Source organism: Lycium ferocissimum, chromosome 5 (assembly GCF_029784015.1).
Source record: "Lycium ferocissimum isolate CSIRO_LF1 chromosome 5, AGI_CSIRO_Lferr_CH_V1, whole genome shotgun sequence".
In the NCBI taxonomy this organism is placed as follows: Eukaryota; Viridiplantae; Streptophyta; class Magnoliopsida; order Solanales; family Solanaceae; genus Lycium; species Lycium ferocissimum.
Genome location: NC_081346.1, coordinates 17628316 through 17700120, shown reverse-complemented (window position 1 = coordinate 17700120; position 71805 = coordinate 17628316). Strand labels below are relative to the sequence as shown.

General features: G+C 35.9%; 6 protein-coding genes across 12 annotated transcripts in view; 3 read left to right on the top strand and 3 right to left on the bottom strand.

Annotated features, from left to right (window-relative positions):
• Positions 1 to 2637: 2637 nt before the first annotated feature.
• On the top strand, positions 2638 to 3972 carry LOC132058264 (uncharacterized). The gene is made up of 2 exons (XM_059450819.1): positions 2638 to 2853; positions 3556 to 3972. Exons 1-2 carry the CDS (start codon positions 2743 to 2745, stop codon positions 3796 to 3798), a joined length of 354 nt encoding a protein of 117 aa, XP_059306802.1. The 5' UTR covers positions 2638 to 2742; the 3' UTR covers positions 3799 to 3972.
• Positions 3973 to 5583: 1611 nt separating this feature from the next.
• Positions 5584 to 7579, bottom strand: LOC132056306 (UNC93-like protein 1). The gene is made up of 2 exons (XM_059448442.1): positions 6037 to 7579; positions 5584 to 5930 (listed from the first exon to the last, which is right to left on the bottom strand). The coding sequence occupies exons 1-2, from the start codon at positions 7209 to 7211 to the stop codon at positions 5687 to 5689; spliced, it is 1419 nt and encodes a 472-aa protein (XP_059304425.1). The 5' UTR covers positions 7212 to 7579; the 3' UTR covers positions 5584 to 5686.
• Positions 7580 to 21277: 13698 nt separating this feature from the next.
• LOC132056304 (uncharacterized) lies at positions 21278 to 40191 on the top strand. 6 transcript variants are annotated; one of them, XM_059448437.1, is made up of 20 exons: positions 21278 to 21590; positions 22234 to 22359; positions 22534 to 22701; positions 22785 to 22868; positions 23063 to 23113; positions 23931 to 23987; positions 24203 to 24285; positions 26108 to 26231; positions 26309 to 26368; positions 27065 to 27307; positions 28380 to 28466; positions 28557 to 28704; positions 30440 to 30567; positions 34750 to 34797; positions 34936 to 35233; positions 36111 to 36214; positions 36607 to 36677; positions 38621 to 38919; positions 39066 to 39236; positions 39976 to 40191. In XM_059448437.1, the coding sequence occupies exons 1-19, from the start codon at positions 21333 to 21335 to the stop codon at positions 39218 to 39220; spliced, it is 2592 nt and encodes an 863-aa protein (XP_059304420.1). In that variant the 5' UTR covers positions 21278 to 21332; the 3' UTR covers positions 39221 to 39236; positions 39976 to 40191. The 6 variants fall into 6 exon arrangements, with proteins under 6 accessions (XP_059304420.1, XP_059304419.1, XP_059304422.1 ...); XM_059448436.1 differs by lacking the exon at positions 39976 to 40191 and adding an exon at positions 39512 to 39817; XM_059448439.1 differs by lacking the exon at positions 39976 to 40191 and having other exon boundaries at positions 34936 to 35066; positions 35151 to 35233; positions 39066 to 39484.
• A 230-nt stretch (positions 40192 to 40421) lies between these two features.
• On the bottom strand, positions 40422 to 41720 carry LOC132056305 (uncharacterized). The gene is made up of 2 exons (XM_059448441.1): positions 41476 to 41720; positions 40422 to 41346 (listed from the first exon to the last, which is right to left on the bottom strand). The coding sequence occupies exons 1-2, from the start codon at positions 41635 to 41637 to the stop codon at positions 40807 to 40809; spliced, it is 702 nt and encodes a 233-aa protein (XP_059304424.1). The 5' UTR covers positions 41638 to 41720; the 3' UTR covers positions 40422 to 40806.
• A 13709-nt stretch (positions 41721 to 55429) lies between these two features.
• LOC132056303 (uncharacterized) lies at positions 55430 to 58920 on the bottom strand. 2 transcript variants are annotated; one of them, XM_059448433.1, is made up of 3 exons: positions 58625 to 58920; positions 58128 to 58331; positions 55430 to 55787 (listed from the first exon to the last, which is right to left on the bottom strand). In XM_059448433.1, exons 1-3 carry the CDS (start codon positions 58784 to 58786, stop codon positions 55662 to 55664), a joined length of 492 nt encoding a protein of 163 aa, XP_059304416.1. In that variant the 5' UTR covers positions 58787 to 58920; the 3' UTR covers positions 55430 to 55661. The 2 variants fall into 2 exon arrangements, with proteins under 2 accessions (XP_059304416.1, XP_059304415.1); XM_059448432.1 differs by lacking the exon at positions 55430 to 55787 and having other exon boundaries at positions 55804 to 58331.
• Positions 58921 to 71554: 12634 nt separating this feature from the next.
• Positions 71555 to 71805, top strand: part of LOC132056302 (uncharacterized) — a 2590-nt gene continuing 2339 nt past the window's right edge. Inside the window, exon 1 of the mRNA XM_059448431.1 lies at positions 71555 to 71730. The gene's annotated coding sequence lies outside the window, so the exon portion shown is untranslated. The remainder of the gene's footprint in view (positions 71731 to 71805) is intronic.

Here is a 71805-nt window from a genome sequence, read left to right as displayed (position 1 = left end):
TGATATATTAGAATACTCAATCGAATATAATCCTAGTCGGTTAGTTTGCACAGTCACGAGGTCCAAATTACTTAATCTAATGTATAGAAGGCATTTCCATATTTACATCACATTCTTCTTTAGGAACGTTTAATTTCACAGCTCTGAACAAAAGAGGAGAGGAGAATGGAGAAATTAATGCTTGTTTTGGATATTTAGAAGAGTTCCATTGATTCATTGTATCTTTACATGCTTTTAGAATATTAGGTCATATTTCTACTTTAAGAGGGTAATGTGGTTTGAAATAGTCAAACACCACTAGACATAAGTGTTTGTCAAAAGTCTAGTCTTATTAGACCATCGCTTAATCTGTAGCCAGAGGCGGAGCCAGGATTCGAAGCTTGTGGGTTTGGGATTCTAATTCTTTAAAGTTACTACGTTCTTAATTAATAATTTGTACATATTTGACAAAATTTTTAATACAAATATATGGTTCGGACAAAAGCTACTGGGTTCGGCCGAACCCACACCCGAAGGGCTGGCTCCGCCCATGTCTGTAGCAACAAGAGTAATAAGAATCTCACAAGTTTGAAGTGAGGATTATTTTTCTCAAACGTCATTTATTGTGTGTTAATACTCAATAGCACGATTGGATGATTGTATTGAATGACTGCATCAGCTGGTGACATCCAATAGAAACTGAGAATTCTAATCTGCCACAGTTCGTTACTCCTAGTTTTTTTTTCCTGAAGCGAAGATATTATAACTGAAATAAAGGTACTTGCGAAATACAAATTGAGATCGATCTAAACAATGCTATCTCTAAGTTGCAGAAAGCGTAAGTGAGATAGATTTAAACAATACTATCTCTAAATTGTCTTTGTTTAACACGGAAATAACAGAAGCAGGGGGAGTATCCCAAAATAATGATTCTCCCATCATTTCATCAGTATTGTTTGCTCCAATATCAGCCATCTTTTGAGCCACCTAGTTCGCCTCCCTATAGATGCAGTTTAGTGGAATTTCCCCCATTGCTCGCATTAGAAGCCTGCACATTGACATGTATTTCTTGACTGATGATAGCAACTGGGTCAATGGCAACTTCGTTGTTGTTCCACATGAAGGCCACTCCGTTTGAGTACCCATCTGCCGCTTATTTCAAACATGTCAGTGAATTTGATAAAGTCTAACAGAAATCATGATTGTCTTTCCTTGTTTCAGTAAACAGATTATTGTAGGGTTATTCCACTCTACTATTACTTTGAAATGCCTCTTGAAATCGGGGTTATTGCAACCCCTACAGTTCCATAATAAAATCTTCATCTCCGATTCTGCATTGGTTACTGAGCTTCCCCCTTGAGCTAGGGACATCTCTAGCACTAAGTGTGCCAGAAGGGGGTGTGATGCTCCCTTGACCATCGGAATATCTCGCTCTCTCAGTGTTGGAATCATGAGCAAGGCATATTTGTGGAGTAATGTGAGGGGATAGGTTCGCCACCCTCAGTAATTTTAAGGGAACGTTACTCCTAGTTTCAGTTTATGTGGTTACATATTTTTAATTTTAGTCCCTTCGAATAAGAATAATAGCTTTTTAACTTTGAAAATAAGTTAACTTAAACTACAAGTTTACTCTTAATGGGTACATTTATAGCCACATAAATATTATAAAATGTTTAAGACCATAATTTTCAAAAGTCTTATAACCACTAGCAATGTACACAAGATTTTGTATAAGTGGTGTCAATATTTAAAAAAAAAATGAACAAATAAAATAATTACTATAAAAAACATGGCATTACCAAAGTAGAACTTTCCTTGATAGGTTCTTATTTCCAGAGAAATGTATTCACAATTGTGTTCCAAAGAATGAGATAATTTATTTATATCACTTTCATTGTGATAAATTTATTGTCGCTCAATTGCTTTACATGATTTTTTTAATACTAGAGGAGGTGATTGGCTCGAATCTCCACAATTAATGTTTATTTTTTTGACAAATAACTAATGAGGTTAGGTTTAGAAATAACATATAAAAGGTTGGAGGTACCAACTGTGTTGTGTGCAATTTTTGTTTTAAACTTGCGTCCTATTATTAATTAGTAACAAAATTGATAAGGAGATGTCACGTGACACTGCTTCGTTGGTATATGTGCATCATATGTTAATAACTACACAAATTTCAACCTAAGGTGCATCAATGCTATGATTTCAAAAGTCGTCATTTCTTTTTTAAACGTCTTGTTTACTCAAACTTTGCCTAGTAAATCGAAACTATAGGGAGTAATATTTAAAACATAGACTAATATCCAGAAAACATACGGGCTAGGGCCACCGTCCACTCACAAACCGGAATCGAAGTGGCTATTTTTTATCGACAAAAAAAAAAGCTATGACATCGTAATTATCATATTATGAAGTGAAACAAGAAAATAGTTATAATTAACTAGCATGTTTGCCAGTAATTGCCATCTCAGCTTTCTCCGTCATGACACTGAATATTCAACGCATGTTTGTAACGAATTAACTACAACGTCAAGGCCTCCCACTTTCAATTCTTTACAGATTGTCCACAAACAGGTGCGCATGTTTCGACGATACAGCAACAAATTAGCCCATCCTTCCAATATTTCTATAAAAACCTGCTTATTTGTTATACTTCAAACATAAAATAAAATAAAAACAAGCCTCTTTTTGATTCCTGATATTTTCTCAATCGCATTTTTCTTGTCCATCTCCCCTTAGCTCGCAAAAGCTCATAGAATCATGGGAGCCTGTGCGAGCAGACCTAAGGATTTGGATAAAGAGTTGGCCCCTGCCCCCGTCGAGGAACCTGCCACCCCCAAGAAAACTGAGCAGGAAACTCCTGCTCCTCAGGTATATACATAATCATCATCATTTTGATTGTCATTTCACCAAAAAAAATTAAAAAAAATTGGAACATCAAATGGGGATGCATTTAGTTGCATTATTTGCTCTTAATTGTATTGAAATGAAATTCACATGAATAAAGCAGAATGGATATAGAAATTCATTCAGCTATCGAACTCTAAAAAAAAGGTACTGCTGATTTTGAAAATTCATTGTGTATTAGAAATTCAATGAGTAATCTCAACCTTCAATGTATATTCCTAAATAATCTCATTGTTCAATTATTCAATCATATCATTTTACCAAGTTCATTATTAGCCAGATTAAGCAATATCTAAATCTATCAATGCAGCAACAACATCTTATTTGTAACAATTGGTTTTGTTGGTTGGTTAATTGATCACATTTTATTCTCGTGTATACTTGACGTATAATCTCTATAGTGCCTTCCATTAGAACTCCAAATCGGCAACGAATGTATTAGTAACTTTGCTAGAGATGATTGAAGACTAAAATATAGGTGGTCAAGCGAAATTCTGACGCTACTCTAAAACAATGTCCATCATTGAAAGGAAAATACATATATTATCACTTTTTGTTTGGAAACTCAACACAGAGTCCAAATTCATAAATTTAACCAGACTGACTTAGGATTGAGGCGTATTGCAATAATATTATCGTAATTTTCTTTGCTATAAATAATCTCAGGAGAAGAAAGATGGGGACGAGGCTAAGAAGGAAGAGCCTTTGGTAGATGTGTCAGAACCAGCACCAGAGGCTCCCAAGATTGAGGAAGTAACCGTTGCTGCAGCCGCCACCGAGGAGGTGAAGCCGGCAAAGGAGGAGGAGGAGACACCCAAAAAGGCTGAGGAAGCCAAAGTTGAGGCTGTGAAGGAACAGCCAACAGAGGAGAAGAAGGTTGAGGAGACCCCAAAAGCTGCTGCCCAATAAACAATAACAAAAAAGCACAAATCTTATATCCCTTGTTAATTTTTTTTCCATCTAATTTTTGTTATGTCATATATTGGAATGTTTGCTAGCTTTTTTTGATTTGTTGTGGATCATGTAAGTAAAAGAAACAAAAAAATAAATAAAGAAGAGATTCCAAAGATGGTTGTCCTGTAATTATTTGTTTGTGCAATTTACTGCTATAGAGTTATAAATGTGACGACTTAGATTCAGTAACACAGACATAACCCATTAAACTTTCTGACAAAACAATAATTTAACTGCAACAATGTCCTATTTTTCATATCTAAGCTAAAACTTGTTCCATGCTTATATGTTCAAGAAAATTCACCATGTTTGCATAATTGCATCTACATATAGAGAAAGTCAGCACAACATTATATGCAATATATACATTATATTGTAATGTAATTCTATCTGAAATAAAATCAACAGAGAAGCCAATTATCTGTGCAATCAAATCAGGTTCAGAGTTGTCGCTAAAAATCTAAATGAAATGAAAGTACTTTATTTTTATTTTTTGATGATTTTAAATGGAGAATATGGTCCATGAGGATTCATATAGTTGATCTCAACTTGAGTTGGATTGAGGCGTATTTATTGTTGTCGTAGTATGGAAGAGCAGAACAAAATTAAATCATGTAGTCTATTACCAGTACTTTGCTTTAACCTTGCGCAGAGTTTATCAGTAGGCCGCCCAAAAAACCTTTACAGCAGCAGTATATGCTAAAAACAACCTTTTCCATCACATGGTGGACAAGGATCGCCAAAAATTCAGGAAAGGTTAAGGAAGAAAGTAAGATTATGTCAATGTCAGACCCTAACAAAATCTTCTTAAGATTCAGCTACAGCTTATTGGACATAACGTTTTGTCTTGTATTCAATCAGAAAAAAGAATTCTAAAGCCAGTATCACACGTTACCAAAGTGTACTTTAGCAAACTACAACACCCAACAACATATATAGACACTGAAATCAGATTGCTGTATTGTATTGTGTATATCTCAAGGCATGTTATTAGATACTACTAGTAATTAATTGGTTTCGTCAATCTTTTGAGGAGCTGCCCAATAAGACCAGTCACCGGTCATCTATATGGCGGATTCCGTCCCACTGTGGGAGCTAGTCAAGCCTGAAGTCGTTGGTAAAGAGAAAAATCTTATCCTTTGAAAATAATAAAAAATGGACAACGTTCAATTAGAACATTATGATGAGACTGAATTGGTCCTAGTTACTCTTCTGGCTGAGTGGAAGAAGGGGGTATTCTCAAGAGCGAAAAAGGATATGAAGGAGTGTGTTCTGTTCAAATTTCAATCTGTCTATTTATCTCTGAGATGTTTAGATTTTTCAAAACCCCACGTGGATGCAGAAAAGAAATGATATCTCACTCCTAAAGCCAACTAATCAGATTATTGCATCAGTCTGCTAGATCAGAACAGCAGTCTACTTGCCGTTTGGCCAGCAATATTAAGCATTTTGTCTTTTGAACTGATTCACGACAAGTCATAGAACAGTCGCATTGTATGTCATCACTCATCAGCATCCAAGGAATTAGTAGAAACTGGTATAAGCCAGCAGAATGTTGAATTTACCAATGTGGAAGTCTATTTTTAGGGATAAACTCCCAAGGTATCAGACTAGATAGAGAGCAACAACCGTATGTCAATTTGCTTGTGCAAAATAAAAGAGAACTTACAAAAAAAGGCAAGAGCACAAAAACAACATTGCCGGAGCATATAAGAATATCAACAAAAAAAAAAAAAAAACTAGAGAATGAAGACAATTAAACATACATTAGCAAAGAAATTTCACGTGGCGCCTGGACTAAATTATACTGTGGTTGATTGTCCACAATTTACAGCTTTGTAAACTATTCCTTATTGGGCTTGCCTACTGTAGTACTAATGTCACGGTTTGAAGGAATGACAACTCCCTCTTCATCTTTGTTGTCTTCCTTCACAGCTAATACTACAAGAGCTATCAATAATGGAAAACTAATGGTGGTTAACGCCCAATTCGCGATAAGCTGGTTCACGAATGGTACATTATGTGAATCGACTTGCCAAGCAACTGCTCCCCCTGCACTTTGTATTCCTTTATAGAAGCCAGTATACCTATGAATACAGATAAACAATCCGAATTAACCAACTGATAATCAATTCTATTCCCATTAAGTCTTAAGCATAACTTAAGAATTGAATTAAGTACACGAAAATTTACCTGCTGAGAACCTCAGAATCATCTGCCAAGGCTCCTATAACCCAATAGACCATGCTCTGAAACATGGCATCGAGTAAACCATAACTAAAATACAAGACGAATGGACCTGCAAATTTCGAACCATCCTTGAAATCCAGTAATTCTATGTGATCAGGTACATCCTCATGGGTATAATCAAGCTGTTTCGCTAGTCCTCCACCCCAAACTGCTGTTGAAAGCAGGCCAACAACAATAATACCAGCAAATCCCCTAGTCTTCCTGCTCTTAAAACTGTAGTCCATTATGGACCCGATGAACACCGAACCAATCATCTGTGCACCCCAATAAAACACATTGTTCAAACCCCTAGTCCTCAAATTGAACAACACCCCATTAACATTATTGAACTGGTAAGTATAAAAAAAGTTACTAGCCCACGAGGCTGGAACCATCAACAACATCTTCCAGTTCCCGAACAGTTTCAAAATTTGTATTAATTCCACGTACACACTGGAGTACTTAATATTAGTACACGTCGAACCATCATTCCTAACGACTTTACTGGGATGCAAAATCGCTAAAGAAAGAAACGTTCCGATAGCCATGAAGACCATGAATCCAATATAAGTACCATCATTAACAGACGCCGCAGTAGTTCTATTATAATTCGATGCAAAAGGAATAAGACCACCAATGACACCACCCATGTTGAAAATACTCCAAAACATAGAGATATAAGTACCTTTCCTATCATGTGGGGGATACGACGTCATAATTGCTCCCTGGGCAGCCCAGAGAAGGCCGGCGCCAATACCAAGAAGGGCGCCGGCCACTACCACAAATGCTTGATGCTTGTGGTGATTGTAGTAGAGAAAAGAACCCGCGTACAATATATAAGTCGAACAACCACAAAACAGAGTCTTTTGTGGACCTAATATGTTGTAAATTCCACCACCTAATATACCAAATATGGCGAAAGTTGTGTAGAGTGCTGTGTTGGCGTTGTTAGCAGCTGTGTGGTCAACTTGACCACCACCACCCATACCAGAGAGGGCATTGAACATGCCTGGACAACAAAAGCACACCAATCCAATTAAACCAACCTGAACCAAAGGTGAATTATACCTGAAAATTGAATTATTTGGAGGTGAATCAGGTAATCCTTTTCCAGTTTCTTCATCTGCATAAGAACCCATAACGCTGTGGGTTTCGGATTAAACGGATCAAGGAAAGATAAGAAAATGGGGTCCTCAAATCTGGGAATTTATAGGGACGAAACGATAGAATAGTGGTGGAATTAAATACGGAACTTTGAAAGCAAGGATTGGATGAATGAAAAGACTGGTTGTTTTTGTTGAGGATGAGTTTAATTAAAATTCTTTTTATAGTGTGCCATACTAGTAATTGCGGGTGTTTTTTTTAAAAATAAAAATCTGGGCCTCCGGCATCGGGAAGATTGAATTGGATTAAAAATGGTAAAATTGGTGCCTCGCTGGCTACATTGGTAGTAATTACTAGTAGTTTAACAATTTATTACAAATGGTCTTATCACGGCTAATTTGATTCCGACGTTTTACGATGGCCTTAACCCAGAAGTTGAATATTCATTATTAACATTAATGTTTTTGGCGACGAGTACCACGTTTGTCGCTGAATTTATTAATAAGATACGTCACATTCGTCGCTATCCTGCGGAGTTGTAGGTAAAGTGCAGATTCCACTGATATTTATCTTTGTTAATTATCTTGGAAACGGAAGCATGAAGTAACAGGCACGAAAATCATAAAGTTTTGCTGGCGAAAATAAGACCAAATAGCAATGATTTGTAAATAGGGTTCTCTTTCTTTTTTAAAGATTGTTTCGTTAAAGCAGGCCTGCCATCTCCATTTGGTCCACGATTGGATACTAGTATGATTTTTTATAGGAACAAATTTTGAAGAAAGAGTTCATACATACAAATAAAAGGTTATTTGACTCCTCTACATCACGGGGAACAAATAAGTGATGATAAAATTCCTTGAAGACAGAATATTGAATTTTAAGTGGATAGTACGATTATAAAATGAGTAGCAAGAGAATTTGCATATTTTATTGTTCCCTCCGTTACTAAGATTAAAAGGAATCCTAAATGTTCCTTACAATTACAACTGTTACACTGTAGACGGATTGATAAAAAGAGGGGAAGGAGAGTAACTATATGACCTTCCACTTGCGTGATACTCCTTCCGTTCTATTTTATGTGACATAATTTGAAATACGAGGATAAAATTGGTTAATTTTTGTTGTGAATTTGAATATAATTTTTTTTTTAAATGAATCAAATTTACATATTTAGAAGCTACATATATAAAAAATATTATAAGTTACCATAATTAATAATTTTAAAAGTATTTATAAGAATTATAATAAAACGTATTTAATTCTCCAAATAATAATAGTACTAGTATTTATGTGAGGCCGAAGGAATATAAGATTAGGGAGTTTACCAAGTCACCTACCCTCGGCTCAATCAATAATTAGCCTTCACGTTATCTTCGTATTGTTTTTTGTTATTCATTGAATTAGGACCAAAATAACTATTTTCCCTCTTTTGGCTACAAGGAATTAAGTCCTACTCTTTTCTTTTCTTTTTCTTTTCTATTTGAGCCATCTTTTCTTATTTTTAGGTAAAATTGTTATGTATATTGTTTACTTAATGCTTTAAATGTTTTTTGAGAGTTAAAACGTATTATTTTTCCTTGTTTCGGTATGAATGAAGTCCCACTCTTTTCTTTTTCTATTTGCGCAGCATTTGTGATGGTTTGTGTGGGGTCCAGCCCCATAAATTGAGGAAGAAAAATCTTCCCTTTTCATATGCGCAAATCTGTACTTCTTCAAAATGGCAGAAAACGTTGAAGAATTGGCACTGGCCAATTAATCTTAAAGAAAATTGGCACACTCCATCTATAAATAGAGAGCGGCAGTCGGTTTACGGGCGCGCAAAAAAACACACCAATCTCAAACAAATACATCTGAGTACTTAGAGAGCGGAGTGAGGTATACCATAGATTGTGTAAGAAAACAGTCTGTGAAGAAAAATAGAGTGTGAGGGATATTGTAGTGAGGTGGGAAAAACCAAAAAGAGTGTTATTTCTTTTGAGTGTGTAGTGGTCTTTGGAGTATTTATACTCGTGACTACACAGTGTAAAATTCCTTACTATAGTGATATCAGTTGCTCCTCTTGACCGTGATTTTTACCTTATTCAGAAGGGTTTCCACGTAAAATCTTGGCGTCATTATTGCTTCATTTTATTCTTCATTATTGCTTCATTTTATTCTTGTTGATTTAACCATAACTTAGTGTTCCCCGTTTATCGCTAATACCGTGAATATTATTTTGCGGGTCTATTTTATTCCTAACAAGTGGTATCGAGGCGAGGTTACATGCGGTATCTGTGGTTGCGGCACGATACCGAACTTCCACATCGAAAAGAATTACTTTGGTCTCCTAATAAATAGTATTTGTATTTGTGATAAACGATGGAAAGCCGCACTACTTTAGAATGGTTACTTTGAGTGGCGTAAATTATGCCGTTTGGAAGGGCAAAATGAAAGATTTGTTCTATGTCAAGAATTTTCATCAACTTTTTTTTAAAAAGTACGATAATAAATCAGATGAAGAGTGGAATTTGTTGCATCGGCAGGTTTGAGGCTTTATTAGACAGTGGGTTGACGATAATGTGTTGAACCGTATTTCTGGGAAGACACATGCTCGGATCTATGGGACGTCTTGAAAGTTTGTATGCTCGGAAAGCGGTAACAACAAGATGTTTTTGATAAAGCAAATTGGGTTTAAAATACCACGATGGTTGCTCAGAATGACGGATCATCCGAATATTTTCGGGGGATCATGAACCGATGTCTGCTATGGGCATTAACTTTGATGAAGAAATTCAAGGTTTGTTTCTACTTGGTTCCTGCAGATTCTTGGGAAATTATTAGAACTTCATTATCGAATTTTGCTCGGATTGTGTGATCTCTGTGGATCTTGCCAAGAGGCAATCTTTTAAATGAAGAGATGAGAAGAAAATCTCGAGTTCCTCATCACGGATGTCTTGGTGAGCGCACTGGGGAGAGGCAAGAATCGTGGTTCTCAAAATAGAGAACATCATAGAAGGAAATCGAGAACGGACTTAAAGATATTGAGTGCTATCATTGCGGAAAAAAGGCACACAAAGAGTTCTATTTGAATTTTGAAAAAGGAGAATAGAGATAAGGAGGAAAAGAAAGAAGATGACAATCGTATGTGACCCGCGTCACTCGAGAAGATCTTATTCTTGTCCTTGATGCGGATACGATAAATATTGCTGTGATGAGTCCAAATTTGGGTTGTGGACGGTGGTGCGCATCTCATGTGACATCAAGGAAGGAATTTTTCTCATCCTATACTCCGGGTGACTTTGGAACTTTGAGTATGGGTAATGAAGACTTGTATCTAGGATGGCTGGTGTTGGAACGATTTGTCTGGAAACTAGTATTGGAACTAAACTAGTTTTAAACAATGTAAAGCATGCACCCGATGTTCGTTTGCACTTGATCTCTGTTGGTGTTTTGGATAATGAGGGATATGTCAGTACCAATGGTCTTTGGAAAGTGGAAGCTTATTAAAGGTTCCATGATTGTGGCTCTTGGCAAAAAGCATCATGGTCTATACTGGACTACGACCTCTACATGTGTTGATATGGTGAATGCAGTTGAGAGAAATAGCTCTACAACATTATGGCATAAGAGGCTTAGCCACATTAGCGAGAAAGGACTAAATGTTACGCAAAAAGAAATTATTGTCAAATTTCGAAAGTGCTAAATTAGAAAAGTGTAGCACTGCTTATTTGGAAAACAAAATAAAGTTTCTTTCAAATCTCATCCTCCTTCAAGAAAGATGAGTTGCTTGAATTGGTGCATTGATTTATGTGGTCCAATGAAAACAAGGACCTTGGGTGGTGCACTTTATTTTGTTACTTTTATTGATGATTGCTAAAGGAAACTTTGGGTCTACGTCCTAAAGACTAAAGACCAAGTGTTGGGTGTCTTTAAGCAGTTTCAAGCTTCAGTTGAAAGAGAATCATGAAAGAAAAAGTGTATTCGTGCGATAACGGTGGTGAATACTGTGGACCGTTTGACGAATACTGCAAGCAACAGGGTATCAGACACCAAAAGACTCCTCCTAAGACTCCTCAGCTTAATGGTTTAGCAGAGAGGATGAACAGAACCTTGATGGAAAGAGTCAGATGTTTGCTTTACGGAAAAAGTTGCCGAATTCCTTTTGGGGTGAGGCTTTGTTGACCGCCGCACATGTTATTAATCTATCCCCTGCGGTTGCTTTGCAAAGTGATGTTCCAAACAGAGTTTGGTATGGCAAGGATGTTTCCTATGACCACTTGAAAGTGTTTGGTTGCAAAGCTTTTGTACATGTGCCTAAAGATGAGAGGTTCAAATTAGCGCAAGACAAAGGTGCGTAGGCATCTTCATTGGTTATGGCCTTGATGAGTTTGGTTACAGGCTATATGATCCAATTGAGAAGAAGGTCGTGAGAAGCCGTGATGTTATCTTCGTGGAGGATCAAACCATTGAAGATATTAACAAAGCGGAGAAGATAAAATCTTCAAGTTCTGAAGGTTTAGTTAATCTTGATCAAGTCCCTCATACAAATGTTGATGAAGTTGGTGGGCTCGATGACGATGGTGATGCCCAGAATCATGTTCCAGATCAGCATGTTGATGATGATAACAATGCTGCTATTGATGAGGTAGATGCTCCTACTCATGAAGTCGTGGATGGTCAGATATTCCACTTAGAAGGTCTACTAGACAAGATATTCCTTCTTCCCGTTATTCACCTAATGAGTATGTATTACTCGGCGTGGGGGGAGAACCTGAATGTTATGACGAGGCCATGGAAGATGAGCACAAGGATCAATGAATTGAAGTTATGCAAGATGAGATGAAATCTTTGCATGAGAATCATACTTTTGAGTTGGTGAAATTGCCTAAGGGCATGAGAGCTTTGAAGAACAAGTGGGTGTTCAAAGTTAAAGCCAAAGAACTCAGCTTGAAGCCCAGATACAAAGCTAGATTGGTTGTTAAGGGATTTGGTCAAAGGAAAGGTATTGACTTTGACGAAATATTTCTCCTGTCATGAAAATGTCCTCCATTCGGACAGTTCTTGGTTTGACTGCTAGTCTTGATTTGGAGATTGAGCAGATGAATGTGAAGACTGTTTTTCTTCACGGTGACTTAGAAGAGGAGATCTATATGGAACAACCTGAGGGCTTCAAGGCAAAAGGTAAAGAAAATCTTGTATGCAAACTTAAGAAGAGTCTATATGGATTGAAGCAAGCTCCCAGACAGTAGGACAAGAAGTTTGAATCTGTTATGGGGGAGCAAGGCTATAAGAAGACTTCTTCAGATCACTGTGTGTTTGCACAAAAATTTTCTGATGATGACTTTATCATCCTCCTGCTATATGTGGATGATATGTTGATTGTAGGCAGGAATGCTTCCAAGATTGACGAGTTGAAGAAACAGTTGAGTAAGTCTTTTGCAATGAAAGACTTGGGTCATATTAAGCAGATTTTGGGCATGAGAATTACTCGTTCAAGAGATGAAAAGAAGCTTTATTTGTCGCAGAAAAAGTATATAGAACGTGTACTGGAACGCTTCAATATGAAGAGTGCTAAGTGGGTTAGCACACCTCTTCGTCATACGAAAGCGAGCAAAGAGATGTGTCACAATAACGGAGAGGAAAAGAGAGAATGGCAAGATTCCTTATTCCTCCGCCGTCGGAAGTTTGATGTATGCAATGGTATGCACTCGACCGAGATATTGCTCGTGCGGTCGGTATTATTAGCATTTCTCGAAAATCCGGGAAGAGCATTGGGAAGGTTTGTGGAAGTGGATACTCGGGTATCTAAGAGGAAGCACGAGATGAATACTTGTGTTTTGGAGGATCAAATCCAATTTTGAAGGGCTATCTGATTCTAATATGGCGGTGACCTTGATAACGGTAAAATCCACCTTTGGATATCTGTTTACTTTTTTCGTGGGGAGCTATATCATGGCAAAATCGAAGTTGCGAGAAGTGTGTCACACTGCTGTCTCTGTTGAAGGTAGAGTATATTGCGCATACGGGGCGGCAAAAGAGATGATATGGCTCAAGAGATTCCTTCAAGAACTTGGATTGCAACAAGTGGAGTATGTTGTCTATTGTGACAGTCAGAGTGTAATAGACTTGAGCAAAAACTCCATGTACCATGCGAGAACAAAGCACATCGACGTCAGATATCATTGGATTCGTGATCAGGTAGAGAACGAATTGTTCCAGTCGTTAAGATTCACACGAGTGAAAATCCCGAGATATGCTTACCAAGGTGGTACCAAGAGACAAGTTTGAATTGTCAGGTAAAGAACTCGTCGGCATACACTCAAACTAGAAGCCGGTGTACCTCCTTCGGTGAATGGGATGGGGAGTGGAGATTTGTGGGGTCGACCATAAATTGAGGAAGAAAAATCTTCCTTTTCATATGTGCAAATGCATTCTTCAAAATGGCAAGAACGTTGAAGAATTGGCACCGCCAATTAATGCCAAGAGAAAATTAGCACACTTCATCCCTATAAATAGAGAGCCCTTGATCAGTTTACAGACACATAAAAAAAAAAAACACCAATCTCAAACAAATACATCTGAGTACTTAGAGAGCGGAGTGAGGTATACCATAGACTGTGTAAGAAAACAGTCTGTGAAGAAAAATAGAGTGTGAGGGATATTGTTGTGAGGTGGGAAAAACCAAAAAGAATGTTATTTCTTTTGAGTGTGTAGTGATCTTTGGAGTATTTATACTCGTGACTACACAGTGTAAAATTCCTTAATATAGTGATATCAGCTGCTCCTCTTGGCCGTGGTTTTTCCCTTATTCAGAAGGGTTTTGACGTAAAATCTTGCTGTCATTATTGCTTCATTTTATTCTTGTTGATTTAACCATAACTTAGTATTCCGCGTTTATCGCTAATACCGTGAATATTATTTTTGCGGGTCTATTTTATTCCTAACAGTTTGGTATATTTGTTACTACTTCTTTTATGCTTTGAATTTGTTCTGTACAGTTAAGAGTTAAGACATACTACTTGACTATTTTCCCTTTTTCAGGGGCTAGCCTTTACGTCCAACATTTTTTTTTCCATTGCCATCTTTTGTAATGTTTTCATAAATGTATTGTGTATGTCGTTGTCTAATCCATCAATTTCTTTTATTAACTCAATAACAGACTACACAAAATTGATAAGATGAATTAAGAAAATATAATACTTTTTCCTCATTTCTATGTTACTCATAGTTTAATGATAAATAGTACTCCAGTACCTTCGACAATCGTATAAAAAGTGTCAGATAATTGGCCCAGAAGAAGAAAAAAAAATCAAGAGATCCACAACGTAAAAGAGAGAATTGCAACAGCAATGTACAAACAAAAACAAAAAACAGCAATTTTCACTAGTAATATTGTTATCTTGACTCGAAGCTAAATTTACGAGTCGTTCACGGTATTCTCTTTTTCTTTTTAGCCGTGCAGATTATACGACAAGCAAAATAAGAAAGGGACCACTGACCAACAAGGGTTGTGGTGTTGTGGTTGGTACTATTTCTATCCTTAATCAAGATGCTCGAGTTAGCCTTTTCGCTTTGACACTAGAAATACTATTATTAGTGAGTCTTTGCCCATCAATATGGGATCACCGACACAATCCGGTTAGTACCAACACGAGATCGGACACATGATAGGAAACCAAAAACCAAAAAAAAAAAAAAAAAAAAAAAAAAAAGGACCACTGTGATAGTGAGATGTATACATAGTGTTTTACTCCTAACTATAATTTACCTGATCCAAATTTAAATTTGTCCTACCAGTAAACTTAGAGTACCAAATAATTAAACATAAAATAAATTGAAGGAAGTGATGGGACGGCTAATAAGGACGGTAAGCTTATTTAACTTTAGATTCAGAACTATACATATTCCATTAGGACTCTTAAACGTTGTTATATTTTGGCCACACTGACAAATTCGCTATAGAAGGGAATAGTTATGTCTTTTATGGAGAAGGTGACGATAGGATAGAGATCATCTAGGACAGGTTTTCAACATTTTGCCGGTGGCCGTATTAGGCCGAAACTGAAAAGCCCGCAGGCAGGCTGGCCGGCCCCTGAGAATCTTTAGTGCATTCCCTAAGCCAAGGAAAAGAGTGTGATTAACAAATTAACATGGCATCACAAGAATGCCTTCCATGACGCTAGTTTCTATATTTGTATTTGTAATATATTATCCATGTTTTTAAAATTAAATACTAATACATCTTATATTGTAAAAACCTACATCAATATAATGGCTTAGTTATAGATGAACTACAAGATACGCAGGGTTATAGTAGTTATAGATGCACCCTCTATTTTTTTTAATAATAATTTAGTTACAAATATACCTTATGTATTTTAAATTCAAACACTTACCCCATTATATGAAAATCCTAGCTACACAAACATAATAATGTTATTCCCTTTTATTTTAAAAAACCCCATTATATGAAAATCCTACACAAACATTATAATGTCATTCCCTTTTATAAGAAAAATATTTGAACCTCGTTTATAATGGAAATCCTACACCAAAATGAACGATCCTCCAACCAAGTAAATTTATGAAAAGTTAATTGGAAAAATAACTACGCAAACTAGAATAAAAATGGAAAAAATGCATAATAAATATTATAATTAAAATTGGCAAATAATTCACGTGGTTAACGTACAAGAAAGTTATTACTGATTATCGGTATAAATGATTTGTGGGTCATTTCTAATTTTGGAGTTTGAAAGATACATGTTTCCAAAACATGCTAATCATCTCTTTTAATTAAAGGTGTGAATATTTTTTCTTATAAAATTGGATACATATCTTAGTAGTTGTATTTTAACACACCTAATTACGGATATATCTTATATCTTTTAAAATCAAGCACTTAACACCTTAGTAAAATAAAAATATCACTCAAGTTAAAACTTGTGCTAATATTTTCATAGTATAGAGGTGTAAGTGTTTGATTTTAGAATGCTTTATAGCTAAATTGTTACACTTGTCTAGGATTTTTCATGATATAGAGAATGTAAGTGTTTGATTTTAAAAACATAAACTGTATTTATAACCAAGTCATTATGTTTATGTACAATTTATATTGTATAGGAAGTTTAAATATTTGATTTTAAAAATGAGGGTTATATTTATAATCGAGTATCTTTATAGTTTTGGGATCTCCATAATATAAAAAGGTGTAATCATTTAATTTTGAAATACATAGTACATTTATAAGTGAGGGTTATATTTATAACTGAGTCATTATATTTTTTGGATTTCCATAATATAAAAGGGTGTAAATATTTAATTTTGAAATACAAGGTACATTTATAAGTGAATTATGTTAACGAGTGTTTAGTGCCAGCGACTATTTCCTTACAAAACTCTTTTTTCCTTCTTTACTCCCTTCACGCTTTTTTCAAACAATAATATCGACTTCTTGTATGAGAAGAGGCGGATTTGGATTTAAAATTTATGACTTCTCAACGATGACAAATTGTTACTTACTAAAAAGAAAAAGAGAGAAAAAATAAAGGCTTGGTCCAAGGGGAATCAAACCCTCATTAGGAGGGCCACAATTAACCAGAAACGAATTTAGGATTTCGAGAGGATGGGTTCACCATTGCTTCATCTAAGTATATATTATTATTTTTTTGCCTTCTGGGACTCGGATAATTAGAAATAAAGAAAAAAGGTAATTTGATCTAATATAAGAAAGGAAAATGTTTTTGTCTTTTGTGTAATTAGAACTAAAGAAGGAAAAGGGTTTAGAATAATATAAAAAAGGAAAGTTAAAGGCTGCCAGAAAAGAAAAAAAAAAGTGCAGGAAGTCAGGTTTGATCTCCCAACCTTGAGGAATTAAACCAATACCTAACCAGTGCTCCACTTGACCTAGTTTGATCATGTATTCCTTCAGTTAATATCAGATATATTTTCAAAATTATACACATGATATATTAAGTTTAATCGAGTGACCATGGATTCACGTGACCCATATTTTGTACATAAATTCGCCTTTGGCCACAACGCTCAAGAAGGTTCGAGTTCTACCACAGAACCAACAACTAGCTTTATTATTGAGTTCCCAACTAATATTTGTTATATGTTTAATGGGCTTCTCAATATAAATATATGACATGTGCAAAAGTTACTGGTTTCCGAGAACTTACACCCAATTAGCTAGATCTGCCCTTAAGTATAAGTTTAGACTATCTCAGAGTGAAAGCAATACAGTCAAACATCTCTATAATTGTCATTCGTTATAACATCATTTCACTATAACGGTCTGATTTTCTCCGGAACCGATTTTTGCTTATCTATAACGGGATTCTACCTATAACAACAGTGACATTCTTTATAGCAATACACTCTTTGTAAAATTACCTCTCTATAACTACGTATTTATACGGAAATTCTACCTACATATGACAACCCCAATGTTAATAGTGAAAATTTAGAACTTGTTGAGGATGTTGGTAGTGTATCATCACTTATAGCCCAAATCTCATCTCATAGCACCAATCAAGAAATGGATGCTACCACTTATATGGAGTTTGACGCAACACTTTAAATCCTTGAAACTTACATTGATGAAGAGACTATTACATAAGTGATTTGAGTGGAAGAACAAGAGACAATGGATGCAGAAGGTGACAACGGAAGTGTTGATGAAGAGCCTCAACCTAGTCCTACTTGGGGAGAGATAGAAGAGTCAATTGCTAAGCTCTTAGGCAGCTTTAAGGGAAAGCTATTGGATTCCTTTTTGAAGAAAATTTAAACAAAATTCTTCGTCAATTCAAGCGTTATATTATCACTAAGAGACAGGAATTTATGAAACAACCTACAATTATAGAATTCTTACGTCAAACTTGAAATATTTAAATTCTTAATTAAATTTAAAGGCATATGTTTCTTAAATTTAAATTCTTAATCAGTATGGTACAACTAGTTATGAATTTATTAGTAATTTATTAGCCTTTTTAATTTTTAATTAATGAGATATGAAAATCAATTGAGATTTTAAAATTAATAAGTATATTGTTTTCAAATATAATTACTTGCGTACTTTTGTTTATAACACCTAATGGAGATCTAAATATCAAATGTCAGTATAAATACATAACATCACCTTAGTATGACAGCAGTGAAATTTTCGGTTAAACGCTGCCATTACAGACAGGTTTGACTGTATTTCATATTCCAAAAAGTTATCTTTTTCTTCCATCTCCTTCTTTGAATCTTTTCTTGGGAGAAATCGACAAATTTCTACTTTTCAATTTGTTAATTAAATTTTAACCACGATTTTAAAAGTATTTCGTATTTAGCCACATAACAATTTTTAAATATCATATACTAGAGTTTGGAACATTTACAAGTGAAATTTCATCACACTTTATTGGAGTTTCTGTACTTTTAAAGGTGAAATTGCAACCCAATTTTTAAAGATTTTAGCGCAATTTTTAGAGTAAGGTTTGTTCGAATTCCAGGACTCAGTCACGGAGCTTGTAGATGTTGTAACATTCTTTCATTCATAGTATCTCTTTTGAACTCTTTGTAACATTATTTCATTCATAGTATCTCTTTTGACCTCTAGGACGACAAGAGGGGTTGCTTAGATGGTAAGCACTCCCATCTCTAACTAGAAGATTATGGGTTCGAGTCATCAAGGGAGCAAAAAGGGAAAACTCCTTAGGGGAGGGTTATAAAAAACCTCAGGACACAATCATGGAATTTCAAATTTGTAGAAGTTGAAACTCTTGCTATCTTCTTGAGTTCAAAAGAGTTATCATGAGTGAAATAAGTACGTAACTTTATAATTATTTCACTCAAGGTGATTATTTTAATCTCCATAAAAAATCGATGAAATTTAGGCCTTTATGAGCTTAAATCCATGAATCGGTCCTCGAGTTTGAACCTTTATAAATTCAAACTCCATGAATAATTCCTCGAGTTTCAAACCTTAAAAAAATTTCAGATTCCAGAATAATTTTTCAAGCATCATATATTGAAGTTCCGTATTTGTATTTTAGCTAAGAGTAATTTTATCCAAATGTTGTTACGTATAAAAAGGTGACTATTTTCGAAACGTGACGATAGTTTTCCTTATTTACAAAACATAAAGAATAATTACAAAACTTGATAGTGTATGAATAATGTATGAAGTCAAGTATATTGAGTCCAGAAAATTTTATTTTTTCTCTGCAGAGTGTATGATTAGTGTATGAATACAGTACGCATATTTCATCTACACAAATTTTTGGATTTGCAATTTACAAATTAACTGGTGTTATCTTGGTTTAATCAACTTGCTCTCCCCTTGCAAAGTCGATGAGAATTACAGCATGAGTAGGAAAAGATTATTTTATTGCAATTTGCTTCTCAGAAAAGAAAAGGAAAATACTTCACTAATCATACGACACATTGACAATATTCTGTTGTGAGTGCAATTGTGCGAGAGAGTTTATTCTCTTTCTAGTGTTGGTTGGCTCTACGGTGGCTTTCAAGACCATTAGCGGTTGGAATCGGGTGTTGGAATGGGTTTTTTTGGTAGAATGTGTATATGTATAGGTATTGTAATGTTATGCTTTGTAAATAAAAAAATATCGTCACGTTTCGTAAATATTTTTCCTAAATATGTATATATATGTAAATTACCCTATTTAAAATGGTGATTAAACTTTGATTGTCGACCGAAAAAACTGGCCATCCCACCTAATTTTTCTGTCTTGTATTTTCTTTCAAAATCTGCTGCTAGCTGGGTTTAAAAATGATATGGGCCGTGGCTTAATTCATAATCTTCAAAGCCCAATTGTCGCGTCTTCGAGTTTAACCACCATCAATCGGGCAATTCGCAGAATTGCCCCTTCTTTGGTGCTTTTAAATTTTACCCTCATTTGAAATCTTTAAAACTTTGCCCTTCTATTAACACCCATAGGTTTCGAGTTCGAACCCACGCGCGAATAAAATTTTAAAAAAAAAATTCGCAAGGCAAGTTTAAATTTATTTATCTTGCGGACCCAGATACTTTTTGTTAAGGAAATACCAAAGTTATGCGGGACCCGCAGATACTTATGCAATAGGCGGAGACTTGGCGTAAGTATGCGGGTCCGCATAACTTTGATAATTCCTTCACAAAGTTATCTCGGGTCCCAAGATAAAAGTTTGCCCATTAAAAGTATGCCCCCCCAAGATAACTTTGTGAAGGAATTATCAAAGTTATCGGACCGCATACTTATGCCTTATGGGAGACTTAGCATAAGTATCTTGAGTTCGTCTATAACTTTGATAATTCCTTCACAAAGTTATCGAATTCCAGAGCATAAAAGTTTGCCCATTAACTTATGCTGATGGGGGCATACTTATGCCTTATGAGCAAACTTTGTCTTGAAGCATATATATGTATTTTTTTTTTTAACCACTTCAACTGTGTTAGAACAGAGTTACAAACATCCAGACAAACCTATGTAAATATTGAATCAGTGATGTACTTAATTTCTTTTTCAATTCCCACATAATATCTTCCTGATGCCTTCAAATATGTACACTCTTTAGAATCTAAACAAAGCAGATCACTTCAAGTCCATATTTGAGAGCCAATTAATCCTTAAAGCATCTTTATAAACCACGAGCTTTTTTTGGTCCAAAACCACAGTTATGAGTAAACTACCAGTTTGCCTTATAAGGCAAAGTTTAAATTTTGTATGCCCCCTCCGGCAGACTTTTAGTTATGTTTAACTAAAAGTCTGTGGAGGGGGCGTTTACTGTGAGGGCGGACGACATTTAGTTATCGGATCCCGCATAACTTTAACTTTTTCTCAAAGATTGTATCTTGGATCCGCATACACTCCCCCGATCCGCCTTTGCGAAATTATTTTTTTATTTTATGCTCGAGCGGGGTTCGAACCCGTAACTTCATGTATTCGCTCATCTTTCCAAGAAAGGGCAAAATTTAAAGACCACAAATATGAAGGGCAAAATTTAAAGATCACAAATTTGAGGGGCAAAATTTAAAGACCACCCCAAACGAAGGGCAATCCGTGCAAAAAAATGCCATCAATCTTACCGAAGTCTATCCGATTTCGCGCAATATCTCTCCCCGCCACTGGTGCTTCTGTCACTCCCTCTGCAAAATCATCTCTTCGAATCATCCATTTTTCAAATGCATGATGTTCCTTTCACTCTCACTGCTTCCCAATTCATTAGCCTCCTTCTCCACCTTTGCATTCACTGTCCCAAAAATTCACAGCTTTTCCAGGCAGTCCATTCGATTTAAGGTCCATGCCTTCCTAAACAAACCACTGGACTCGAACTCTAATCAACCATCCGTGGTTCTCGATAGTCTCAGAGTCCTCGAATGGGACAAACTATGCGATTCCGTAGCTTCTTTTGCTGGCACTTCATTAGGCAAAGAAGCTCTCAAGGTTAATAATTAACTTCACGTCTATTTCCTTTTGATTTAATCGTCAAAAACACACCTAAACTAACACCTTTTCGCGAGTTTCATATCTCAGCTATTCATTGTTCCATTTACCTACCTAAGTTATCACTTCTTTTGTATTAAAACACACCTCGATGCTAAGTTGGCCTTCATGTCGATTGATTTTAATTATTTGGCCAGCTCAGCATCAAGGTGTTATACCTCAATTACTCATTGTTCCATTTACCTACCTAAAGTATCACTCCTTTTGTATTAAAGCACATCTTTATGCTGAGTTGGTCTTCCTTGGCTTATTGTTGATTGATTTTAATTATTTGGCCAGCTCAGCATCGAGGTGTTTTAATATAAAGGGAGTGATAGTTTAGGTAGGTAAAAGGAATAATGAATAGTTGAGGTGCGAAACTCGCGAAAAAGTGATAGCTTCGGTGTGTTGTTTTACCATTAACTCCTTCCTTTTTCATTTTCCTTCTGTTTGCATGACTAATAAATCAATTACTTCTTGTTTTTCACATACAATAGCTCATCCGCGTACAAATCACATTTCTATATGTGTAACACGTGTGTGAGTATATATTCATGTGTAATATACATAATAATAAAGGATTCTCAAAGGAATTGTGGTGTAGGAACAACTAGGGTACTTGAATCAAACATTTGAAGATAGTCTCGGACTCTTAGAAGAAACCAATGCTGCTGTGGAGATGAATAAGTTCGGTGCCATGGTGGACTTTAACGGCATTGATATTGAGCTGGTAGGTTCTTAACTTCGTTCATTGACCCCGTGGTGTACTGGTTTGTTTGAACCTTTAATTTGTTTCTTCATAAATCAGAACAAACTATCTGGGGAAACTCATTGTAGTTCAAGTTCCTGCTTAAATTGCGAGTGCTGCAGAATAGTGTTATATGTTTCTCTAATGTTGTTGAAGGTCAAAACTGCCATACAAATTGCACGCAGAGGTTTTCCTGTCAGTGGGACTGAAGCAATGAACGTTGTATCACTACTGCAGTTTGTGGAAATGTTGCAGTCAAATGTCAAAGCCGCAATCACGCAAGATGCAGAATGGTATCAGCGCTTTATGCCTCTCACAGAAATGGTAATATATTTGTGGTAACAATGAACTTGTCAGCAATTATATATGGTGCGTTTGTCTCCAATTATTTTCTATATTTACTGCAGATTATGGAACTAACCATAAGCAGATCACTAGTGAGCTTCATACAAAAACTAGTTGATGATGATGGTTCCGTCAAGGATTCTGCGGTCTGTCCTCACTTTGATGAATCGCCTTGATATTTCTGCACTTTTAAATGTTTTTAAAGCTCATCAGAGGCAGTAGCACAAGACACTTCCTTGACATTTTGTTCTGCATCTTCTATCACACATGCATTGACTCTGTTATTTTCTGTTGTTATATTTTACTTTATTAGTCTTATTTGTATACTTTATGGTTTTAGAGCTCCGCGTTGAAACAATCTCGTGATCAAGTTCGCCTTCTTGAAAGAAAGGTAGATTGCATTCTTCCTCCTAATTGACTGTACTTCAGCAAAATCGGTGGTTATTACTTATCAGAAACTTCTAACCCCTAGAATATATTTTCTTTAGGAAATATCTTTTATATACAGTTTGCAAATTTTTTGTGAGCCAGTGTATATTTATGCTCTTGTCTGTCATGTATTGTGTATCTGTTCATAGGTGTGACCTCTTTAGTCATATTAAATTTTAAAATCAAAGGCTAGTTTGTGACTATATAATCATGTTGCGTGCATACTCTTAAAATGATGGGCTTAATGTTAATTCTTTTACTTTTACGAAAGAAAGTTAGTAAGTTGTCGCATATCTGAGCTGACAGCCTTAACATTCGACAGAAAATGGGGATACTGGAGGTTGTAAATCCATTCTTCCAGCCTGTAGGTTGTTACCTAGGCATATGCCTTTCATATCTAGAATCCCTTATTCCAGTTTGAATTGTTATCAGATTCATCACTTTATGGAGAAAATTAATACTTCCTACCGTGCAATGCGGCTGATGCGAGTTTGATCTATTGTCTCTGGGTATGTATTAGGCATGGTAATAAAGTTCGGTTCTCCTTTGGCATGAGAATGTCTAGAAAATGATACAAGGACTGCAGGAATTATCTATTTGGATATCTTTAGTAGAAGCAGCAATTCGTACAAATGTCAGGAACCATTTTCCTATTTGTTGTATTTCTGTTAGGGGAATTCCCACATTGCTGACTGGCGTGAGATTGACTGTTCCTTCGATGTGTTATGCGTGACACTTTCTGCTTGGAATTAACGCATTGCATTCTCTTGTATCTTCAGTTATACCAGTTGATGGAGAGCATAATCAGGAACGGAATGGAAGAAGCATCTTCTATGGTAATCCGTCTTTTGTCCTATTCATTCAGTTCCAACTGTACAACTTTATGTCACTTTGATAACCAACTTGCTTTCCACATATTATTAAGAAACGTAAGCTCTGAATGTGGTAATGAAACAAAACAGTTTCTCTACCTGAGAGTGACCTTAACAGTTGGATGAGGTACCTTTCTGGCTTTATCATAGCACCTGGTGAACCTGATATATTTACTCAGGAAGTGAGTGAAATTGATGGCAGATGGTGCATTAGATCAGGATTTAATCAGCGAACGAGCTTTGAGGGGCTACTATTGTCCAGGTGTGTTAGCATCTTGAAATTTCCTACTTATTGGGGCTTAAGGAAATAACTCCGTATAATGTTTGTAGATTTTGTTTTGTGTCATTTTCTGTCCCCATCTTAAAAGCTCTAGTAGTTGGTGCCATCTTAAATTAGGAATTGACATGAGCAAAGAATTACTGCTTCGAGTAAATTCCACAATTCATGAGGAACATGTCAGAAGCACTGTTGCTGAAATTGAGTTTGAATAGTTCATTACTCCATTAGCTTCCTGCAGGAATTCCATAGTTTTATGGCTTAGTGATTCTACTTTTGTGGTTGATATTTTGAAAATGAAAAAGGTGCATAACTGCATATAGATAGGACTTCTTGAAACCCTCTGATATGGCATTATCGAGTGACCAATTCAAAAATAGTTCTAATTCTTTGAACAACTGTTTGATAGCTTATACATTTGCTTAAAAGGCTGAATGAATCCTTTTTACAAGTTGAAGACGAGCTATTAGGAAACTATTGGAATTGCATTCGATCAGCTATATAAAATTTGATCCTGTTAAAAAAAGTTGGCCAATTAGATTGTTTTAGGTACTCCACAAGTGCACCAAAAATAGCATGATATTTTCAATGGGGGATGAGATGCTTTACTCCTTCAAAATCTATTTCTTCAACTCCTAATTATTTTGGTTTACTTTTTTCAAAAGGTAAGTATTATTGATTTAGAAAGAAGAAAAAGTCTGCCCTGACTTCCTATAAAAGAGTTTCTATGAACTGTAACAGGGTTTCATTGATGTAAAAAAAGTGCTGTGACCAAAATTGTTGTGGGATTACTTTCTGAGATATATGGCCGTAGGGCCTAACTCAACCCCAAAAGCTAGCTCATGAGGGGAGAATTGGCCAAGTCCATATAAGGAGACCTCTAGCCCGTTCCCCCATCAATGTGGGAATCTAACCCACTCTAACTGCAAGCCCAGACCGTCAACTGGAGTGTGGACAATATAACAGTGGGGACCAAATAGGGACTGACTCAGCTCTGAATACATGTAAGATATGACCCTTGGGCCTAACTCAATCCCAAAAGCTAGCTCATGAGGGGAGGATTGCCCCAGTCCATGTATGGAGACCGATAGCCCATGCGCAACCAATGTGAGAATCTAACCCACTCCAATATTCCAAGCCTCATCTCTCTTTTTGCTAATGTTTCTTGTCCTGCTCCAGAAAGGATTATTCACTTGTCCAGGAGGCATATCCAAGTGAATTCCCCTTTAATGAAGCATCATATGTCACTGTCCTGATGCACTTTCAAACTAACACATTTCCCCTAGTTGGATACTCGGCAAGCACCAGCTAGTGTGCTGAGATTTCTTTCCCTCAAATTGTATGCATACATTGCAATGCTCTTGTCTGCTCCAAGAAGGTTGATATTGAGTGCTGTAGACTCCCAAAGAGCCCCCTTTGGGAAGTCCAACATTTCCTTTTAAAGAAAGATTTTGTGATGCATTTAAATGGAGAGTTTCCATTTCCAGCAGCCTTTCATCTCCGTGTGATTCTCTTAACAAGTTGGTTATACATTATTGGATATATGTGAATACATATATTTCACTTATTTTATTTAAAAAAAAAAAAAAAACTATGGTTCCCCTCTGTTAGCCTGACATTCATCCTTATCATATTCAAATATTGCTTTCTTGGCACTTGGGCCATGTAATATACTAATAGCATACAATTTTTGTGGAAAGAAAAATGCTGCTAGATCACCATGGATAAGTTTGGCATTATTCATGTCATTAATGCTTCACCTGTATAGTACTATTCATCATCTCTGAGCTGTGATAGTCGATTTCAGTGCTTCAGGTACTGGAAGTGTTGTAGAACCTCTCTCAGCAGTTCCATTGAATGATGCACTCCAGCAAGCCAAGGCATCTGTGTCAAAGGCTGAGGCTGATGTGCTTCTGAAGATAACACAGAAGGTTTGCTTAACTTATACCCACCCATCCCCCTGTTGTCTTACACGGAAATTAACCAGTGGCTTTTTATTTCTATGCAGATGCAAGAAGAAATTGATTACATAGAAAGCATTTTCAGCGTGATGGTTAGGCTGGATGTGGTATGTTCTATTACTTTACATTATAACTTTCTTCTACCTCTAATTATCTCGTTTCTAATTATGTTTTCTTCTGTATCTGTATGTTATTTAAGAGACAGGATCTATATATTTATTTGTACAATATATGATGCCCAAAATGAGCTTCACATCGTGGGAGATAGATTCTGACATGGGTTTATAAGGCTCTGGATCCTACACTACTAGCAACTTCAGCTTAAACTTTTTTGTTAAGCAAGAATGAGATCTAGTTGGGTGAACAAGTATGGAATACTATAAGTTGTTTAGTGGCTGGAGTTGGGGCACCCAACAATGATCCTCTTATACCTTACTGATTGGAGTACTAATTTTTGGAGCAGATATGCTATGCCCATTGTGACTGTTGCCATTTCATTTATAAAATGTCAGATTATGACTGGTAACATCTGAATAATTAAAAGTTCCTAGAAATACTTACTGTTCCGCGTTGTTCATATATATAATTGTTTCTCCAACTCAGAGCCTTAACAAATTCAAAGATGTACGACATTGCCGTTTGGGGCGTGCTCTAATTTAATGCTCTTTGATCTATTATTTTAAGTAGAACACTGTTCACAAATTGACCATTTATGGGATTTATTTGATGTCCCTTATATTAAGTGTTTATTTTATTTTGTTACTGACGCTGTTCATTTTTCATTGTTATTCCCATATCCACAGATCAATGCGAGAGCACGATATAGTCTTGCATTTGGAGGCTCTTGTCCAGATTTATTTTTGCAACAAGAAAAGGATAGCTTTGTAGCTACTGATGCTTCATTTGAGGCAAGAACCTCAGTGGCATTGCATCCAGCACGGAGGAAATGGACAGTGTATCTGCCGAAAGCTTATCATCCTTTATTACTACAAAAGCATCAGCAGGCTCTACAGAAGGCCATGAAAGATGTCAAGAATGCTAATGCGGTAAGTTGCTCTGCATATCACATGCATATGGAACACATAAAGCTGTTAGATTCTCCTAGCATTTCACAGGCTCCCTCTTATAGCCCGTCTTTGAAATATGGACAGACTGCAACCTAATCTGATGGGTACTTGCATCAGGCAATCTCTCTTCAGAGTGGTTTTTAATTTATTAGAAAAAAAAGATTATTCATAAGTTTCCTACATGAATCTCCTGCCATTTTAGTTGGAAGCTAAAAGAGTTCCGATATTATAGCCGAGTTCCATGGAGTATATAAAGTTTTTCTATTAAAAAATTCATTTAGTTATCATCATTTCTTTTGTTCTGTTGGACCTCTTTTTGGATTTAAGAATGACTCCTAGTTACTTGTATAAGTGGTTAAGATCTAGTAAGATGGTGCTGTTAGTCTTTCCGCTTTTTCGTTTTGTAACCTTTGCAAAAGCTTTTGTAGGTTTCATGTACCTGACTAGCTCATATGCATGGAAGCTGAATTACTACTATGTACGAGTCGGGTGTGGTTGTGGATTCTTTAAAGGTGGGATATGGCTTTTAGTAAAGCCTGTTCCACTTCCATCTCTGTTCCAATTAATATATTATAGAGCCACCTTAGAGTAGACCTTCCTTGACCAATTAATGCAACCTGTTTAGTTGATAATGTCTGAGGGTAAGGTTGGTGAGAATTCCTAGAAGTGCCAAGTGGATCTCAGTGGATTATTTTTTATTTTCCTCTTCCTTCTATTCCTTTAATAGTTATAGGTTTGATAGAGAACTTTAAGAAAGTTTAGTTGGGACAATAAATTGTTAAAGACTCTATACTGCTACTACTGGGAACAATAGTTTATAGGCCTTACTAGAATTGCCAATCTAGAGATGCCATAGCGATGCATCATAACAGCTGTTAGATGCCATGCAATGCTTCAAATAGACATTCTTCCCTATTCTATCAGATGCCGGCTTCATTTGCTGTATTCTCATAACAATTTGATTCTCATCATCGTGATAACTTTGCAGTGATATGCTCCTAGTTGAATTACTTTGAGTTCACTAACAGTTCAGTTGGTCTTTTGTGTATAGGAAATTAGGAGGAGGAGGAAGCAACAGGGAGAAAATACTACTTTGAGAAAAGAAACCAGTGTGAATTTAGAGGCCTTGGAAGCAAAGGTTTTTTTTTAAACGTGATCACTGAATTTGATTGTGAATGCAAAATTTCCATTGTAGATGAATGAGGTACTTTTTACCTGTCGACTTCAGGTTGCTAAGTTGAAAGAGGAACCCCCTGTTCCTGTTGACATATATCTTGCTCACAACACTCGAGTTTTGGTTATAACTGGTCCAAATACTGGGGGTAAAACCATTTGCTTGAAGACTGTGGGTTTGGCTGCTTTGATGGCAAAATCTGGTCAGCACAAGTACTATATATTATACTTTGTTCATCAAGTCAACAATTCACAAAATGAAAACTTTCCTCTGCCTCAATAGATCTACTAGACATTATATAATTTTTTTTTTGATGACAAGGGAACCCGCAGCCGCTACCCTTTGGGTGCGCACAGGGTAAACGCCGCTCCTGTGCAAGACATTATATAATAAAACATCAAAAGTCAACAGTTAACAATATCCTATACAAAGAGGTAAATGAGTACCTATCAAAAAACAGAAAAGAGAGGTAGTTTTATTTTCCCAAGGTAAGTTACAGCTAATTTTGTTATAACTTCCATTTTTTTATTCAATGCCGGTAAACTTTACCCCCTAAACTTAACCCCCTCAGACTAGTTAAAGCCTATTTGATCTCTTTTGGTATGGGAAATAGTCATTCAAGACCAATATTGTCCAACTCTGAAACATGATTAAACTTCTTTTCTTCGGTTATTACTCTTGCTGCCATAATTCATTCCTTAATTTCAGTTTGCTCTCTTCAGCAGGACCATCAATAAAGCCAACTTTAACTGGGGTATAAAAATTGTATCCATGCCTTACATCCAAGTCCATCTTTGTTTCTCTGCCTTGATATTATCCTATTGTTGAATTAGCATTTCTGCCAAATGATTATTGACAGTTTTTCCTGGCTATGTTTCTCGTCCCTCCATAAATCACACACTACCTATACAAACAAGACTCGTCCTCCATTTAAACTTGCAACCTCACAACTTCTTTTTAAAGTTTTCTATAAAGGTGGTGTCCGAGCTAAATAAAATGCCTCAGCTTTTCCACTAAGTAAATGCATCCTCCCACCAGTACAAGGTTTGGGTAACCCTGCTACGAAAAGGCTTAGGCAGATGCGAAGAAAATCACCTACCTATTGGGATCGCAGCCTGGGTTTCCCATGATCTTCGTTCCATCTTTTTTGATGTTAGGTCTCACCTCTGGGTCTTCATATCACACTTTATTGGAACTACCTAAGGTCTATTTGAAAATCATGTTCGACAATGATAAAGTCGCTAATCACATAAAGCTTTCTCAGTACAATTTGGAGGTATAATGAGAAAAGGAAATAATGAAGGAGATCGCTTAGCAGAATTATGTAATCGCACTTAGATTATGGTGATATAATAATTGCTGGTGCCCAAATTGTGGTTGATACTATAACTTCTGCTACGCACATCTGAAAGAAAATATATCTATATGAATAAACTTTTTATAGCTGGTCATATAACTTATGCCATATTACTGTCGGGAACCTCAAGCACTAATGCATAAGCCTCAACTCAAAACCAACTCTTAATGGAGGTGACATTATTGTTCTTTTAGCTAGAAAGCGGTTGAACTTGAATACCCCTGAGTTGGGATTAGTGTTGATTATTCACTCGGAAAACACTACTAAGAATTTTTTTTTTGGCGGTGGGGGGGCAATGTATTCAGAACTAAGAAAATGTGACAAAAGAAGAGGCTGCTTTGTCAAATTATTATCTATTTACTTTTTGCTATGTTGTTTCAACTTTATCATTACCATTACTTCTTCTTTGTCATCCTAAGGGTTTCTGTTTTCACTTATTCAAGAGGCGCTTATTCAGTAAGCATATTAGTAGGTAGTATGCTTTCTAAGAACACAAGCTGTAGGTGATGCGCTAAAGTACTTGTATTTGTGTAATCTTATATTGAAGTGCAGAACTTTAAACGTTGGACTAGATTTGCAGGTCTTTATGTGTTAGCATCAGAATCAGTGAAGATCCCTTGGTTTGATTTTGTATTTGCTGATATTGGTGATGAACAGTCCTTATCCCAATCACTGTCTACCTTCTCGGGGCATCTGAAACAAATTAGTGTAAGTTAAATGAAGTTCCCTATGGAATTTTTGGCTTCTTTTTACTAGCCTGACATGATGTGGCCAAGTAGATTTGTAACTTCTTACACTTTTCCTTGATGATGAACATTTGAAGCCATTTATAATCAAGGAATTATATTGTACATGTATAAAGGCCCTTTTTCCATTTAAATATCGACCACCATCCTGGTATATGGTTCCTCTAGTGTAGGATCTATAGGTCTGGTTTATTGCAGCTCTAATTCCAGGATCTATACACACATAGTAGTAATGCAAAGAAAGTGGCAGCATCTGCTTAAGTACTCGTGTTACATTACATCAACCTGCTATTTTCTAAATCAAGAGGGAGAGAGGAAGGATTGATTTTGTTTGTTTGAACTCTCAGGTAATTGTTAACTACAGACAATCCCGAGTGTGGATAAATGAGGAGGCTTCTGTAGTGCGTAGACATTTGTTAAATTCGCTTTTGAACATGAATGGAGAAATTAAACTTTTGCTTGCGTGCTACATTTCATATGGTCTTTTAGGTGTTATATGAAAGAGAAATGAGAGGCTAAGTTGCTATCAGGTGAAGAAAACGGGACGGAAGACATTTTAGGTATTGAAGACAAAATTGTACCAAGCAGTAGCGTAATTGGCCTTCTAGGCCAATTACTGACGATGACAGAGGAACAACTAATATTGCTAGCCATAGGATGGTGTGATTGGAACAAAGCAAAAATTTATAGGATTAATATGAGCTAAACTATTTCATATGTGAATATTATACCTGCTTTATTAGATCAATTCTGGCATAGGATGTTTAGTATTTTGGAAGCAAAAGATTTTAACATGAATCTGCTGATTTAAGAGTCAAAATTGGCAATGACGAAAGTGAAGACCTAGTCAAGATAGTACGTGTGGAAGGTAGATTCATATTTGAAATGGTATGAGCTTAATCAAGGAAGGTGCATTAGACCTCCTATTGACAAAAGGGATGGTACAAGAAATGAATAGGAAGTGTCAAAGAGGAGGGTCCAAAGTTACAACAGATATGACTGTCTGTGCTCCGTCTTTTTGAGTTTCATTTACGTAGTTCAACATTTTGAGGTTCAAGTTGATCGCACTTGTCATCATTTTCAATATGGTGATTCAAGGACTTCTCTTTTTAAGAAAAAAGAACACTTTAGATTTTAGAAAGTTATAATGAACGGAAGCGAAGTTGGTAGTTTCGGCTGCAAAAACGGCAGCTTTTGAACACCTATATGCAGAACTAGAGGACAAAGGCGGGGATAAGAAGTTGTTCAGGCTAGCCAAGGTAAGGGAGAGGAAGGCATGGGATCTGGATCAAGTAAAGTGCGTTAAGGAAGAGGATGGCAAAGTATTGGTGGAGGATGCTCTCATTAAACGGAGATGGCAGTCATACTTCCATAAACTCTTGAATGAAGAAGGCGACAGAGACATTGTGTTGGGAGATTTGAAGTACTCTGAGAGATGTCGCGATTTTGGGTATTGTAGGAGTATAAAGGTAGAGGAGGTTCAGGGTGTTATTCGTAAGATGCGTAGAGGAAGAGCGACCGGGCCTGACGAGATTCCTCGGGAGTTTTGGAAGAGTGCAGGCAGGGCAGGTTTGGAGTGGCTGACTAGATTGTTTAATGTCATTTTTAAGACGACGAAGATGCCCGAGGAATGAAGGTGAAGTATGATGGTTCCTTTGTACAAGAACAAGGGCGACATTCAGGTTGCAACAACTATAGAGGTATCAAGCTGCTAAGTCACACTATGAAAGTGTGGGAAAGGGTGGTGGAGATGAGGGTGAGGAGAGGCGTGTCCATTTCAGAGAACCAGTTTGGATTCATGCTGGGGAGCTCGACTACAAAAGCCATTCATCTTGTGAAGAGGCGGTGGAAAGTATAGGGAGATGAAGAGAGACTTACACATGGTTTTCATCGACTAGAAAAGGCTTACGACAAAGTGCCAAGAGAGATTTTATGGAGATGTTTGGAGGTTAGAGGTGTACCTGTGGTGTACATTAGGACAATCAAGGACATGTATGAAGGAGCCAAAACCAGGGTAAGGATAGTGGGAAGAGACTCGGAACACTTCCCAGTGGAGATGGGGTTGCATCAGGGATCAACTCTTAGTCCTTTTTTATTTGCCTTGGTGATGGATGGTTTGACGTGACAAATTCAAGGTGAGGTGCCATGGTGCATGTTATTCGCGGATGACATAGTCCTGATTGACGAGACCCGCAACGGAGTGAATGTTTAAGCCGGGAGGTTTGGAGACGAGCTCACAAGGCCCTAAAGGATTCAAGTTGAGTAGGATCAAGACAGAGTACATGGAGTGCAAGTTCAGTGACGTGACACATGAGGCTGGCGTGGAAGTGAGGCTTGGAACCGTGCCATAAAAAAAAAAAAGGAAGTTTCAAGTATCTTGGGTCTATTGTACAAGGAGATGGGGATATTGACGATGATGTCACACATCGTATTCGTGCAGGGTGGATGAAATGGAGGCTCGCTTCAGGAGTGTTGTGTGATAAGAAGGTGCCACCAAAGCTTAAAGGCAACTTGTACAAAGTAGTAGCGAGACCGACTTTGTTGTATGGGGTGGAGTGCTGGGCAGTCAGGAACTCGCACGTCCAAAAGATGAAAGTTGCGGAAATAAGAATGTTGCGATGGATGTGTAGGCACACCAGGAGAGATAGGGTTAGGAATGAAGATATCCGAGACAAGGTGGGAGTGACATTGGCGGAGGACAAGATGCGGGAAGCGCGGTTGAGATGGTTTGGGCATGTGAAGAGGAGAGATACAGATGCCCCAGTGAGGAGGTGTGAGAGGTTGGCTATGGACGGTTTCAGAAGAGGTAGAGGTTGGTCGAAGAAGTATTGGCGGGAGGTGCTTAGACAGGACATGGCGCAGTTCCAGTTTATGCGAGGACATGACCTTAGATAGGAGGCTATGGTAGAAGGCTAGTAGGCAGTCCCACGTACCCCGTCGTACTAGTAGTTGCAGTTTCGATCTTCATTTTCTTGTCCTTTGATTCTTGCAACTATATGTTGTTTCTTGTACCACAATTATCGTATTTATCTGTGGTCGCTCGCTTCTTTTTCTCGGGGATCGCTTTATCATGGCTTTTGTCGCTTTCGTTAGTTTCATCTCCGTATTGCTTTGAACTGTTTGTGCTTATCTAGCCTTTTCTCGTCATGTTTTCTCTTGAGCCGAGAGTCTTTCAGAAACAGCCCCTCTATCTTCCGAGATGCGGGTAAGCTCTGCGTACACTTTACCCTCCCCAGACCCCACGCCGTGGGATTTCACTAGGTATGTTGTTGTTGTTGTTGTCGTTATAATGATATAAGTGTCAGTATCAGAATTTAAAATATTCGAAGGTGTTTGATATCTTAGGAGCATGTTAGTCTGTCGAAGGTATCTAGGTTGAATGAACTGGGAAAAAAGGTGAAAATATTAGATAATAACTTTGGGTAAATAGTGAACATCCCTGGATAGAGCTGACAGTGAAAACAGATTATATGTTGGACGCCATAAAGAAGATAATACTTAGCTGACTGGCTTGTGATATTTAAGTTGTAACAATGCAGATTCGAATTGCCTAAGCATTCTGTATTGCTACTGGGTATACTTACTGAATCAGTTGATATAGTTATAAGATAATGTTATAATATGTTGTTTCTGCTTTCTAGGAATTCTTTAGCATTCGGCACATGAGACCTGTTGTAGCAGGCTATCAGCTGCCTTGATGGATTGATTTAGCGGAATTTAGCTCATTATTACTTCAATGGTTTTATGAGATGCTAGATCTTTGTCCAATATTAGATTATTTGTTGTCCATGATGCTTGATGATTTTGCGAAAAGAATTCAGGAATGCTTGACTCCCTTTTCAAATGCTCTATTCGCTTTTCTTTTCCTAAGATCTTCCTTTTCCCAAGGTCAATATTCAAACTAATTTTATGAAATTTTGAGGTCGAATTTTTCATGTAAAATGTAACATAAGCTTAAACTTATTGTTACCATTCTTGATCAAAGATGAATCCAATTCAGTGCATTTTTTAGTTGAACTCTTGAATGTGTCTCTAATGATATCATTGACAGTTATTCTCTGGCTACAGTCAAAGTCTTTGGTGTTAAAGTGTTCCTTTTAGATCCAAATGCTAATTTTATATAATTTGTTTTCCAAATCTGCAGAAAATCCGGTCTCACTCAACAGACATGTCACTTGTGCTATTAGATGAAGTATGTACTTGGACCTTCAGCATTTGTTCATTTGTTCTCCAGAAACACAGCCATATGTTGCTATGAACAAGTGAAATTATGCATAAGAATGGACATTTTCCTTCATAAAGACCATGGTATGTGTTCTTCATGTCGTAGGTAGGGGCAGGGACAAATCCTCTAGAAGGAGCTGCACTTGGGATGTCATTACTGGAATCTTCTGCAGAATCTGGGAGTTTGTTGACTATAGCTACAACACATCATGGAGAACTTAAAACCCTTAAATACAGGTGCTCAATACTAAGTATGGAACTTTTATATGAGACAAAAGGCGTACCTCCTCTAACATCATGGTGCTACAATGTACTTGACAGCAATCAGGCCTTTGAAAATGCATGTATGGAGTTTGATGAAATGAAGTTGAAACCAACTTATAGGATTCTATGGGGAATACCAGGTTGTCCTTGTATCTATGTGGTAGTTTCTTGATTAGCTTGTAGTTTCTTACCTGATGACTGATTATAGGATGTCATGTTACTTTTTGTGGCAAAAAGAAGAGAAGAAATGATATTTCTTGCTTGGGCCTAAAAAGAAAAACATACCTCTTTGGTCCCAGATCAAATATTGCAGGGCACAATCTCAATTTCACAAAGTATTCTTGAAATGCAGTTTTCCTATTTATTGTACTTTTCAAAACCTTTGAACTTTCAATCATTAACAGATATTCCCCAGATAACCTGTTTAGAGCTCATTGTAGAAATATTACCAAGTAAAACCATGGTATATTCTGTATCAACTTGTACACTATGATTTTTTAAATCACCATGTGTTTTGGGATTGCACCATTCTGTACAAATAAAAATGCAGATATTCTATGATCAGTTCTTTATTGTGGTTTAAAATCAGAATTGTAAATACTCACTCCTCATTCTAAAACTGCACCCACTTGGTAGTTGCAGAGTCAAGAGCTTTCTTGTTTCACTGTGATATTTCCATTGTTTTTTTTTGTATTTGGGCTTTGGTGTATGTGCTTAAAGTTTCTTATTATACAGTTTTCACATCTTCAGAATTCAAATTAATAGACATAAGAACCGAGACTGGGTTAAGCCCATGTACTCCTTGTCCAGTTATCTTTTTATGTTGGCTGGGGTACTATAAGGATACCTGCTTATTATATTATCAATTGACAGATTTCGGAGGATACTCTCTCCATTCATGGCACAATTCAAAACCTCAATAGATAGTTTTTGGTGCTTTGACGTTTTCTTATCATCACGTGATCATAGAATTGAGGTTTTCGGTAGTATCTTATTTTCAGGCTTCTCCAACTGCAGGACGGTCAAATGCAATCAATATAGCCGAAAGGCTCGGGATACCTGATGTTATTGTGCACAAGGCTCGTGAACTTTACGGAGCTGCTAGTGCAGAAATCAACGAGGTACTTGAATATGGTACCATTAACTTTTGTATTCAGGCTTTTGAGACTTGTAATTGATAAAAGATTTGCATGGCATGTTACTAGTCAGCCTTATATTGCCAATGTGCATATATGCTTAAATTTTTATTCTATATATAGATGGCTTACCAATATCCTGGATTTATTGACCCTCCATAGAAATATCTGTACTAAGAAATTGCTGATCTTTCTCATGATATGCTTTAGTGCTAGAATTGTGCACAAGAAAAGTATTTATGTTAAACACAGTGCAAGTCCTTATGACATCATATTTGCGCATCTGAACATGCCCGAAGTCTATTTTTATTTAGCACTTCAATTTGTATTGACTAGCAGGTGCTTTTCTCAGATGTTTAGTTAACTTTGTAATGCAGGTTATACTTGAAATGGAGAGATATAAGCAAAACTTTCACGAGCAAGTTCGTGAATCACAAAATCTTTTGAAGTGAGGATCCTTTGCTTAACTTAGCTGAATTGGCATGACATTTCATCCAGAAAGCAACCTCCACTTTAATGCTGAATTCCATATAGCCTCAGAAATCACTAAAATAGGTCTATCCTCCCTTATGCAGTGGTTTTGGTCGTTGAAACTATTTCAAGATTGATTTTTGTTCCATTATAGATCTCAATCTTCTTTGCATAGGTAGGTGTTTAGCATGAGGATCCAACCAAATCAAGGAGAAAAATGTTAAAAGGGGAAATAAATCACGGCTCTCTATGACTATCAGATAACTCATCCCTTGGTACTGGTTAGCCTAATACTAGTTGGCCCCTACCTGAACCTAAGAAGCTAGAGTGAGAGAAGTGTGCGTGTGGATAGATAAAAAGGGAAGACATAGGGTGGTAGAAGGTAATTGAAAAAGGATAACAATGGTAACTCTCACCTGCAAAAGCAGGGAAATAGTGACAAAACTCTGGCTGGTTCTGCAGAAGCAGAGAGCAAATCATGAAAGTTATGATAGTGATGGAAGTAGTTGGTGGTAGTTGGTGGAATGCTTAGACCGGTGCAGATTTGATGGAAAAGGTTTGAGGTTGAGCTTGACTTATGTCTATGTTAGATATGATGATGGTGGCTGGAAAATTTTGTGAAAGCAGTTCTAATCAATGCAATTACCACAAATGCTCTATTGCGTTTTACATTTAATTAGTTTCACCATCTTGAAATGAAATAAGGAAGACAGAGTGAAGGAAAGAGATAGAAAGCCAAGGAAAGTAAATGAATTGTGTCTGATGTTGGCGAGTATGGCGTTCCTGTCCGGTTTGTGCCAGTGGCTCTTGCAAGCACAACCTTTACTTCATTAGTGATAGATTCATATCCTTCAATGCTTCAATGGATGAATAATACTTAATACCATTGCATCCTTATTTCATATCATTGAGGATTAGAAAGAAACAAAGAGTTTGGTCAGTATCATTGACTCTCTTCAAATTTTATCCACAAGAAAAATAATCTCCTCTACTTTCCATCTGAGATACCAAACGAGGAGAACAGGTTTAATACTTCCAGAAGGGAGGAAACTCCATCAACCCCTCCATTCCTCGTCCTTCCCTTTTCCTTATTTTAGGCTTTCCTTTTCGCAGAGGCAGACAAGGGGAAAAGGAAGGGGCGGGATGTTGGTCGTACCTTGACCCTCTACTTGCACTAAGTGGATCTCTCTGCTCCCTTGATTTTGACTTACATGTACATAGTGAGAAATGGAGAATACACATTTCGTAATGAGAAATTTCTTTAACATGGAGTTGCTTCTTTATTGCACTTCCTCACCATCTTATTATATATGACGGTATTTGATTGCAGAAGAAACGTATAACGGTTGGGAACTGGAACAAGATTAAACCTTTAAGGATGCAAATGATTGTTGGTTGTCAGTCCCAATCCCTCGGTTTCTGGATTGGAAGGGAGTTCCATGTACATATTGACACATCACTCTAGATGTTAATTTGACTAATTGCATTAGTGAGGTGATAGTGGAAGAACAATGTTGTTTATGCTTAAAATTTAAAAAGCTAGTTTGATTGGAAGACATCATGTCAAATTTCAGGTTCTGAAACTTCCTCTTATAAATGAAAATTTGAAACTTCCAAAATTGGAAAGTAATGTAAATTGGCAAAGGAAGTAACTTCAGCTGATTGGGATCTCCGCTGGTCATTTACGATTTGAGAAGTTTGCGATCATTTAGAAGATTTCACATTTCATTTTTCTAGGGATTGTTTTTTCCTAGGCTGGGGTGAGGACCTTCCCTGGACCCAACTAACGGGGTTACGGGGATGCTTTTGTGCACCGGGCTGCCCTGCCCTTTAGCCTTCTGCTCTTTTCTTCTTACAGTACACTGACTATCGCAAATTAAACTTTCTAACATGCGTTTGTGCTCTCTCGATTTGGTTTAGGCTCACCAAAGGTCTCCATCACAAGTTGCTTATTGCCAGAAAAAATGTGAAAGAACACAGCATTAGTGAAAGATACAGGAAAGTACAGGAAATATCTGAGGCAGCAGCAGCAGCACGATCTTCAATTCAGAAGAGAGCACGGCACTATCGTGCAATTACGAGTCAACCATCCCAGAAAATATTGGGAAGTAATGGACACACACCAGCTATGAAGAGTGAAGCTAGAGAGGAAAAAAGTGAAATTGCGGAAGCAACTAATGTTGTGGACTCCGCCAGTACATCCAGGCTACCTGTTTCAAGTAACACAATTTTTTTTCTCTTTTTTGTGGTGATCATTGATTGCTTGTCAACATTTAGATAGCTTATAGTTTTATATGTATCCTTTATTTTACTTGGATCAGATATCCACTATTGTTGGTAATGATCTGTTTTTCCTATGCTGCAGAGAAGGGGAAACTTCCTGGTATTGGTGACTCGGTTCTTGTTCCTTCACTTAACAAGCAAGCTTCAGTCCTAAAAGTGGATCCTGTTAGAGAAGAACTATTGGTACAAGCTGGTAACATGAAGCTTAAGCTTAAACTAACAGATGTATTGACTTGAGAGGTTCCTGGGCCAGGTGAGTTTTTCATATTTCTCTCCTGCAGTAAGAAGTATCCTTGGGACTGGCACTTGAACCCAGTTTCTTGCCACCTGCATTTGGTATGACAAAACAGTAAACTTGTTAAACGTAGAGTAAGAATGGTTGATGGGTATATTTTCTTATTCTAATGGAGTAATAAATTAGTGTAATAAACTGGGGATATATTTGTATAGCCTGAGCATATATCCAGTTACCCGGGAGGCATCGCATGCTATTTGACTAGGTACTTTTACCGCTGAGATCTGGCACAGGAGGAAAGGGTCTCAGAGTAATTCAGCTGCGCCACTTTCACGATGTTTTGGCATTTTAAAGGGAGGCCTGGAGTAGGAGGTTCCATAAGAGAATATGTTCTATGTTAGTAAGCAATGACAATTTTCAGTAAGTGCATGTACATGCGAGGAAGCAAGGGTGGACACGGGATTTGAAGTTTATGGGTTCCTACGGTGACATCAAGTTCATACTATACGGTTGATATATATATATATATATATATATATATATATATTAAATTCTTAATATTTATACAAGGTCCTGACAAAAGTTACTGGGCTCATGTGAACATGCCATTCATTTCGCAATAAGAAACTTTTCCACATAGAGGTTTCAGCTACTTAAAGCGAGAGTGCATCCAAAAATTCGAGAAGAGTGCTCGGCCTTGGTTGAAACAATTATAGGTGTCAATGGACCGATTTCACTAGCGGTGTCAACACTGTAGATCTGCCCCTGTGAGGAAGTGTAGCAGCCCAAATGTGGAACTTTCTCGAGGGTGCTCTCTGGGAGATGCTAACATTATGGGGAAACTTCTGATTGCTCCTTGTTCAGTAGTTAATTATTGGTAAGAGTTTGCCGGTTTTGATAAAGTCAACTGTTAGATTTTGAATGACACTATTTATCAATTTATTTGAACTAGGTTTCCTAATTGCCTTGGTTAGTGTGTATTTATTTGAACTGACTGCAGCCTAAGAGCGTGAAGTCCTCACATGCAGTACCTTAGGTTTTTACTTAAATTAGCTAATTGTTCATGAACCTAATGCCTCATGGACGAGTGTCATTATTAGGGTTGCTGCTCGTCAGGCAAAACAATCTTAAAAAATAAAGACCGTAAGTATATGCCCCCTGCCCTGCATCCATAATGTGAGACTTGGAGCATACGCTGTGTATTCAAAGTTCTTCCATCACATCAATAAAAGAACTGCAACTTGGAATGCGGAGACAGTGTTGTTAACTGGAGTACAGAAAATATCGGTCAAGTTTGATTCCCTATTAGTCATCGAGAAGTACTGACGAATTCAGTCTTATTTTTTCTCCCCAAAATTAGTTCTTAAAAGAACAAAACATAACCTAAGCACATTATTGAAATGACATTACAAGGTACGCGAGCAGTTAAATTCAACTTAGATTGAATATAAACTGCTCTCTCTATTCTACTACTACTACTAACTACTGCAAGCTAACCGAATAGGATTATTATACCAAATAATTCTATTTGAATACTTAAACCAACAGTGGTGAACAGCGGCCAGCAAGACATAAATACGTTGCTGCGTCAAACGGTTTGCTGAGTGTCCACATCAGTTGGTGCAACCCATCCAATATCAGAACTGACGTCCAGAAAATAAAGCATCACGACCAGGAAAATGCAGCAGAGAAACATAGGAATAGGACCAAAGATCCACAAAAATAGCGGAAATGAAAAGTAAAAGGCACGCAGTCCAAGTGACCAGAAATAGCTGCCTCTATTCACTGTCCTCCCTACGTACTCAGCCGTCAGACAATGTCTTGAAGAATCCAACTTATTGTAGGGCACGTTGATAAGTATGCTAGCATGACTATAATATCTGATTGACTGCACGTTGAACAAAAACGCCACCATGAAACATACCAATATGGAGAAGAACTTAATTGACAAACAAAGCCCGCTTTTGTCCCCGTAAACGTGAAAACTGACTGAACGACCACTGTTTCCGCCGGTCATTAAAACGGCGATGACAGAACTAAGCATAATAGCTGTAGATGCCAAAAGGGTTGACGCCATAATGTTGTTCCTTAACGTTTGTACTGCTAGAATCCCATTCTTGGATGAATCCTGTTACATTCACTAATTATTAGTAACTTAAATAAAACTAGTTCAAAGCACGTATGCATGGTTGTATGTTGCTGGACAAAAGCAACTAGATGGAATCGATGAAAGGGCAAGAAATGAAGATAAATTAACCTCCATCCTAGCAAGAACCCAAAAGCGACGGTTGATGGAGTTGATGCCAATGACTGTTTGAGTTGGGTATTTAAGAATGCGTCGAAGCAGCCAGACGTGATAAGCCATCATGAAAAGCAAGCCCAGCGGTACCAACATATAATCTAGAATTTGTTTCTCCATTTTGAAATAGAGTTTTGATTTGAAGCTTCTATCTCTAAATTAAAGCTCACAAATGTGTAAATATGTATTGGGTAAAAAATGTTGTAAATTCTAATGCTCTCCACTCCGGCTTTAAAGGCAGTGATAGTGAGAGTTTAATGGTGCCTCGTAATCCCAATAATAATTAAAAATATAATTAGCTTAACTTGTACTCTTTTAACTCTTTTTGGTCAAACAAAGGTTAGGTCCAGAAAGCATAAGTGAGTTTAGGGGAAAAAACAAACTAGCATATTCTGGCATCTTTATTTACTGGTCCACCTATAGAGTCATTAAACCAAAACCTAAATCAGCGATTGGGTGTTACTCCCTACATAAGAGAAAGTAAAGATTTATTCAAGTTAATAAGATGTTAGTCAAGTGTTTGCAATAATGGTTGTTGTCGTAAAAAAATTGTAAAAAAATTATCTATTAATATGAAAAATTTGAGTAATCTAATTCAAAGTTCTAAAATATATTTATTAAAAAGTAGGTAATTTTTCTTTCTTTCCTTTTTTATATAAATTTTGTGCTTTTTTTCTTATAATCTTCAATGTTGTCTTAACTGAAATAAAATCATAAACTAAACTACTAAAAAATTTTGGGGCCTAAAGCATAGAATTTATTGGCCTTACCCATTCTTCTACATTTCATGACCCATGAATGCCTCAGATTTTATACTAAGTCCCATGTCAAGTCTCATGTAGAATCCTTGTTTTCAAAACCTTAGCCTTTACTTATTTTATGAGCTGTAAAAATGGATACTTTACCGCCCCAATAGATTTGGAAGTAAATTTAGTAAACACTCTAAAAACCTGTTCATCCAGCAAATCGACTTCCTGAAGACTGAAGTGTAGATTGTTAATGTGCGTCAAGACACTGTCTTGTCAACAATTTGTGTCTAATAGGCAATTGATACCTATTTAATTGGGGTTTAGGTGTTCAATAGGTCACAACTTTAGTCCAGATTTTTGATAAGTTTAAGAGACCGCGATGATCATTTTATTGATTTGTTTTCCAATTATCGGTGCAGAGCCTTTGACTAGATATTCTGTCCTAGATATGTGTATCTTTGAGATTTTGCACACAAGATCAGGAAATGTACTCGAAGCCTTGTGGAGAAGGTTTCATCAGAGAATATGCTTAATGTTATTCCGTCCTTCTCAAATTATTTGCCATGATTTTAAAAACTAGATGTCTCGAAATTAATTGTCAATTTTAGAAATTCAAGACAAAAATAAATATTTTTTGCTATTTTACCCTTACGAGTAATAGCATTTGAAGACTACAAACAGGTAAATATTTATCCACACTGGTCTTTCCACCAAACTAATGCATTTTACCATGGTTAAGTGATTTAATGAAATGAATATATACATTAATTAATCATGATTAAGTGGTAGTTGTAAATATTCAAACACGTGTCATACATCTATTGGTTTGGTGTAAACACCCGATGTGGGCAAGTTTTTACCAAACAAACATCTTAATTATGAGTAGGTGACATATAAATAGAATAAATATTTAATGAAGACAGATTACCCTTCCTAATTAATGTTTTCTTAAAGGTAGGAGCCAATTTTAAAAGGTGACTAGAACCCATGATCTCAACGCAAAATTAGATATTTTATGTACATATTTTTTAAAATTGGTATTTATAATAACTACTGATACTCATGCTCCAAGTAGGTTAAACGGGGAGCCCACTTTGGTAATAGCACTCTTTCGTTATGCACATGTTCGCGTATGTTTATCCGCGCGGGGCCCCGTCCCGTCATATGTTCGTATGTTTACCGTTCGTATGTTAAGTCGTAGTCATATTTGTGGGAAATGGGTAAATTCGTTAATTAATCATGCGATTAAGTGGTAGTTGTAAATATGGCCGATATGGCCCATATGTTTGTATGTATGTGTGTTTGCGATGTACATTCCGCCACTTTTGATTTGATATGATGTGTTTTACGGGCGAACAAACATCTAAAGAATTATGTATTTGTATGACATATAAATAGAATAAATATTTAATGTGTTTCGAGTCCGGATATGTCCTAACATGACAATTAATGTAAGTTTTCTTAAAGGTAGGAGCGCCTACGGAGTTGGGTCGTGACAAAAGTGGTGAAAATAGGGATCGAATCTCCCTTAATATACTTGTTCCTCATTTTTTTAGTTTTGCACCGATGTCGTATTTATAATAAGACTGTAAAAGAAAATCATGCTCCAGGGGTAGGTTAAATGGCCTTGCCCGAGGGGTGTCAAGTTATTCACCGGAAAATCAATAGATAGGTGAAATTTTGATTTTATAAGGTATGTATACTTGACACCTCTTGACACAAGTTGATAGTTTGCACCGATGTAAGGGGTTGCAAAAATGCCCTAAGGTCACATGTTCGAAATAAGAGGATATATCTATATTTTTTGACACCCCTTAATATATAATAACTGGAGATGGAAGGAGTAGTAAGCAAGCAATAATATTCGGTAATTGAATGCATTGTCCCATGCGAGGCAGTATGGTCCAAAATATGGGACTTCTTTGAGGTTGCTCTGGGTAAAGCTAATTAACGTTATGGGATTGTTTCAGTCTTACTAATATTTATTGATGATTCGACAAAGTCAACTGCTAGATTCTAATGACACTTGTTAAGAATTGATTTCAACTAGATTGCCTAGTTGCCTTGGTTGGTGTGTGCTTATGTCACTCCGTTGTCTACTGAAAACGTACAGAATTTTTATAATTGCGTTTTGTTAAATGAAATTGACATCTAGAAATTGACAATGAAGTATGAAGTCCGCACATGGAGTGCATCGGTTTGACCTCAACATGACTAGGTTACTCATGAATAGTGCTGGCAAAATGGATTAAAAACAATAGTATCCCTTCAACCGGTTCAATTAAAAAAGGATTGAATAACTAATTTATCTTAATCGAACCAAATATGATTAACTCTATGGTGGTAATTGCACCCCGTAGTCTATTTGGACACTCTGGTTTAACCTATATATCCAGTTTTCTGAAATATTTAACTCTTCAAGCAAAACTGCGACGTCTTCTTTTTCATTAATAAGTATTACCTTACCAATATTACGACATTGAGAAATTATACTCTCCAGCAAACGAACAATGATTATACTCAATAGCTGGTCAAGTTATTATAGAATCTTTGGCTTATAATGAAAAGATTTGTTATACCAGTTAATTACTAGTTGATTTAAGATGACTAAATTTACCAAAAATTAGAAATTCCAACTATAATTTAAGTGAGGATCTTAAATTCGGCTGTCTGTGCACCCACTTAAAAAATGGATAATTATGTTAGAAATAATTCCTACCTTTTGTGATTTTGTGTAACGCAAAGAATACAAATACGTTACAAGGAGATTAACTTATTTATTCCAAATGCATGAATTCTATACAAACACATTACAATGACATGAAACATATTCATCCAAATGAATTATGTACCATTTGATGTAATTGTCCATTAATTTCATTCATCTCCTACACTTCTGTAAACTCTCCTATTTGCAGACGTGCAACTCTTGTAATCTCTTATATAAGAAGTGACATTGGTGAATATAAAACACACCAAAAACATATTCTTCCTGATCTCTTCTCCTCAAGTTAGTGTTTGGGCAATTCGTTTGGGCAACCTCCAAACTTCCATCCATGAGTGCACGTGTTTGGAAGAGCTATGGAACCTTGAGAAGTGATTGGCCTTAGCGATTTGCATCGGAGTCGGACCGAAATCGCTTTCAAGGCAGTGGTTTGCCACGACACAATGTTTGTGATAATAATTCAGTTACTATTTTTAATTTCAAGTTCAATATCAACATTGTGTTATTTTTCCTAACAATTTGAAAGCGATTTTTACATACAATATTGAACAAATGACTATTTTCTTGAACAAAACTCATCCTGATATGTCAAAGCTCGAGCCTTTGGACTGAAATAATTTTAAATGTTGGTCACAGAAACTTCTGATTTTCTTTGAACAGTTAGAAGTTGATTATGGTTTGTTTAACGAATTTTCTATTGCTGGTTCTAACACTGCTCTTGATGTTGCTGACGTTACCATTGGTTCTAGCACTGCTATGGTAGTTGATGATGATACTAAAAAGAAGTTTGGAAAATATAGCAAAACTATTATAGGGCATTTGCTAAACCATGTGACTAATCCTTTATTTGAATTATTTGTTACTTATAAATCTTCTAAGAAAATATGAGATAGTGTGGAAAAGAAATATGATGCTAACGACACAGGGAAGAAAAGGTATGTTGTTGGGCAGTGGATGTTTGACAATAAGCCAATCATGAAACAGGTTCACAAGTATGAGAGTTTAACTGTTGATGTTCTCAACGAAGGCATGAAGATGTGTGAGATTTTTCAGGCCAATGTTTTACTTGAAAAATTCTCACCATTTTGGAATGATTATAGAAAGGCTGAAGTGGTGAAAACACCCCTAAACTTGGCACGTTTTCGCACTTTAGTCCCTGAAGTATTGACCCTCTTAAAAACACCCCTAATCTTGGCCAACTCAATTTAAATTTACCCCCGTGTTAGGACACCTCAGCAACGTGAATTCACGCGCTATCCACTTGGCATTTTCTTGCTGTGCCATGTGGCAACATAGGGTGAATTTAAATTCAGTTTGCCAATATTAAGGGTGTTTTTAAGTGTGCCAATAGTTTGGGGACTAAAGTAATAATTCGTGCCAAGTTTAGGGGTGTTTTCACCACTTCAGCCTTATAGAAACCAACTGAAACATAAGAAAAAGAATTTAACTCTCTAGGAACTGATCAGTCACATGAGGACTGAGGAAGCAAACAGTCTAAAAAATAAGATGGAAGCTCTTTCTCTTAATTCTTCTAAAGCTAACCTTGTAGGATCTTCTGGTAGCACTGTGAAAGAAAAATTCAAAGGTAAACAGAAAAAAGTACTGAAAAAGGAACACGTGAAGAAGAAGAAGAATCACTTCAATAAGCAGAGAGCTAAATTCAAAAATCAAAGGGACCTTGTTTCGTCTGCGAGAAACTTGGTCACAGGGCTGCCTATTGCTATCTAAGACAAGATCAAAACTCGAAGCAGGAAGGACAAGGTGTTGTCCAAGCTCATCTTGCTGATGGTAATGAAGTGATTTTTGATGTAGTCGTCGAGGCTAACCTGGTGGCTAATAAGACTTCAAGGCGGTTATGTGCCAACAAGAAGTTGTTCCATGACTTTGAAGAGTCCATTGATGGCAAGTGTGTTATATGGGTAACTCCACTACTGCTGGAGTTATGGGCAAAGAAAAAATTCTTCTTAAGTTAACTTTTTGAAAAACATTAGCCCTGGACAATGTTCTGTATGTTCCATCCCTTCGTAGAAATTTAGTTTCTGGAGCACTTCTCAACAAAGGTGCGTTAAACTTATTTTTGAAGCTAATAAAATAATTATTTCTCGTAGAGGAGGCTTTGTTGGGAAGGGATACTTAGTGGGGGTTTATTTGTACTGAACATTGTTCAAGAGATTGCCAATAATGCAAGTGTGTTCAATTTTGCTTATATTGTTGAGTCTATTAATTTGTTTCATGGTAGACTAGGTCATGTTAATATTACTTCTATTAAAAGAATTAGAAAAATTGAGTTAATCCCTGTGATTAAAAAAGATGATTTTTCTTAATGTCTTGTGTGTGCAAAAGCAAAACATGCCAAGAGACTATTTAAATTTGATACTAGTAGGAAGACAGAATTGCTTGAATTAGTACATTCAGACTTAGTTGATTTCAAGAACATTGTTAGTAAGGTGGAAAGAAGTATTACATTACTTTTGTTGACGATTTTTCTAGGTACACTAAGGTATATGTTCTTAATTCTAAAGATAAGGTAACGAAAGCATGTTTTTAAAATTCAAAGCAGAAGTGGAAAATCAATTAGACAAGAAAATCAGAAGACTGAGATCTGATGAGGGCAGTGAATATAGAACTAATACTCTATAGAATTTTTTTTGTGAGAAAAATGATATTATGCATGAGGTTAGTGCTCCTTATACTCCCCAACAAAACGGTATAGCCGAACGAAAAAATCAAACCCTTAGGGAAATGATCAACTGTATGCTTTTAAGCTCGGGTCTATCTAACAACATGTAGAGGGAAGTTGTCTTATCTGTATTCTATATTCTTAATAGAGTCCCTCATAAGAAGTTTGACAAGAGTTCGTATGAGATGTAGAAAGGTTCGTCCCTAACTTGAAATTTCTAAAAGTGTGGGGGTGTTCGGCTAATTAGGTTGGTCTACTAGATTTTAAATATGTAAATGTAGGTTCTAAGACTTTTGACATTGTCTTCGTTGGTTATGCTCAAAATGTGTTGCATATAAGTTATGCCTTTAAATGATTATTCTATTTGTGAATCTAGAGACGTAGAATGTTTTAAGCATGTTTTTCCTTTTAAAAATGATGTGCCTAGTGATGTGAAAAATAATGTTTCTAGATCTACACCTATTAATTATCATGTTGTTTCTTCTTCTAATATTGAGACTATCTTTGGTCCTAATTTTATTACGGCCTTCTTGACTGAGAATTTTGATATTGGTGTTTTAAATGATGAATTAGTGTCTACCTACCTAATAGAAGAAGATCCTAAGACTTATGATGAAACAATGAGGTCAATAGATGCTATGTTTTGGAAAGAGGCCATTAAAAGTGAATTATACTCTATAGTTTCTAATCACACTTGGGACTTGTATGATTTGCCTAAAGGTTGTAATCCCATAAGCAGCAAGTGGATATTTAAGATGAAATTGAGACTTGATGGTAAAAGTGATAAATATAAGGCTAGACTTGTTATTAGGGGTTTTAACCAAAAGAAAGGTGTTGATTACTTTGATACTTATTCTCCTATAACTAAAATGGCAACCATTAGGACTCTTATTGCTTTAGCCGCTATTCATAGTTTAGTGGTAAACCAAATGGATGTTTCTAAATGGTGATTTAGAGGAAGAGATCTGTATGATTCAACCTAAGGGTTTTGTGGCCCCACGACGTAGAAAATGAAGTATGCAATTTGAGAAAGTCTTTATATGGCCTAAAGCAGACACCTAAATAGTGGTATGAAATATTTAATGTCACACTAGTGGATAATGGATTTGTTGTTAATACGTCTAATACCTGCGTTTATTCTAAATAATCGGATCGGATTGTGTGATTATATGTGGATGACATGTTAATCTTTGGCCCTAATGTGAATGTTATTAATGAGACTAAGAATTTTTTATCTTCTAAGTTTGAAATGAAAAATCTTGGAGAAGCAGATGTGATTTTAGGGAGTAAAATCAAAAGTATTGCTAATAGTTTTTCTTTATGTCAGTCTCATTATATTGAAGAGATGTTGAAGAAGTTTGTTAATTTTGATGTAGTTCCAGTAAGAACTTCTTATGATCCTAGCATACACTTGAGAAAGAATAAAAAATTTAGTGTTTCTCAAACTGAATATGCTAAAATAATTGAAAGTGTAATATTTCTAATGAACTATACTCGGCCTGATATAGCTTATGTTGTTAGCGAATTAAGTAGGTATACTCATAACCCCAGTAGTGAACGCTGGAATGCTCTTCATCATTTGCTAAGGTAGTTAAGAGGTACTATGGATTGGTGTTTGCATTTTAAATTTCCTACTGTTTTAGAAGATTTTTGTGATGCAAACTAGGTAACTGACAATGATGAAGTTAGCTCCACTAGTGGCTATGTGCTTACTTTGGGTGCAAATGCTATTTCATGGAAGTCTTCCAAACAGACTTGTATAGCACGTTCTACCATGAAATCTGAATTCATTGCTCTCGAGTTAGCAGGGGAAGAAGCTGAGTGGCTGAGAAACCTTTTGGCAGATATGCCACTGTGGGAAAGAGAAGCTTCACCAGCCTCTTTACATTATAACTCACAGACGGCAATTGGGATTGCTAAGAGTAGTGTTTACAATAGAAAAAGAAGACATATTCGCATCAGACATGATCAGTTAAACAGTTGTTGAAACATGCTGTCATTTCCTTAGAATATGTAAGGTCCAGAAATTTGGCCGGTCCTTTAGTCAAGGTTTTAGCAAGGAAAATAATCCTTGAAATGTCCAGGGGATGAGACAAAAGCCCATTGATTGAGGTAATATGGTGGATACTCGTTTTGGTCAAACGAAGCCATATAGGCCGTCAGTCTACACTATATTTTCTGTCCCTGTGGCGTGTGGTAGTGATTTATAAGGTTAAGCTTATTTTGCTCTTAATGATTCCATAGCTTTAAGGTGGTCTATGTTGAAATAGACTTGATGGAATCACCTATGTGAGAGTAAAAGTGTGATCGCCTTTTATGAAGGACTTGGACCGTCTTTCTAGGTCACTCATGAGACCCAAGGTGTGTACATGACCATAAAAGCACATGTTAGTATCATGGAGGTTGCATAAAATTAAGGATATCATATGTATTATGGGGGTCTCAACTTGTGTCCATTGAGTTCAAGAGTACTTCACTTTGTTGATATTAGTTGTTGCCTCATTTCACTATGTTAATTCAAATTAAAAGATACTAACACTTAAGTACATGTTCCTTCCTTTCTCCAGAATTTGTTCTCTCTTTATCGTAGCATTAGTGGGGGACTGTTGAAATCATTATTTCCCCCCTTTTGTGAGTTTGTGTAACGCAAAAGAAACAGATACATTACAAGGAGATTCATCTATTCATTCGAAATACATGAATTCTATACAAACACGTTACAAGAACATGAAACATATTCATCCAAATGAATTATGTACTATTTGATGTAATGGCCCATTAATTTCATTCATCTCCTACACTTCTGTAACTCTCTATTTAAAGACGTACAACTCTTGTAGTCTCCTACCATATAAAAAGTGACATTGGTGAACATAAAACACACCAAAAGCATATTCTTTATGATCTTTTCTTCTTTAGTTAGTTTCTGGACAATTATTTTGGGCAACCTTCAAATTTCTAGCCACGAGTGCACGTGTTTGGAAGAGTTATGAAACCTTGAGGAGTGACTGGCCTTAACGATTTGCACCAGAGTAGGACCGAAATCGCTTTCAAGGCAGTGGCTTACCACGATACATGTTTTGTGATAATTTAGTTACTATTTTTAATTCCAAGTTCAACATCAATATTGTGTTATTTTTCCTAACAAATTAAACCGTTGAAAATGGGTAAATCCGAGTTCAACATCATTAGCTTTTTCAAAAGTCCTTACATATAGTGATTGACGAATGCAGGATTAAAGTCACAGTCACAGAATTTTCCTTGTATTGCAACTAAAATCACTAAATTATTTTTTGGAATAACAAAATCACTCAACTTTATTTATCCCGAAAGTCATAAACTATTATTTGTAACTCAACTCGTATTAATCATAAAGAATATTTGACTAAATTTTTCTGACTTCCTACTTATTGAATAATAAGGTAGGTGGAATTGAAAAAAGTTAATTACTGTTAACAAAATAACAAATAGAGTATTTGGACCGAATTCTGAAGAGAGTAAAAAAGGTTATAAAGGTCGAAAGTGTGCCCATAGATCCCGCGACCGTAACTTAAGAGTTAAGACTTGGAGCATACTTTTCGCATTCGAGGTTCTCCCATCAATTTACATCAACATTCGGTCCCTTGTTCTCAGTGCAACGTGTGAAATGACTTGGTCAAGATATCGATCTTAGGATACCGACAAAGGAAGGTGGATATTACTTTTACTTCGATTCAAGCGGATTACCATAATCAGTACCTTTAACATAAAAATACATTAACTACAACATTATTAATCGGCGTATAGAAGAGAATAGAGGTGAACCAAGTTTAATTCTCTATCGGGGTGGCTCGGGGGGAGGCTAGTGAAGCATTTGCTTTAGGCCCCTAAAAATTTGAGGCCCTAGTTTTTTTTAATTAATAGTGAATTTTATAATTTTATTTTTGCGCAGATAATATTGTAATTGATATAACAATAAGAAGTCCAAAATATTTAATAAGAAAAACGGTTTACTTTTATAGTAGAAATATTTTAGAGTTTTCAATTAAACAACTCACATCTTCATATAAATAAATGAAATTTTATACAACAAATTGCAAACATATGGTTAACATCTCATTAACTTGGATTAATCCTTAAAAATATAAATACTAGCAATAATATTACCGTGCTAAGTTAAGGACTTTATATTTTAAAAAATATAATACTATAAATAAAAATGGACTTCAGGCGAAAGCGGCCAACCAGCGCCATTATGATGTTCTTACCTTATCTAACCACGCTGACACTAAAAATAACGTGGAAAAAAACACAAGTTTCCTTTTATTGTAGAAATAGAAATTAGAAATGAAATTCATTAAATAGCAGAAATTGGTTGTGTTTTTTGTAGTGCGGAAGGGAAATTAAGACAAACCTGGATCATCGTACGAATCCAGAAGTGATGATTTGTGAATTAATGCCGATGACAGTACGGGAAAGGTGTTTAAGTATGCGATTAAGAAGCCAGATGTGATAAGCAACCTTGAAGATCAGCCTACTGGTACCGACACATAATCCAGAATTTCTTTCTCCATTTGAATGGAGTTTCAATTTTGATGCTGGGACTGTATATCTAAAGGCTCAAAAGTGCAAGGGAGAATGTATTTGGGAAAATTTGCTGGTCTCCATTAATTTTAATATGCTGTAAATTGGTGAAATCTGATTCTACTACTCGAATGCCTTAAATGCAGCAGAAGGAGAGTCTAATTGTGACAAGAGTCCTTCCTCGGGTCGAGTAGTTGAACCGGTGTCTCGTAATTCGTGTAAAAATTAGAATGAAGGAAATATTTTATTGGTAAATTCAAATAATACACTATAATATGAAAAGAGCTAGCAATATATCTGTTTATAATAGTGCAAAATCTAGTTTAGCTAGGAATTAGAAAACCTACTCCTATATTATTTAGGCTAAAAATTCTATTTAGACATAAATTAAATAAATATCAAATTCTAGGCAATTTTGATTTCCTACAACTTTGAATTAATTTTTCAACATAAAATCAACAAAAATGCTATCACTACTCTATTCTTATTGATATTTATTACCATGAGTATTGAATATTGCAAAACAAAAGTCGAATCCATAAGGCAGAGAAATTAAATAAGCATATTCGTGAATATATATATATATATATATTAAGCATGTTGCTAAACTTGGAAGATCGAATACTATGTATCAAACCCCCTAAATCGATTTTTATTGTGTTTAATAGAGAATATTTTGTTCGGGGCAGAAACTATTCTTTAGGTGGATTCGGGGTTCGCTCTTTCATCGCGGCTTAATTAAGAGCTACTCTTTTTTTCCCTCTCAATTGCTGCAAACTTAGCTAAAAGATGGCATAATTAAATTATAATATATATATATATATATATATATATATATATATATATAAAATACAAAAATCGAATAATGTAAGATTGTGTTTAATAGAAATTTAGGGGCCAAAATTGGGGGGGGGGGGGCAAATTTAGGGGTTGCATATGCATTAAACCTTAATTATTTATTATGGTATTATATGTGTGGCACACCAATCTTTAGGGGGTTGTCACTACTCCCATTGTCCTTTTTATTGATATAGTTTTTAGGGAAAAAGACATGATGAAACCACCTGCCCAAAAGAAAAGCCCAGAAAGGTCCCATTTTGGACTTAATACATTGATCGTTCAACCCATACTATTCCTAGGCGCTAGCCGCCCAGCACACACTACAAAAAAAAAAAAAAAAAAAAAACACACACACACACTCTTTTTGTGGCCACTAAAGTTCGCTAAAAGAACAGGACTATTTGTGGCAACTTTTAAAGATTGAAAAGTCATCACTAAAAGGTTCGCTACAAAAGAACAGGACTATTTGTGGCAACTTTAGTCGCCACTAAAGATGAATGAAAGAAATTCATATTGAGCCTTCAAAAAATATCCCAAAATATATATAATATGTGTATAATTAGTAAGTATACATTAAATTGAGCCTTCAAGAAATATCCCAAAACATGTATAATATGTGTATAATTAGTAATTATATATTTATTAAACAGAAATTGTTGATTATACATTTATTATACACAAATTATATAACAATGTTATTTCTATATATATTCTACAATAATGATACAGTTTTTATACGTATGATACATTCTTTCTATACATATACACTAGTGATACATCTTATATATAACAATGATACATTTTCTATACGTATGATACATTTTCTATACATATACAATAGTGATACATATACAAAAATGATATAGTTTATATACATATGCTTGAATTAGTTGAAAATGGCTAGAAATGGAATTATTTAGAAAGACTTAAAAATAACTTTTAAAATTCTTGAGCCACCGGTTCCAATAGTTTCACCCGGTTGGCCATTTATGTCATTTTCTCTAATTTTTATTGATGTAGTTAAACACAACCTTACAATTTTCAAATAAAAGATGCGGAGAAAATATTATAACAGTTCTAATAAAACAATCACTCACTTTTATAAGATTTTTGAAGGTGATCCAAAACAAGATATCAGTAATAATATCAGCAAAATTATTAAAGGAAGTTTCGTGTAGGAAACTGATAAATCACAGTATATGCAATAAATAGCCGCTGTGTGGCACTAACCCGGGTTTGAAAGGAAACCCCCATTTTTGGCTAATAAAGCAAAGTAGTAAATTGAGTAATTGATTATGGTGCGTCTTCATTTTTTGCTTTTCTAAGGAGCCGTTTTGGGCATAATTTAAAATCATGACATGAAATTATGATGATTTGAAGTTAAAGTTTTATTTGAAAATGTAATTTGGATTTCTTAAATTTTATTTTTTCTTACAGACATAAGAACCTCACAAGTTGTGAAAAACATCTAAACTCTCTCAATTCTTATACAATCTTACCAAATGAGCAAGTTATAGTTCATAACAAAATTAATACGCTATTAGAAGGCTTTTCTAAAAAAATACAACATCAATTGATCAAACTTTATTTCAATACAATTAAAAATTGAACATGAGTTGTAGTGTAACTACTCTTTAATATAATCCTCTCACATGGTTGATAAGAGTAAATTTGTTATAAATATACTACCAACTTGTAGATCTTTTAATATTTGATATAAATGATTGGTAAACATGATTGATAAATATATCTACCAACTTATGGATCTATTTTTACAAAATATAAATTTATGGGTCAACTTTTATATTTAAAAAATTTGAAATCATGATTTAGAATCCTAGATCATGCCTTTTTGGATGATTTGGGATTTCATCTTATGAGATGGAATTGCATGTCCAAACGCCTACTTAATGCTCCCATAACATAAACAAGTACTAGCATTAGTTAAAAGGATCTTTGACTAAATTAATCTTATCACAGATAAGTTTCTTGGGCCGAGGGTCTATCGGAAACACGATCTCTATCTCCCAACAGTAAGATCTGCGTACACTCTGTCCTCTCCAAATCCACTTTGTGAAATTTCATTGGATATGTTGTGGTGGTGGTGTAGTTACAACGAGTAATTAACAATTATGCCTTTTTGGAAATAGAATGGGAAGAAGAATAATTATTGCCTTTAAATGGACCTTCTTTTTGTGGCTAAAATGAAGATAGCCAGGTATCCCCTTTTGCCAAAGCTTCGTGAACGTTGCTCTGTTCTCCGATCAAATGTTTGGATGTGAGTTATACTCCACGGGGAACCAAATAGGCGGGAGGGAGTATTGTTGAACTGCGTGCAATATTTTTTTAAAAAAAAAAAAAAAAAAAGTGGCCATGAGATCAATTCCTCCATAATGAAGGATAGACTACAGGGAATACAAATTGCCATTACAATCATGATTCAATACATCCAATATTTTGTACGCCCATATTTTTTTCCATCTCGAGTCTTGAAAGCTGAGAGAGTACTAACAAAGTCCCCGGCAAACCAGTACAAGCTTATTTTGACACAGATATGGTGTTAGGAAACCAGACCCCATTTGTAAAATTACAGTAGGTATGTTGTTATTGTATATTGTGTGTGGGAAGAAAACTTATTACTAATACAAACCACCAAGAACTTTTGTCCATCAAATCTGACTCCCTGAGTTGTACATTGTGCATCCTTCCCCAACTACAAATTGAACCAGTGGCGAAACAGAAAAGCACATTTTTTAGTTGTTAAGAAAACATTAACCACCATATAGAATAAAGTAACTTCATAAAACTAAATAATTATAGTCTCTGCAGCAAGGGAAAGAGCACGTCTCACCATTGTCAGTATACAACCATATAACTAATTCTACCAAACTATATCAAAAGTAATTCTTCCAAAACCAAACAGTTTCAGTCCCAAAAAGGTAGAATTATTCAGTTGTAGACCATCATATAGATCTCATTGTCTAATATATCATGGGTGTTACAAAGGGCTACGAAGGAAGCAATCACGAGCCGAATATTACAGAGGATCGCCAGTGATAGGAGGGCAGCGGGGAAGTATCAACCACGGTGCCTCTTTTGGTGCTTATGGAATGAAAGGACTAGAAGATTATTTCAAACTAGTAAAAATGATTAAGAGATCTTTCTTATTTTGCCTGTATATTTTGCACAAAGAAAGAATACCGCAGGTGTATACATAGCTGGCAAACTTATAGATGTTCTTATAAACGGCTCGTGTTGAACCACATAAACAACTTTTACATCAACTTGGATGTTTAGTGATGAAAATTTTGGCATCTAAAAATGTTGTCCATCACATGCAGGTTAACATCTGCAAAGAGATTACCTCCAGATACTAGCTGGTATTCTAGAAATTTTACGTCAGTGGCCTAAATAATGAGAGAGTGGACACAAAATCAAACAACCATCCAGGGCGAGCGAGCTCTTTAGAGGCATAAAACAGTCATTTCAATTAGCAAAGCATCACAATAAATAGCAAAATAACGCTGCATTGAACCTTAATCTAAATAGAGAACATATGCATATGCTGCTTTTTGAGTGTATATGCAAATGCATTTCATATTAGGAAAAACAACGGCAAAGAATCTTCATAACTTGAGTATTTAATTTTGTGGATCACAACTGGAGTAAAGACTCCCAAATCAATGGATTGGATTGGAACATGAGGGATCAAATGTTCTTGAAAAAAAGTACTTTGGCTATACAGCAGTCGTCAGTCGTGTTAGAAACCTTATACCGGAAGTACCAGAAGCTCACTTCAACTACCCCAATATTTTAGCATACCCTGTTTGCTTGGAGTAAGCTAAAACATACAGAGAAGTAGTGCTAGTGCTGGCAGATCAGTAAAAGAAGGTAAGAAATGACCTCAAAAAATTTAGATCTCTTCAACCATCTAGGTGCATTTCCTATTAGAGTGAACTTCAATTCTCTAACCTTGGCTGTTAGACCTAGAAATATCTACAGAGGAAGGACGAATAAATGTCTTTGAAATCAAGTAGCATCAGTAGCAAAAATCAGGCAAGATTGATTGGAACTAAAAATTAGAGTGAGCAGGAATGAAAATACTGTTCTCTTTTTCTATAATTATGAAGGAGTGAAAATACTATGTAACTAATCAGCAAGGATAAACAAAGCAATCAGGAATAAAGGAATCAAGGGACTATGTACTTGTAAATCAATTATTCTATATTCCAGGATCAAATGTTTTGCAAATTCAACTCTGTATTCAGCACTTGCAATTTAGGCATTCTTCATTATAAATCCTGGAATTACAAAGTCGAAGGAGTACAAATGACAGGACTATGTAACTAATTAGAAAAAGAATGAGGGGACAATGTATGTTTCTTTGAAATGAAATATCATTTATGCCAGGTATCAATTGCTTCACAGTTGAACCATGCATTTTAAGAAAACAAGCATACAGCAAAAACTACCAGTTAGACACCCAGATAAAGCAGGAGAGTCGGGTATCTTGACGGCCCATTTATAATAGTCTAAACATGATGATGGTATTTTTCATAACTTACACCTTATATGGGACGAAGGAGTACTCAAATTAAGTATTATATTCCAATTCTCCACAAGAATTGTTATTAAAAGGCACAGAACATTACACGGTAGTCAAGCAGTTCAATGCAACTTGGATTGAATTTAAACTGCTCTCTCGAAAATCTGAACATCAACCTGTCTGTTGAGTCTCCACATCAGTTGGTGCAATCCACCCAAAATCTGAACTACCGTCGAGGAAATAAAGCATAAAAACCAGGAAAATGCAGCAAAGGAACATAGGAATAGGTCCAAAGATCCACAAAAATAACGGAAACGAAAAATAAAACGCACGCAATCCAAGTGACCAGAAATAGCTGCCTCTATTCACTGTTCTCCCTACATACGCCGCTGTCACACAATGTCTCGAAGAATCCAATTTCTTGTAGGGCACGTTTATGAGTATGCTAGCGTGACTGTAATACCTGATTGACTGCACATTAAACAAAAACGCCACCATAAAACATACCAATATAGAGAAGAACTTAATCGACAGGCAAAGCTCGCTTTTGTCTCCGTAAACATGAAAACCGATAGAACGGCCCTTGCTTCCGCCGGTCATTAAAACGGCGATGAGAGAACTGAGCATAATCGCCGTAGACGCCAAAAGTGTTGACGCCATTATGTTGTTCCTTAATGTCTGTACAGCTAGAACTCCATTTTTCGAGGGGTCCTGTATCCATTCATAGATTATTAATCAAAGTAGTTGGTAGCTGGTGCAACGAGTTCTAATTAAACACGTATACATGGTTGCATGCAACAATTATTTCTGAGGCAAAAAATTAAATAGATTACAACCTCAATCTGTATTTACTTGAATGATACTATAAATCTTCATCGAACTGCTTGTTTTCTTATAATTGAACAAAAGCGAGTTGGATTCCGTACCAAAAATAGAAATTAGCTACGTAATAGCAGAAATTGGCTTTGTTTTTTTTTGTAGTGGAAAGGAAAATTAAGACAAACCTCCATCATAGCGCGAACCCAAAAGTGACGATTGATGGAATTGATGCCGATGACAGTTCGGGAAGGGTGTTTAAGGATGCGATGAAGAAGCCATACATGATAAACAACCATGAAGACGAGGCCTACTGGTACCAACACGTAATCCAAAACTTGTTTCTCCATTTTAATTGAGTTTCAATTTTGAAGCTAGGACTCTATCTAAATGCTCAAAATACAAAAATGAATGTATTGGGGTGAATTGGCTTGGTCTCCACTAATTTTAATGTTCTTGTAAATTAGTGTAATCTGATTCTACTACTTGAATGCCTTAAATGCAGGAAGAAAGGAGAGTCCAATTGTGACACGAAGTCCCTCAAATAATACACTACTCCAATATTATTCAGGCTAAAAATTCTATTTAGATATAAATTAAATAAATACAAATTTTTGGCAATTTTGATTTCGTGCAACTTTGAATTAATTTTCCAACATAAAAGCAGCAAAAAATACTACTACTACTACTCCATTCTTATTTACATTTTTAACTATAAGTATTGAACATTGCAAAACAAAAGTCGAATCTGTACAGGTGCGGCTCAATACTGTTGGGACCTAAAGCCAAACTTCAGTTAGGGGACTTAACTTTTTTTAATCACAAAAATGAGAATAGAAAAAAGTTCATACTTATTTTTCATTTGAAGTCTACTTTTTGAGAATTTATGTCAGGTATGTCATTAATTTCTTTAAGAGCTCCTGTTTGAGATTGCATCAAAGATTCAATTTTTTTTTTTTTTTTTGAGTTTTAAACAATCAGAATCATATTTTCTAGTAGACATATTTTATAATCTAATAAATAGTTAAAGAAAAAATATGTATTACGTAGTAAAATATCAAAAACGAGCAAATTTTACATGAAAACAATAGTAAAAATTTGAAATAATAGAACTTGATTCAAGAAGTTGATAACTTGATTTGAGGATACTTACTTGGTGCTTCAATATACCTCTTGCAATATTTGGTGCCCGAGAAAAAATTAAAATAGCAAATTCTTACACTGCAGCTCTTGTCTTTCATAACAATATAGTCAAACACTCTCTTGAAGAAACAAAGAAAAATATAAAAGCGTAGAAGTATACAAAATTTTAGAGAAAGATTAAAAGTAGATTGAGTATTGTAGAGAAACCAATTAGGGTCCTTTTGTTTTGTCAATTTACTAAATATTGATTGGGTATTTATATACTATACGTTACTTATTGATTCAGGGGCCTTATTTTCTGTCAATTAATTAACTATTTCTTTTTAATGAAAAAAATACTCAAAATATTTCATAATATTCCAAAAAAAAAAAAAAAAAAAAAAAAAAATTTATATTGATGAAAAATGAAGCACCCAGAAACGAGGGGCTTAAAGCCTATGCTTTAGAGGCTTCACCCAAAAGCCACCCGAACCTATAAGGCAGGCCTACGAGAAATTTTATGGAAAAGAACAAAAAGTATATTCGTGGATCTTTATTTACGTACTAGTCTACTCAACTGATTTACTAATTATTTCTATGGTATTATATGTGCACGCCAATCTTTACGGGTGGTTGTAACTACTTCCTTTGTTCTTTTTATTCATAATAGTTAAACACAACTTTACAATTTCAAATAAAAGATGCGGAGAAAAGATTATAACAGTTCTAATGAAACAATCGCACACTTTTATACGATTTTTTAAGGAGAACTTTACATGACTAAGCAATATTAAAAGTTACATTACATATTTTTAGCACAAAAATTAGTATATCAATAGGTAGCCAAAATAAATTCCCTTATACAGCAGATTCACCCCAAACGGAAAACCCCTCATTTGCCGAAAATTTCGCATCTTTATAACCTAGGAGTGTCCTTAATTTTCTCTTAAAAATCATGTACATATTTGATTAATTATCATTTTGGTTCATGATTTTTTATGTTTGAATATTAAAAAATTTAATGATAATCTATGCTAAGTATACATTACTGTAATTACATATTTCACAAATATGTGTATATATATAAGTTATTTTGTTTAAGCTTTTTATAATTTTGGAATATTTCTCATATAAATATTTTATATCTTAAACATGGCAGAAATTTTGTTACTATTCTGTATGTTAACTAATTATAGTCATGTATACTGTAAAAATATTACTTATACTTTATTTATTCCATCAAACTACAATTAGAATTATTATTTTTGTGGTGTCCTGTAATTCAATACCTACTTTAGAATCCCTAATTTAGTAGTGTAACAGCGTTTATTGGAAAGAGAGGAGAAGAAAAAGCAAAAAGTAAAAAAGTCTTATCATTCAATTTCTAATTTAACTTAGGAAGAGAGAGATTAGCATTGAATTCCTAATCCAGTAGTCTAGACGTGTAGTGGCGTTTTAATTGGGATCTGCTATCGTATTGTTTAAAGGGAAAAGGGTTAAAAATGCCTCTTTGGAAAAATGACTAAAAATATCTTCAGTTATAAATTTGGGTCAAAAATATCCCTCCAGTCATTAAAATTTTCAAATATACACCTATCTTAACGGAATTTCTCAAAATAACCTGATTTTATTTTTAAATCCAGCCCAACTACATAAAAAACTCATATGCGACCAACTTGTTCCCAAGTCCTACATCTGGAGCCACTAGGCACAGCAGCGAGCAACTCATATGGTTTTTTATTTAGTTGGGTCCGGAGTAAATGGAGCGGGTTAAAAAATAAAATCAGATTATGTTGGGAATTTCCGTTAAAACAAGGGTATATTTGAAAACTTTAATAACGGAAGAGGTATTTTTGACCCAAATTTATAATGGAGATATTTTAACCCTTTTCTCAAAGTAGAGGGGTATTTTTGACCCTTTTCCCTTGTTTAAAAATTAAATGCTCTATTTGTTACAAAAGCTGCTATTTTTGCAATAGTTAAGAAGTTAGGCTCTTTTTTGTGTATAATTACTACCATGTGTTCAACCGGGTAAAAATCTCTTTTTTAAGGTGATCCAAAACAAGATATCAGTAATAATATCAGCAAAATTAGTAAAGGAAGTTCAGGAAAGTGGAAACGGATAAATCGTATATGCAATAAGTACCCGTTGTGTGGCACTAACCCAGGCGTGAAAGGAAGCCCCCATTTTTTGGCTAATAAAGCAAATTAGTAAATTGACTATGGTTCTTTTTTTTTTCTTTTTTCTTTTTTTCTTTTTTTTTTTGACTGTCAATCTTACATGGAAGGACTTCAAGGTTTTACATTCATTTAAAATATCAGTACTTGGACAAAACATATATGTTCTCGAAACCTTGATCTTTGGTCAACGCGAAAGAATCATGCATCACACAAGCCTTTGTGAAGAGCTATACAATCGTTATGCATTTGCCACCTGCCGAAACTAGCCTTGTTCTTGAAGCTTTCACAGTCTTGCAATGAAACATTGATAAATTGACTATGGTGTGTCTTCAATTTTTTATTATCTTAATGCTCCCATTTTAACACAACAATATTCAAGAATGAATAATAATTCTTGTGTTAGTGGTGTTAGATGAATTACCGCTGCTTTGTCCCATTCTATGTCAAAATTGATCATGAATGACGGGAGACTATTAAATATAGAACATCGTGCACTTTCTCATTTCGCATTTAGTGGAGGTATTGCCGTATTGGTGGTCACATGAAATTAGCAGTCCCCCATTAATAAAATGCACCTTTAGCGTCACCGAATTATTGAGGGAAACAGCTTTTGACGCAAAGTTCAATTCTTGAAGTCTACGCATTATTCCCTCCGGTCCTTTAAAATTTTAAAAAATCCAACATAAACAAGGAGCATTTAATTAAAAGGATCTTTGGCTAAAATAATCATATGATCATATCACAGCGTAAATGAGTAATTAACAATTAAATGCCTTTTTGGAAATAGAATGGAAAAAATAATTATTGCCCTCTTAGTTTCGTAAAATGATAACTGATAAGTAAATATTATGGACCTTTTTGTGGCTAAAATGAAGATAACCAAGTCTTCGCTTTTCGCCAGAGCTGCGTGAGCATATCAGACGTTAACATGAGTTATACTCCGAGCCAAATAGCGGGAGGGAGTATTGCTTAATTACCTGCAATATTCTCTTTTTTTTAAACTGGCCAGGAAGATCAATTCCTCCATAATGAAGGACAGACGACAGTGAATATAAATTGCCACAACAGTGACTAAATAAATCCAATATTTTGTACGCCTATATTTTTTTACCATCCATAATGAAGGACAGACGACAGTAAATATAAATTGCCACAACAACAGTGACTAAATAAATCCAATATTTTGTACGCCTATATTTTTTTACCATCTCTAGTCTTGAAAGCTGAGGGAGTACCAACAAAGCCCCCGGGTACAGTAAAAGCTTACTCTGACACAAACATGGTGTGGAAGAACCCAGACCCACTTGTGAGATTACACTGAGTATGTTGTTGTTGTTGAAATATATGGTGTGCAGGAAGAAAATTAAGTACTAATAGTAACCCCAGGAACTTTTGCCCAACAACTCGACTCCCTGACTTGTACATTGTGCATCCCTCCCCAACTATAAATTAAACCAGTTGGTTAACAGAAAAGCACATTTTGTAGTTGTTAGGAAAATATTAAGCACCATATAGAATGAAGTAACTTCATAAAAGAAAAAAATTATAGTCTCCGCAGAAGGAAAAGAACATGTCTCACCATTGTCAGTATGCAACTATAAAACTAATTCTACCAAACTATATCAGAAGTAGTTCTTTCGAAACCAAACAACTAAACCGTCTCAGCCTGAAAACCTAGAATTGTTCAGTTGTAGAGCGTCGTATGGATCTCATTGTCTAATATATCATGGGTGTTACAAAGGACTATGAAGGAAGCAATCACGAGCTGGATATTACAGAAGATTGCCAGTCATAGGAGGGCAGCCAGGGAAGTATCACCACAGTGCTTATGGAATGAAGGCAATAGAAGACTGTTTCAAACTAGTAAAAATGATGTAAGAGATCTTTCTTCTTTTACCGGTAAATTTTGCATGAAGAGAGAATACCGCTGGTGTATACAAGTTGGCAAACTTATAGATGTGCTTGTAAATGACTCGTGTTGAATCACATAAACAACTGGTACATACTTTTGACATCAACTTGATGTTTAGTGATGAAATCTTCAGCATCTAAAAGCATTGGTCCAGCAGAAGCAGGTTAACATCTGCAGAGAGCTTACCTCCAGCTACTAGCTGGTATTCTAGAAACTTTACATCAGAGTGCCCTAAATAATGAGAGTGTGGACACAAAATCAAACCACCAGTCCAGGGCGAGCTTGCTCTTAAGAGAAGTGGATACAATGACGAATTCATTTCAATATGCAAAGCATCATAGTAAATAGCAAAATAACACTGCATTGAACCTTAATCTTCATAGAGAACATATGCTCATACGCTGCTTTTTGAATGTATATGCAAATGCATAACATATTAGGAAAAACAATGGCAAAGAATCTTCATAACTTGAGTATTTAATTTTGTGGATCACAACTGGAGTAATAGACTCCCAAATCAATGGGTTGGAACATGAGGGATCAAATGTTCTTGAAAGAAAAAGTACTTTGGCTATACAGCAGTCGTCAGTCGTGTTCTTGAAAGAAAAAGTACTTTGGCTATACAGCAGATCAGTACAAGAAGGTAACCAGAGCTGTGACCTCAAAATTTTAGATCTCTTGCATCTAGAAACCTGTTTTCGGAAGAACCAGAAGCTCACTGGCAACTACTAAAATTAGAGGGAGCCAATATTTTATTTTGCGAAGGAGTGAAAATACCCCTGTTTGCTACTTGTAAGATCAAACATACAGAGAAGTAGTGTTATTGCTGACAGATCAGAAAAAGAATGAGGGGACAATATTTGTTTCTTTGAAATGAAATATCCTTTATGCCAGGTAACAATGGCACGTTGTTGTTGTTGCTGCTGCTGCTAGGTATCAATGGCATGTTGTTGTTGTTGTTGCTGCTGCCAGGTATCAATGGCTTCACAGTTGAACCGCGCATTTTAAGTAAACAAACATACAAAAAAAATTACCTGTTCGACACCCAGATAAAGCAGGAGAGTCATGTATCTTGATGGCCCATTTACAATAGTATAAACATGATGAAGCTATACTGAATGGGCTTGGATTGAATCCCGACCCCAAGTAATTTGTGATTTAGGTGTAGTTGATGATTTGAAACAAGTAAAAGAAAAGAATCCTCAGAAACCTTTTTCAAATCAAACACCCAACATTGGTTGGAATGTCATTCGGCACTTGCAATATAAGCATTCATCATTGGATTCTGAATATATACAACTACACCGTTCCAGTGGAATCAGCCAATAATACATCCAGTAAACCACTACAATTGTAAACGCCCAACAGACTCGAACTAGTAACTAAAAGAATCATCAACAACACTTGCAAAATGGCATCCTGCACTGCAATAAAGCAGTAATAAGTATATACATATGCAAGTGAAAGATATAATTCTGTTAGTGATAGAGTTGTAAGAACCTTTACAATACAGCATCATTTATCTAAAGAATGAACCCAATCAAATGCACTAGTAACCAAAAAAAATTGATAACTATAGTTTACCATTCACTTCCCTTGGCGGAGCCTGACATTGCCAAACTTATCAAAGCATTTTCACTCATCTCTGGTAATTACCAAAACAAAGATTCTGACCATAAGAACCAAGAATGAATCATTTTAGACTAATATAACGAGCTGCAAAGAGGAAGAAGACAGATTATCAAAGAAGTAGGAGATAAATGCAAATTTGTTAGACGTCGAACCCAGTACCTGCACAAGATAATAAATTACTAATACCAGCTCCATATATTTTTGTAAGGAAAAATGATTGCACAAATGATTACCTAGAATCCAGGAGGAAAAAAATAAATAAATAAAGAGCATGGCGCTCAAGTACTTGTTACAATCTCCGGAGGCAGGTCTACCGAAAATATCAAATCAAAGAGGAGTTGTTGTAAACGGAAAAATAAATCGTAAAACTAACACAAGTTACCAGACTGTGATGAGAGTTAAAGGAATAATTGTTCGAACTTCAGTATCAAGTACTCAAACTCACCATTATGGTTCTATAGGTCAAGGAAGTTACAAAGTGGAAATGTGGATTGCGGCGGAAATGGAAGGTTCCAGGCTGTGGAAAAGATCTTGTGATTTCTCCAAAATACCCCACCCCACTGTAATGGTATCTTGACGGCCCATGTAAAATAGTCTAAGTGTGATGAAACTATACTGAATGGGCTTGGACACATTGGATTGAATCCGATCCCAGATAATATGGGATTTAGGTGTATTTGATGATTATAAACAAGTAAACATAAAGAATCCTCAGAAACCATTTTAAAATCAAACAACCAACATCGGTTGGAGTGTTAATCGGCACTTGCAACATTAGCATTCATCATTGGATTCTGAGTATGTATAACTACACTGTTCCAGTGGAATCACCCAACAATATATAAGTGAACCACAACAACTAGAAACGCCCAAAACACTCAAACGAGAAACTAAAAAATCATCAACAACACTTGCAAAATGGAATTATTCACCGCAATAAAGCAGTAACAAGCATATACATGTGCAAGTGAAATATATCATAATTCTGTTAGTGATATCCCTTGTAAGAAGAATTAACCCAAATAGCTGCCCACTTAACCGTTTAAACTAAAAATAGCCTGCCGATGTGTAATGCATAATCCATATATAATATGTGCATAATTAGTGAATAATTTATGTATACCGGCTAGGAAAGTATTTACAGAATCCGGCCAGCTATTTGTGTAAAGATCCATAACATCATTACAATAAAGAATGAACCCAACAAGATGCACTACTAACCAAATTAGAACAAATTTGATTACTCTAATTTACCATTTACTTCCCCCTCATAACACTGTCAAACTTATCAAAGCCTTTTCACTCATCTTTGTTAATTACCAAAATACCCAAAACTAAGATTCTGAAACAACAGATTAATACAACATCAACCGTAAGAACCAAGTAGTTGTTCCTATGGAAAATACCAAATCAACGAGGAGTTAGCCGAAACCGAAAATAAATAGAAAAAACTACATAAAAATAAAGGAATAATTGTTCCAATTTCAGAATCAGTATTCGAACTACCAGTTTGGCGTGAAGGAAGTTGGAAATTGGAAATGGGGATTGAGAATTGCGGCGAAATGTAGGGTTTCAGGCTTCGGAAAATATCTTGGCCATTTCTCCGAAATACCCCCACCCCGCCCACTGTAATGTATATTAATTAGATGGAGTAGCTAAAATACATTCAATTTTGGAGGTCGCACTAAATTTTATATTATTACTATTCATAATATCCTAGCTGCAAAAAGTAGCTCGCAGTTTGTTTGCAAAAAGATTGGAAGTTTAAATAATTAAATAAGAAATTATTTCAGTTAAACTTCAAAAAGAAATTATTTCTCCTGTCGCCAGTTGACGTTATCATATTGATACACCTTGTATAGCTCGTTGGGTAATTTTCTTCTGCATATTTTCGTTTAATAATATTATTCATTTTTCATTTCATAGAAAATGGTTTTTCAGCCAAAATAATACTACTAAGGAAAGGAGAAAAGGAAATGGAAAGGTTAGCCCCCCACCTCTGTCTCGCACATCGCTGCAAAGTTTAACTACATAGTAACCTGCTATTCTAATCCTCGACCTCCAAATCTTCCTATCTAAGGTTATGTCTTCAGTCAGCTGAAGGTGTGTCATATCCTGTCTAATCACCTCCCCTCAGTTCTTCTTCGTCCTACCTCTACCTCTCATAACCCCTGCGACTGTCAAAGTTCAACTGCGTAGTAACCTGCTATTCTAATCCTCGACCTCTAAATCTTCCTATCTAAGGTTATGTCCCCCGAAGGTGTGTCATATCCCGTCTAATCACCTCCCCGCTTTCTTGCTTACCTCTACCTCTCATAACCCCTGCGACCGTCAATCTCTCATACCTCCTAACTGGCGCATCGTCACACCTCCTCTCACATCTCTAAACCATCTCAATCTCGCTTTCCTCATCTTGTCCGCCACGGAGGCCACTCCGACCTAGTCCCGTATATGTTCATTCCTGATCATATCTCTCCTAGTATGACCACACATCCATCTAAGCATCCGCATCTCCGCTACCTTCATCTTTTGAACTTGAACGTTCTTGACTGGCCAGCATTCTGTCCCATACAACAATGCTGGTCTAATCGCCACTTTATAGAACTTACTTTTTAGCCTTGGCAACACCTTCTTATCGCAAAGCACCTCGGAGGCGAGCCTCTATTTCATCCACCCCTGCTCCAATACGATGTGACATCATCATCAATCTCCCCGTTCCTTGTATTATAGACCCAAGATACTTGAAACTCCCTCTTCTGGGTATAGCTTGTGCCTCGATCTTCACTTCCACATCTATCTCTTGCATCACATCACTGAAATTGTACTCCATGTACTCCGTTTTAGTCCTGCTTAACTTGAAACCTTTCGATTCTAAGATCGTTCTCCAAACTTCCAGTATATCGTTAACTCCACTACGCGTCTTGTCAATCAAAACTATATCATCTGCAAAAATAACATACACCACGACACCTCCCCTGAATATGTCGCGTCAATTCGTCCATCACTAAGGCAAATAGAAATGGGTTAAAAGACCGATACCTGGTGCAACCCCATCACGATCAAAAAGTGTTCTGAACCCCCTCCCACTGTCCTAACTCGAGTTTTTGACACCCTCATACATGTTCTTAATTTCCCTGATGTAGGCAACAGGCACACCTCTAGACTCCAACCATCTCCAGAGGATCTCCCAAGAAAGTTTATCATATGCTTTATCCAGATCAATGAACACCATGTATAAGTCAGTCTTTTTGTCCCTATAGCTATACTGCTCCATCAATCTCCTAACAAAATGAATAACTTTTGTAGTTGAGCGCCCTGGCATGCATCCAAACTGGTTCTCGGATACCGATACTTCCCTCCTCATCTTTGTCTTGATCACCCGCTCCCACATTTTCATAGTGTGGCTTAGCAACTTGATACCCATATAATTATTGCAACTCTGAATATCGCCCTTGTTCTTGTACAACGGGACCATTGTACTCCACCTTCAATCCTCTAGCATCTTAGCCGTCCTAAATATGACATTAAATAACCTAGTCAGCTACGCCATACCTGCCTCCCCGGCGCTCTTCCAAAAGTCTACCGGGATCTCATCTGGCCCGATCGCTCTTCCCCTTCTCATCTTACGGACATCCTCCTTAACCTCTGTCGCCTTTATGCACCTACAATACCCAAAGTCTCTACGACTCTCGGAATGCTCTAACTCCCCCAACATGATATCTCTATCCCCTTCTTCGTTCAAGAGCTTACGGAAGTACATTTGCTATCTTCGTCTAATGTGTGCGTCTCTTACCAACACTTCGCCATTCTCGTCCTTGATGCACTTTACTTGGTCCAGGTCACGAGACTTCCTCTCTCTCGTCTTGGCGAGTTTATACAACTTCCGATCCCCGCCTTTGCACTCGAGCTGCATTTTACTCCACTACTATTTTATACAAGTGTTAACGTAAAAGATATAATAGTGTACAGTAGTAATATTCATCGAGAAACTCCATTGGATGTGTTTTAACTTGATTGTAAAATAGTGCTACATACTTATTTACACTGAACATTTTATATTTATTAATTTAATTTACCATGATTAAGTAATGTAATAGAGAAAAATTATACATTAATTAATCACGGTGAAATAATAGTTATGTAATTTTCAGTACATATCATTCATTATTAATTTGGTATAAATATTCATTGCAGATAAATTTTTACTTTTATAAAATAATATAAATTAAGAATAAAATCAGAAAAAGGCAGGATAGAGCATATTTTTGGAACAATTCAAAAGCGAACACGCAAAAAATACTCGAGGAAAGGAGGAATTCCTTTTCATATAGAGTAAAACCTAACCAATTTAAGTATATATTTTTTTTTTCCGATTAAGAAGTATGAAAATTATCCATTTCTCATTTCACATAATTAATAGGCGCCTTTTTCTTTTTTTGGATATATACGCGCTTAATAATATTATCCATTTCTCATTTCATAAACAAATTGTAAATAGTATCGTATAGCAACTAAGTAGTAGAAGAAGAAGCCGTAAAAACTAGCTGCCTCGCGAATATAAAAGAATTAAAAAATAATTACATCTTCAATGGCCGTAAAAACTAGGCCCCCGCAAATTTCAAATTAATATCAATGAGGCACAATTAGAATTGCGCCATAAAATGGTGTGTAGAAGCCCAATACTCGTATCCACCTATAAGCACGACAAAACACAGGACATTACCTTTTTGAAATTGTCTATATCGACTACAACTATCAGAAAAAGAAAAAAAAAAGTGCGTCTTCAATGATGTCATAAAAACTGGCTTCCCCGCGAAATTCAAATTAATATCGATGAGGCACAATTAGAATTGGGCCATAAAATATTGTGGGGTGGGGGGGGGGGGGGTGTAGAAGCTCAATACTCGTATCCACCTATAAGCATGATAAAAGCAGGACATTAGTTTCCTGAAATTTGCCTATATTGACTACGACTATAAAAAAAATTAAAAATAATTCCACCTTCAATGACGCTGTAAAAACTAGTTTCCACGCGAAATTCAAATTAATATCGATGACGCACAATTAGAATTGGGCCATAAAATGGCGGGTAGAAGCCCAAAACTCAAATCCACCTATGAACACGACAGGGCAATTTGCACGATTACCCTTCATACAGACTGGTCTTTGATTTTTGCCCCTCAATTCATTGGTCTTTAATTTTTGTCCTTCACTTAAAAAGGTGGCGGAAATTAGTCCGAGGTTTTGGGTTCGAAACTCAGTAGAGTAAAAAATAATAGTAATATTTTCGCGAGGAATAGGAAACCTATGCCTATGCCTATTCGGGCGAAGTTACCTATGGGAAGCAAACTTTGCGACAAAGCTTTACATAGAAGCTATCTCTGGGAAGACAAACTTTGCGATTTTTTTTTTTTGTAAGACAAACTTTGTAAGGCAAAGTCTGCCGCATAAAAATGAACCTCAAAAGATTGACAATCGGCTAAAAAAAAAAAAAAAAATCTAGCCTTGCAAGTTTTTTTTTTTTTTTAATTGAATAGTTGTTACTTGAAACCCATAATCTCATGGATATTTTGGATAAGGCAAAATTTTTTTAGCCATAAAATGGTGGACAAATATTAAATACCCGACAAAAATTTTGGGATAAAATTAAAGACCACCTCAAAAGATTGACAATCGGCGCAAAAAAAAAAAATGAACAGGACAAAAACATGACACTAGTTTTCTGAAATTTACCTATATTGACTCCGAATATAAAAGACATTTAAAAATAGTTGTTACTTAAATGTCGCGGTAAAAACTAGCTTCCCCATGAATAATGTGGATAAGGCAAAATTAGAATTGGGCCATAAAATGGTGGACAGAAGCCCAATATTCGGATCCAACTATATGCCCGACAAAAACGGGTTGTTGGTGAACAAGTAAGACGAAGGCCTCGTTTCCAAACACAGCATTGTATCCAACACGTGTCAAATGCTGGTACGTCTATGAAGTCTACTTTTTCTTTTTATTTTTTGGAAGTCTACTTTAACGTTACAAACGACGACCTTGACAAAAAAATAAATAAATAAAATTTAGAGAAGATCCAAAAAAGCAAGGGGCAGGTGACGGAAGATGCACGTCCCGTTACAGACGTAATTGTAATAGGACCAATACGACATCGTACTGGTCAATTAACAGTAACAGTCTCTAGATATAATTGAAGAAAAGGACAAAATTAAATTTGCATTTAAGATGAATTTCATGTGAATTTACATTTACGTCCAACGTCCACATGAGAATCGGATCAAACGCCTTATCCGTGTCTCCAATTTTTTTTCTCTATAAATAGCAATTCATACTCTTCCCATTTCTTTGCTTCAGTATAGGCATAGCTCTGAAAAAGTCACAGAGAGAGAAAGTGAGTGAGTAAGTGAGAGAGAGAGAGCTTTCGAAGGTGGTCTTCATTTCGTAAGTTTTTTTTTTTCCCTTTCTAATTTTGGTTTTGTCTTAAATAGTGTATGATTTTGCCTGAGAATTAGGTAG

Excerpts from the sequence above, each read along its gene's own strand:
- LOC132058264 (XM_059450819.1), top strand. The coding sequence starts at position 2,743 with ATGGGAGCCTGTGCGAGCAGACCTAAGGATTTGGATAAAGAGTTGGCC. Across the intron at positions 2,854-3,555 it reads AGGAAACTCCTGCTCCTCAG|GAGAAGAAAGATGGGGACGA; the intron begins GTATATACATAA and ends AAATAATCTCAG.
- LOC132056306 (XM_059448442.1), bottom strand. The coding sequence starts at position 7,211 with ATGGGTTCTTATGCAGATGAAGAAACTGGAAAAGGATTACCTGATTCA. Across the intron at positions 5,931-6,036 it reads GATTCTGAGGTTCTCAGCAG|GTATACTGGCTTCTATAAAG; the intron begins GTAAATTTTCGT and ends CTGTATTCATAG.
- LOC132056304 (XM_059448437.1), top strand. The coding sequence starts at position 21,333 with ATGATGTTCCTTTCACTCTCACTGCTTCCCAATTCATTAGCCTCCTTC. Across the intron at positions 21,591-22,233 it reads TAGGCAAAGAAGCTCTCAAG|GAACAACTAGGGTACTTGAA; the intron begins GTTAATAATTAA and ends ATTGTGGTGTAG. Across the intron at positions 26,369-27,064 it reads TGATGGTTAGGCTGGATGTG|ATCAATGCGAGAGCACGATA; the intron begins GTATGTTCTATT and ends CCATATCCACAG.
- LOC132056305 (XM_059448441.1), bottom strand. The coding sequence starts at position 41,637 with ATGGAGAAACAAATTCTAGATTATATGTTGGTACCGCTGGGCTTGCTT. Across the intron at positions 41,347-41,475 it reads GGGTTCTTGCTAGGATGGAG|GATTCATCCAAGAATGGGAT; the intron begins GTTAATTTATCT and ends TGAATGTAACAG.
- LOC132056303 (XM_059448432.1), bottom strand. The coding sequence starts at position 58,786 with ATGGAGAAACAAGTTTTGGATTACGTGTTGGTACCAGTAGGCCTCGTC. Across the intron at positions 58,332-58,624 it reads GGGTTCGCGCTATGATGGAG|GACCCCTCGAAAAATGGAGT; the intron begins GTTTGTCTTAAT and ends GAATGGATACAG.